We start from the raw sequence: 72,089 nt of genomic DNA, 5'->3' as shown, positions 1-72,089 counted from the left end.
TGTGCTGGTACTGAACCCAGGTCCTTATGCATGCTGAACACCCACTCTACTACTGAGCTGCATGCTCACTCCTGCAAGTGTCTTTACACAAAATAGATACCTTAAAATTCCTTAGTTATGTCAAATTGCTGAGAAAAAAAATAACCATCAACCTTGAAGTCTATATACTCTGAACTACTACTGTTCAAGTATGAGTGCAAAGTAAATATTTTAAAGAAAAAATGTCAAAAGTGTCTTTTGCCACACCATACTAAATGGACTTCTAATGGATACTCTTCAGGAAGAAAGACAATAAATCAAGGAGGAGAAAATGGCCATCAATACTCAATGGTGAAAAAATTGGGAATCAGCCAATGCTTTGTGAAGAGATGCTTCTTTTTCATGCTTTGTTTAATTCTTTACATGTATCTACTCTATTCTTTGCCTCCTGCCCCATCTTCCCAATTCCATCACTTAGGGAAAGGATGAGCTGTGTAATTGGTAGGTTTTGCAGAAACTGTTAATCATATTTTATTTAGTATATTTCTTTGCTTTGTGATTCTGCCTGCCTGCACATTACTTGAAGGCTGCTTTGTTTTTCCATGATAAAAACAGTATAGATGAGGATGAGGAAATTTGTGGGTTTCTAGCACTATCTCTGACTGATGGGGCAAATTAATTTGGAGAAAAACTAGAAATCCTATTTGATGTTTACATTAAACTATGTTTTTCATATCATTACTGCAAATAAAATATATTTGTCTTTTGTCTTATTTTATTTCTTGTTTGGTCATTTACAAATCAGATAATATCAACTTTTGTTGCACTGTTTAGGAACTTTGATAAAGTAACTCAAAGAATCATTTGGGAAGCACTTACCCAAATTACTTGGTTGAACCATGGTAAGGGAAGTTTTAGAATTTGGTAAGAGTTTGTTGCATAAAATTTTGACTTTGATGGATTAATTGCAGTTTATGATGGCTCTGTATACAATATTTTTTCTAAGTTAAAGTTTCATGTAGAGACCTGAAGACTAGTGAGTACTTAAATTACAGTCATAGCAAATGGAAAGCAGATCTTGAAAACCTCAGCAAATTAGGGACTGACTTCCCAGGTCCTTTGCAATTAAAAACAATCAAAGAAAAGTTTCAATCACAAAATAGAAAGTTGTTATGCTTTCTTTATAGATGTCAAAGTGCATTTTACAGCTTTTATTGGCTTTCTCAGCCATAAAAGGCTAAGAAACTGACAGCAAGCTAGTTGCCAGGGAGAACAGTGATGAAATGAAAAAATAGTTGTGTTCTATGTTCATCAAAGAGCTCAATGAATGTGAAAACTTAAACTGTAGTTTTCAGGCAATGCTAAGTGAAATGTCCCATATTCTCTCTTAAATGTTGTTTCGTTTATTTATTAATTTTTATCTTTTTAATTTGTTTTAATTAGTTATCCATAACAGTAGAATGCATTTGAAACATTATATATAAATGAAGTATAATTTCTCATTCTTCTGGTTGTTGTACATGATATAGAATCACATTGGTCATGTAGTCATATATGCACACAGGGTAGATTCATTCTACTATCCTTTCTACCTGAATACCTCATCTCTCCTTTTACTCCTCTCTACCTAATCCAAAGTTACTCTATTCTTCCTTAGCCCTCTGCCCCCTTTGTGAATTAGCATCCACATATCAGAGAAAACTTTTGGCCTATGTTTGTTGGGGATTGGCTTATTTCACTTAGCATGATATTCTCTAGCTGCATCCATTTATTGGCAAATGCCATAATTTGTTTTAAACTACATTTGGAGCTGAGGGAAGAAACCAAAAGAAACTAACCTTGGATTTTTATAATTAGTCTGTAGGTTGAGGAGAGATGATATTAGAAATTAGATTAATTTTAGAACTATAAAAGTAGTAACATGGAAAATATTTGTTATGACTAAAAATATATTAACAAATAGAAAGGAAAACACAAAGGAAGAGAATATTAGTGACAAAAATTGAGTATTGAGGGAAATAAGTTACAAGATAATTGTGTGGTTACTCAAGAGAGAAAGAGTATATATTAGCTAACAAAAGAAAACAGCAATGTATTATGTTTGCCCAAGTAAAAAGATATTCACTAGAACAAATTGCAGATTAAAAAATAGTAAATGACAAATTAAAATCATGAAAAAATAGAGTATACACATTTATGTGTGTGTATGTATAAATATATATGTATACATGTCTATACACACATATGTATCTATGTGTATATCCATAATAACAACAAATGAAAATAAATTTAGCAGTCATAGTAAAGGAAAACATCTCAATTATAATTTTAACTCAATGTATTTATAAAAAGCACAACTAAAGAAAAATGACTTAGAAGCAATGAAAATAAAATTAAGGCCAATGAACATTTTGCAAATGTAAATAGGAAGAAAAACTGCACTGTGATTTTGTCATAAATTAAGTCAAAATTCAGAAGTATATATTATTAAGTGAAAAGTTACAATTGAAAAAAAATATTCTATGTATGCATATCTCTACATATAGACAGGGAAACATCTTTGATATAGTAGTAATTAGAGAGGATACAAAAACAAGAGATAATAATAAACTTTAAATTTGAATTTGTTGACAATGCCTGTAAAATAACTACAAAAGTAGTACCTTTAAAATTAACCTAATAATAGTATACCTTGATATGGAAAGTACGTCTTTCATAAACCCATTGAAAATATATAAACTTTAAAGATATATTTGGCTATAAAGAAAATCTATTGTATTTTGTTAAATGAAAAAATACAGTCTTCAGTAACTTACAAATAGATAAGAAATTTATAACAAATTCTTACCAATTTACACCCCCACTTAATCATTACAAAATTATTTTAAAAATAGCAGTCTTAGTCACTCCAGTGCCCAACTACTGCTCAAGAAAAACCAAACTCACATACTTCAAAGAGGAAAGAAGGAAAGGGCCCACACACATCCCTTAGGACAGTACTCCTGAGTCACCCAGTGCTTTTACAACGCATTCTATTTGTTCCACACATTAGTACATTTTTCTTTTCCATTATCTCCACTTTTGAAAATATCTCACTTCTGAATATTGGTTTATAGTTTACAAATGTTCTTCACATATGTTCTCTTATTAACTCCCTAAGACAACCTGATAAGGTGGGTATTACTGTAAGTTCAAGACTAAAAGACACTCCTTGAATTAAATGACAGCTTGGGGAAGGAGACCCCTTAGACATATGCATCAGCTGTAATACACCCTCCCCCAGCTCATTTCAGAAAAGCTCAAATGTCAAAAATATTTAAATAGCATTCCATAGAACCAAGGACATATACAGCATTATTGCTGCATTTTACTTTAAAAAAAAAACAAATCAAATATACTATATCTCAGGAATTAATGGTCATAACTTTCCTAGCCTTGTATTTGTATACACAACCAGGGTAATTCCACATCATGTATGATCACAAGAGTGGGAACTTAAACTGAGTAAGTTATATTTTATGTGTGTATATTCTGCCAAAATACTACTGCCATGTATAATTAAAATGAAAATTTTAAAAAAAAATAGCAGTCTTATCAAAAGAAAAATATTAATAGTGTTAAGGAAACTAAAGAATGTAATTATAAAACACTATGGGATGCCATTGAAATAGTACTCATAGAAGCAAAATAAATATTTAATTTGATTACATAAAATAATTCAAATACATCAATAATTCAAAATCATCAATATCAGAGAAAAGGCAAAAAAAAAAACTAAAAGAAGAGCACAATAAAGAAATTAATAGAGAAAAATCAACTTAATGTGCTGTAAAGGAGAAAAATAATAGAAGAGATAAGTTTGCTCTTTTACAATGATTAGTAAATGAGGTATGAATCTTATTTAATAGAAAATAAAATTGAGAACTGAAAATATTCTCACAATGACAAATTTTGTTCCTTTATAATTTCCATGTATTTTTATTTCTTACCCTTGCCTTATTACACTGGCAAAGACTTCCAGTGCAAAGTGGACTCAAAGGCATGATAGTAGAGTTTATTGTCACAGTCTCATTCTGAAGAATATTTTCAACTTCCCACTATTTCAACTATATCACTTTATCAGATTGAGGAATTTCTCCTCAATCCATATTTGCTGAGAGTTTTTCTAATGAAAGGATATTAATCTTGTTTAATGTTATTTTTTGCTTCCACTGAAAAGATACCTATTTCCCTTTTCTTGTGTTAATATGGCAAACTGTATTTACTGCTTTCCAAATGTTAGACTACTTTTGCCAGGCGGGGGTGGGACACACCTGTAATCCAGGTGGCTCTAGAGGCTGAGAGACAGAAGGATTCCAAGTTCAAAGCCAGCCTCTGCAACTTAATGAGGTCTTAAGCAAATTGGCGAGAACCTGTTTCAAAAAATAAAAACACACTGGGTTTGTGGCTCAATGGTTGAGTTCCCGTGTTCAATCCCCATTACAAAAAAAATTTAAAAATAAAAAATCAGATCATTTTTGCCTTCCTGAAATAAAGTCTATTTTGTGATGATGTTTTTCCTTTTATTTTACAATATTAAATTTTATAGTAACCAATAAAAATTGACATTGTTTTCATGATAAATATTGACCTGTAGAATTCTTTGTTTATTATATATATAATGCTTTGAAATCAAGGTCATGCAGGCCTGAAAAGATACAAAAACTGCTTCTCTTCAACTTTTTTTTTTAATGTGCAATAAAATATGAGGCAAAAAATTAAGCATTTTTAAAATTTCAGTTGTTAAGCCATCTACACATGGTAATATCTTTATGAAAGATTTTTAATAAATGATTCACTGTTCTTAATAGACATAAAGGTGTTCAAATCTTTTTTTCTGTTGATAAATTGTGATTTATAAATATGTACATTTTGTGCACATGTCAAATTTTTTAGTATAAATTTTTAGAACATATATCTTCTTATAATCATTTTATTATTATTAAATCTACAATGATATTCCCCCTTTTCCTCCTGATACTGGTAATTTGTGTTTTCTCTCAGTTTTGCTTGCTATAATGCTTGCTTCTCATATATCATGTTCTAATCTTTAAAAGCAGTTCTACATAATTTTTTTTCCTATTAATATAGCATGTTTCATAATATTCTGTTCTTGAATATTTTTAATTTTAACTGTTTAGATTTTTGAGTTTTCTTTTTTGAACTTTTTCTAGTTTTTTTGAATTTGCATGTTTCAATTATTTATTCATTTTTAATGTTTATTGACTGCTGGGAATTTTCTTTGGAATACTGCTTTGGCTGTGTTTCATAAATGCTGAGTCCAGAGAAAGTTGGGAAGTTTGGTCACTCAACATTTATGTCTAGATTATTCTAGTATGGATTCTTTTGAACTCATGATCAGGTATTCCCATCCCTAGAAACTATTGTAAATTTAAAATATTATAATTTGAAAATGTGTTTAATATGCCTGACCTTCCCCACAGCTGATTCCAACTTACTGTAAACATGCTCAAAACACTTAACATTAGGCTACAGTTGGAAAAAAAAAATAATCTTACAAAAATAATATTTTATAATGAAGTATTGAATACATTATGCAATCTATTGACTAATAAACTGAAAGTGAAAAACAGACTAGTTGTACGGGTATAATTTTTTTACTTGTTCTAATTAATTATACATGACAGCAGAATGCATTGAGACGTATCATATAAATAAAATATATAAATGTAGTATAACTTCTCATTCTTCTGGTTGTACATGTTGTAGAATAACACTGGTTGTATAACAATATAGGTAAAGAAGGTAATAATGTCCAATTCATTTTGCTATACTTCTTACCTCCATACTTCCTCCCTTCACTCCCTTCTGCCTAATCCAAAGTACCTCTAATTTTCCCTAACCCGCCGCCCCTTATTGTGAATTAGTATCCACATATCAGAGAAAACATTGGGCCTTTGTATTTTGGGGACTGGTTTATTTTGCTTAGCATGATATTCTCTAGCTCCATTCATTTACCTGCAAATGCCTTAATTTTGTACTTCTTTAAGGCTGAGTAATAGTCCATTGTGTATATATAACACTTTTTTTAATCCATTCATCTGTTGCAGAACATGTACATTGGTTCCATAGTTTGGCTATTGTCAATTGAGCTGCTATAAACATTGATGTGGCTGTGTTACTATAGTATGCTGATATTAAGCCCTTTGGGTATATGCCGAGAAGAGAGATAGATTGGGTCAAATGGTGGTTCCATTACAAGTTTTCTGAGGAATCTCCATACTGCTTTTCCAGTCAATACTCTTCTCTAAGAGTATAGTGGTAGAAAAATAAAAAATGTTAATTTACCAGATATATTTCAAATGGAGTTTGGCTTATTTGTTTTAACCTACTTTAGGATTACACAGTTTCTACAGTACTTTCAGAGGCACAAAACTGGTCCTTTTCTTTGAATGTTTGTTAATCCCTAGGCAAAATGACTCACTGTAGTGGCACAAAATTATTATAAATAGGAATATTTGAGGTTGAGATTTATGAAAAACAGTGTTAATAAAGCAAACACCTTTAGGGTAAGATTAACATTTTTAAAAACATATCCCCAAGTAATGGTTTCATTTAGCTATTATAAGTGCTTCTAATATGAAGAAGTTCCTAAGCAATTAAGTCTTTTGAAGAGATGTTGTTTTCCCCAATTCCTGTTTCCCTCCAATGCTGGTATCTTGAAAAGTTAATTCTTTCCTCTGTGTAATTAAAAATCTTTTAAAAAATTTTATATGTATAAACTCTATTTCAACACAGTTTTATTTTTACAAATATTGATCAATATTTTAAATATGTTGTCCTTGGTAAATAAATTTGTAATATTTTACATAGCCAAATAAAAAAATAAAGAGCATATGCAAACCTATAAAAATGTTTTGGTTCTCTTCTTTCTTGAGAAGGAGAGTAAAAAGTGTTAAAGATCAGACTAGATCTAGAAAATGAGGTCAAAGTCAGAAAGATTACCAGTTGAATATTTTTAGGAAAATATAAACACAGCACTGGATTAAGTAAGGCATTTTATATATTTTTTTTTCCCAAACAAGGAAAATAGATTCAAGAAAAAAGAAAAGAGTAAAAACCTAATCAAAACAAAAATGTGAATCTGACAAGCCCTTTGCAAAGGACTTGAAAGCGTAAGAGTGCATTTCTTAATTCAGGGAGTTTTATATAAAAGCAAAGTATGAATATAGTGCACAATATTAAGGTCTATCTGAATAATTAAGAGATTAGAAGCATAATTCATCTTACCAGAAATTGTTATTTGGATGTCTTTGATAACAACTTTTTTCTTGCTAATCAATTAGCTTCAATGTCAACCTTACATTGACAACCAGTATATTATTTTAGCTTGGTTTTAGTAGCTATTCTCCAGGATATATGTGCCAAGAGAACATTATGAGAATGTAAAACCTAGCAGGTTCCATCACAAGGAATGAAGAAGAATTATTCACTTTTTTTCATTAGTTTAAGGATTGAATTATCAAGTTTTAAAAGTATTTCTTTTCAGTATTTGCAATTATAATAACTGAATAAATTGTAGTCATTTTTTCCTCTGATTCTTAAAAGAAAAAAAAGCAAAAGGCAATATTAAGAGACAAATTCAAAACCCAATGAAAATGTTTAAATTTAATCCATTAAATGCTTTGATTTTTAGACAAAATAAACAAAGAGTTACTTAATTAGTATTAAACTATTTGAAATATTATATAAAGAGGCAAATATTTTATCATATACTATATCAGTATCTCACACCTTCCCTACAGTTTTTGTTTTTCCTCAAAGGTGGTCATTGACTACAACACTAAGCTATTTATTATTTGAATTGGAATTTTAAAATAACCTTCAACTAATGTCACTAACATTGTTGTGATATCTGGACAAAGTACTCACCATAGAAAGTCATCATGGTAGCTCTAATATCTCTCTCAAGCAGTGCACACAATTGTGTAGAGTCAGCCATCATTCTTACCATAAATAACACAGGATGATAATCCATGCAGAAGAAAATGGAAGACGAAGTTAAAATAAATATTCCTCATCTACTATTCTTCCAGTGTGGTACCATTTAACTTCTGCACAGACAGTAATGCCTATCATTGACATTTCAGAAGGGAACTGAAAACATAGTAAACCATTTTTGATGTAAGAAATTATGGTATCCAAACAATGCTTCAGTCTGAGAAGGAAAGACTGACGACTTCAACATAAAATAAAGCTCATCATAAAACATGCCGTTACCCTCCTGTAACAGGAAACATGTAAAAACTTGCTAACAGGAGATTCAGCTTTTTTGAAGACTTCAGACTTTTTTAGGCTCTCCCTGTGGCCACAAAAGGAATATTATTAACCATGAAGTCAGTACTTAGCAATAGTGTAATGGCAAAACTAAATATACAGTAACTGTTTAAAAAATCAACTATCATGTATTTCATGTCATATGTGGTAGTAGCAATTTTTAATACAATTTAAAAAAATTAGTTGTTGATGGACACAGTGCCTTTATTTATTTTTTTAATGTGGTACTAAGGAGCCAACCCAGTACCTCACACATGCTAGGCAAGTGCTCTACCACTGAGCCAGAACCACAGCCTCTTAATGTGATTTTAATAAAGTACATTGTAATTTAGGTATGGACCCTAGCAATCTCTTGTATCTATATTTTTTAAGAAAAAAAATTAACTATTCCTAATTCTCCCTGGAAGTTTAGTGAGGAATATTTTAAATGTATTAGGGATAATTAAAAATTATAAATAGATTAGTAAGAATTTGTTTCTATCAATAATGTTAATGAACGTGTTAAAATTCTTTAGGACTTGGATTTATATTCAAAATGTGTGTTTGTGTGCGAGTGCACGCACATGTATGCATGTGAGACTATTTTTGATGATGCACTTTGAGGGCTGTCAGATTTTCTGTCCAATAGAGTTGTTGAAAGTGCATTTTCATATTTCAGTTTGCTACCCCTGGCAAAAATAATGTGACACTTAAAGACTGATGTGATAAATTAATTGACTTCTCCACATCACCAGGCACAAAGATGTTTCTTTTATGTGTATGTAAGCAATATGAGGTTCCTGGCAACTTTTAGGATTGTAAAAATATGCATTAGATTTTTCTTCAGCAACAAGTATCTATAGGAAATAAACATTTTGAGTCTTTTACATCACAAAATCATCCTTTTTGATAGAGAGTGCCTGAGATATGAAGATGAAAACTATGGAATTTTTCATGAATAGGAAATGATAGGACAATCGTCTTTCACTCAAAATGCTCACTCAATAGAGATTAAAATTCTCAGCTTATTTACTTGAATGGAATTTCTATCTAGGTCTTTTAAAAATTATTCTCAACAGGTATTTTTTTGTTTGTTTGTTTGTTCAGAATAGCAGGCTGGATGCCACCTCTATCTACAGAAGAATAATCTCTGAGAAACTTCAGGGAAAGACTGTGTCTAATTTTTTGAATGGGTAGCTCAAACTGTTTGCAATTTATCAACAAAACAGTAATATTTTCTATTTATGATAATAACTCTTTTAAGGAAGGAGTCAAAACCCCCTCTAGCTGACAGTCTGCCGAGCTATAACTGGCAGAGTGAGTACAGAGAGATTCAATGTGAAAAGTGGAAGATAATGTGCTCACACACTAATGGGCACTGAACTAGACATGGGCTCATTTTTCACATCATGTCATCTGTAAGGTTTGAATAAAAAGTAATGGCTAGAATGAGCCTGGCTCTATCTCAGACATTATCATTTGCCTCCTCAGTTTTATTTGTGTTGACTTGTACAGTCTAAAAAGATGACAGTCTCTGGGCCTCCGGATCACTCACAGTGATAATACACAGCACATTACACTGTTGGTGACAGGTTCTGTTCTCCTGGATTGCATATGAAAGGAACGCATCTCTTTCCGTCATTTCAAATGCTATAAACTGACAGAATAAAGAATCTTGCAGAGGGGACATCACAAACCCTGTCTGTTATGATTTTATGAGATAAACTGGAGTTTCTAGGGTATCTTGTTCAGGAAATTAGTGTCAGTCAAACTTTAGTGCATTTTTTTTCCCCCAAGAGATAAATAGCAGACTCTAGAAAAGTAGCTTTGCCTTATTTCACACAGCAAAACCACCAAAAGCATATGTCCAACCCTGAGAAAAACTATGGGCAGCCTCTCTCCAAAAAGATAGTGCCTAGATTTCCTAAAGTGCAATAAACTATACATGACTCCAACAAGAAAAAGTGTCCACATATCAATGAGATCTTTAAAGAAATCACTAGCCTGATTGTATGAAAGAATAAATCAGTACTTTTAAATATTTTGGAAGGCTCATTTTTGCTGAATTGCTAACTTAATGTCCTGTTGAACTATAAACATGCCAAGACTGTAATGTTTTTTTCTTGGTACATTTATTCAAGGTTTTATCTTCTTTCTCTTTATTTCAGTAACTATTACTGAATTGATTTACAGTAGTTTGAATTTAACTGAAGACACCACAAAAATATCAGTAAGGTAGATAATAATATGCAGAATTTTATTAATTTATCCTAAACTGAGTAGCACATGGACTCTCTACTCTTAACGTTTTTTAAAACATTATAGTGTCATAAAAATTTACAGGTACTTGAATCATAATCTGCCAATTGTCATAGCTTTTTCCCATGTAATTTTAATTCCTTCTATTATAATAAACGTTCCTTGCATGACTTAAGTTTAAGTGATTACTTAAGTTAGACTTGCCGTTGTACTTTTCAGTCCATTTTCATGTTTGAAACCTTTTTTTTTTGCTATCAAGATGAATAGAAATGAATGTCAAAGAATGTTTAAGATGAACACTTATAAATGGTCTTTTATTCAAATTTTTTTATTACGAACACATTTTAAAAATTTATTTCACTCTAGATTTTGAACACATAGTTGTATTTTAAAATAAAATAGGTCTGGTAATTTACTTTAACTTGATATTAAATATAAGGAATGCTTTAAAATTCTAAGATCATTAATACCGTATCACAATTAATGTGAAAAAATAAAGAAAATGATGTTAAAGAGATAATGAGAATTTCATTCATATGTGTTTCTTCTACCTCTGTGGATTTCTTCAATCATTAATACTTATGCTGCATATGGACGTAAAATGTAAACACAGACATTTAAAATTAAAAAAAAAGAATTTTGAAACACATTGTTTAAAAAATACAAATATTTATTTCAAATTGTACAAAGTGTGGCTTATTATCACATAGGTAGATTCTTAGAATTTGGGGGAGCTTAGAAGATTTATTTGAAATTTCTGGTATTGTGAATCTGCTTGATTATCAGTAAGCCTCAAAGCAGACAGGCATTTGTTTACATTCATCACTACCCTCCATAAAGATGACTTCATTCACATATTCCGTATTGAGACCAGGCAACTGCCATATACTTGCCATATTGAGTACTAAGTATATAAAATAATTGTAAGTTGCTGTATGAAGGGCATGGTGAAATAAGAATGAAAGGATCAAAAAGGGAAATTAATTTGTAGTGAGATCTTCACTAACAGTTGCTCAATCTTTCTTCCAATATTTTTTTTTTTCTTTTTAAACTGGCGATTGAACCCAGGGGTGCTTTAGTGCTTATCACTTAGTTATATCCCCAGTCCTATTTATGTTTTGAGACAGATTCTCGCTAAGTGACTTGAGGGTCTCCCTAGGTTGTATAGTTTGGCCCAGAACTTGATCCTCCCGCTTCAGCTGCCCAAGTTAAAATAAAGCATTTTTAAAACAGATCCAACAACAATCTGAAAATTATTCTCCAACCTGGAGATGGATCATCACTTGCTCTCTTCTATAGTGTACCTTTCAGACTTAAACATTATCTATATGCACCTCTGTATATCTATCATGTAGCTTGATACTATTTTTTAGACCCTCCCCTCTTCTGTGTTTGCCTCTGCTTATTCTTTATTTGCCTCTGCATATGATTTATTGAAGTTAAATAAATGCCTAGACTGGTTCTCTTTCTCTCATTTCCTCAGAGCAGTGCTTCATAAATGGTTTACACACTTTGAAAGCTGATGACTAGAGGATAGTCAAAGAAGTGTTCTCTTTAATGGAGTTAGTCCTTCTAGGTTAAGTTATTTTATTTTTTATCTTCTATTATTATTATTATTATTATCATCTTCATCATTTTTATTATTTGCCATTGGCTTTTGACATACCTCATCTTTAGAAATAAACATTTAATAGACAGTGTTTAGAATCTACCATTACTATAATCCATTCTGTTAACCTAGCAAACAGCAATATTTTAAATAAAATAATAGTAATGATATTATCAGTACAGTGCATAATGTCAAGAATATCTACTTGTCTCATAAATCTTACTTATGAATGAAAATCAGAAATGAGTGAGATTCCTTTTAAGAACTATATCTCAGTAATATTAACATACAAAATATAGAACTACTTAAAGTGAATACACTTGTATTAAATAGTAGGAGTAACAGAATAATTAAAGATCTTCAGAATTGCTTCCTCATTTGATGGCAGGAATGAATATAAACTGAATCATTTTTTAAAAGTTTTTTCAAAGTAAACATTTATCCCGATGGCAGGGTGAAGTGGGGTGAAGAAGAAGAATGAACTAAAGTGCCTTACAGAGTCTGCAGATCCGCAGGATTCTAAGTAAAGCAGTGTCATAGCTAGCCATTGGTAGCACAGGGACATGGAGAAAGCAGTGACTTGCTGAGGCTTAGTGTAAAAGTCCCTTTCACTCTTGGGAAATGGGAATTGCTGCCCAAACCCATTAGGCTTCCACCGCATGTCCTTATACTGACTTCTGCCTCTCTTTGTTCAGGTCTTATCCCTTCGTGTTGATGTTGAACTCGCCTCCCAGAACAAGTAAGCCTTTGCCTTGTAGTCTGCCCATGAAGTCACCAGGTTAAGGGTGTATCTGCTCCATTCCTGATAAACACCAGCGTTATCTGGCCCATTTCTTTTGTGTGTTTCTCAGTTAGATAGCAGGGTTAGGACATATGAAATCTTGTATTCTCCATGTCCCTTTTATTTTGGAAAGCTTTTGAGAGCTTAACATTTCCCTGTTTCTTGTTGTTCAGACCAAACCATTCCCTTCTGAATCCGTTTACTCATGGCCTCTTGCCTCCTCCAGCAAATTCAGGGCTTCCTCTTGTCATCTTCAAGGAACCCACCTCTCTCTTACCCTTCTGTCCTTATACACACTGCCCTAGATGCCACTTTTATTTTTGATCAATTTTATCCAAAGGGAAAAAAAGTAAAATCATTATAACAGTTAAGTATGAAATCAAGTGACATCAAATTATTTGGAATTTTAAAAATGGAGTCTAAAATTCTCCATTCTCAAGAGCAATAAATACTTATTAACATTTATATACTTCTTACACTATTAAAAAAGAACTTCCAACTCTCCAGATATGCTTGTATTCAAATAAAAATGCTATGTATATATCTATATCAATAATGCTACTCATATATACATATATAAGTATATATATATGCATATAGATATATAGATATAGATATACAGGCAGATATCTATATATATATTACAAAAAATTTGGTCCTAACTTCTCATGAATTTTCATTTAAAATTACAAATGAATTTAAAGGGACCACCAGGGTAAAATGTTCTAAATGTCTTACTTTTCTTCCTGGTCCTTAATAGATAATTTAATTTCCTTTCATACTCTAGTTAAAAATAATATGCTAAACTCTACATAAATTACTTCAAGTGTTTTCTCTTTGAAATCTCATTCTGTTTTTAGGTGGTTCTAGTTGAACAAAACAATCCCTTAACTTGAATTAAAAAGTGCCCCATATTCAATGTGCTGGATCTTCTTGCTTCTTGAAGCATACAAATCATGACTAAATAATTTTTCACATGTAGTTCTTCAGCTCTCTTCAAAACATAGATTCCATCTTTCCTGAGTACTCTAGATTCAAAAAAATCCCAGTTATTCAAATGTTAAAGTACTATGTAATATCTTTGGATCTTTTAATGTTTTTGATTTATGTTCCCTATTTCTGTTATTAGAATCTCTCTCATTATTATGCCTTAAACCAAGTGTCATGGTCTGGCTACATCATGCTGATCCTGAAAATAATCTATAACTCTATTGCAATTTTATAAGAGTTAGTTATAGGTTGAAGAGGTATCTCTACTCCTAGAAATGACTTTTGCTATAATTTGAATAAGAGTTCTCCGAAATAACCATGTGTTAAAGGCTTGGCCTCTAGCTCATGAAATTAATGGGCAATATTGGAACCTTTAAGAGGTGGGAACTAGGTAGACAGTTTTGATCATTGAAGGTGTGCCCTCAAAAGGAATTCTGGGACACCTGTCTCTTTCTTTTTTCACTTCCTCAATGCCATGAGGTAAATGGCTTTGTCTCACCACATGCTCCATCATGATGTGCTTCCTGAGGCCCAAAGCAAGGGAGCTAACCACTCATGACTGAAACTGCCACAACTTTGAGCCAACATATGCTTATTTCTCTTTATGAGTTGATTTATCTCAAGAATTTGTTATACTAATGGAAAACTTCTACACTTTCTTTATTCTCATCTCATAAATTTTTGGGGGTTTTTTTAGACCTAAGAGCAAGATAAGTTTAGGTAAACCACCACTACATTTTAACTTTACAGGTTTGCATGTTGAAGGTTTTCAGGTATTGGTAATAGGTGAGCATTTTCTGTATGACTTTTAACCTCATTCCATAACAAATACAATTGGCATGCTGTGTGAGTGTTCACCAAAGTCTTAAAAACACTCTATCAAAATCTTAAATTTGATAATTTTACAAACCTAGCAATTTGATCAAGAAAAAAATTTCATTTATTCTAAAGGGAAAATGTCCTATTGTTAAAATGCTTATATTGAAACTTTGCCATATGCTTATACATGTTATAATAATAGTATGCTTATAAATGTTAATAATTACTTATTTTCTTATATAGTTTTAATTTAAAACTGTTTTAAACATGACAAAATATAAACATTATCTGAATTCTCTTCCCAAGAAAGTCATGTTCAAAATTTTCTAAAAATATCCACTGAAATAAATAATATTTCTAGAGCTTCTTTAAATAGCCTTTGTGTTCTAGTCCAGTAAAGCTAAAGAAAGTATCCATTCTAAGAGGAATATGTAATATTAGCTAATTACTGTTTCAAAAGCAATAATTTTCATATTCATAAAATAGAAGTTATAATAGTAATTTGTATCTTCATATTATTTTAAGGGTATCATTCTCATTACTAACTGCTTGTTTAGGAAATGTTTGTATGTGTATTTCTCTGCTGAGTGCTATCTATACCAGTTTGAATGACACCATTCTTTTTTTTCTGATGCAAATATTAAAACTCAGATGAGAAGATATAGTTCCAGGTAAAGAAACACACACATCCCACTGAGTGTTCATTTGTGGTTCTGGTTAAGTCACTTCATTTCTTGTCAAGATTCCTTAACTGTAAAGTGAAGTAATGATGTATAACTTCTTTCAAGGGATTTTTTTTTTGAGTTAATGAATGTGCAGTGAGCAATATATGGATCAAACACGCTGGGCAAAAGACTAAATTTTTATTATAGTGGATACTCACAGCCTTATGTAATCTGCCAGTCTAAACCATGTGCTGCTTTGGCGCATGCCTTACTGAAAACAGCAGACCAGTTTGTGAGCTGGCATATTCTCAACATAGCAGATGGACATGCAATGAAATAACTAGCAAAGAGACCTTGTTTCAACATCAATTATGTTTCTTTAGGACCAGATTTTTAAGCAACATTGTTTTAGGGATCTTGCTACAAGTAAGGTAAGTTTGTATAATTCTTAGGCATTTAGGCTTCATCAAATTTTCCCTTTTCTTTTGGAGAGTTACTTCAGTAATTCATTTATTTCAGACACAGCAATATTCATATTAGAAGGTCATAATGGATTAGACACTTTTAATTTGGAATTTTAAAACATCAGCAAAAATGAAGTTGGATAGTTTTATAAGGAAGCTACAATTAACTAGCTAAAGAAAATAGGAGTGTTTTTGTGCAATCTATCATGACAGTCTTCTCCCAAGATTTTATAATCTTATGGTGTAATAAAGAATTGATATTAACTGAACTCTTTACTTGATCAATATATTCCAGATGTTGTTGACTAGCTCCTGTGAACAATAAAACAAACTATATAAGGTTAGAGAGCCAATGAAATCGATAGTGGTCTCAACTTATGTTACTATAAGTACAGCAAAAGAAACCGATGCTAAACATATGTCTTCAGAAAAAAATGCATACCTTAAATTTAGTTTAGTATATTCGTGGAGAGAAAAAATAAATCATTAAAATATTTTTATGGAATATCTAAATTGATTTTGTTCATGGATGTAAATTTCATTTTAATTCCTGGATATATCATAAATCTTTCAGCACTGGAAAGATTTTTGAGAATTATATTAAAAAGTAATACACACATGATAACAGGCAATCAATGAAAAGCATTTTCTTTCTACCATACTAGTGCCTCTGAATATGTGACAACCTAACAGTTCTTATATTCTTTCAGAGAAAACAAATATACGTGTTTTAAAATTTATATACTCACGTTTTTATATTTTAAATAATTCTGAACCTCTACATATAATAATTATCTACCTTATTTTAATAGATTTTATTTTCTTATAAAAACATAATTTATATAAAAAGATCCTCATTAGTGGCCATTTTAGTATGTGGTAAGGGTCTCATTACTGGTCTTTTTTCTGAAATTTCTTGGATATTGTCACATATTTATTCCCCCAGATGAACCCCAGTGTCATTTTGTCAAGTGCCCCCCCCCAAGGAAAAAGGCTAATGGAATTTTAATTGGTATTGAATGGAATTTATGAATTTAATTTAGGAAGAATTATAACAATACAGCTTCTTATCAAAGAATATGATCTTTTCTATTTTTCACTCAGTATGTTGCTTTCAATTGCATGTTTGTCCAATAATAGATCACAGATTTACCATGGTTCTCCTAAAGAATACATTTCCGATTAAGTGTATTTTTGATGTTAACATAGGTGACAATAGATTTTTTTGTTTCTTTGTTCTTTAACCTGTCATCATTTATACTTAATAAAGATATTATGTTATATTAATTGAATAACCACCCACTACACTAAATCATCTCATTCATGTTCATCATTTTATTGAGCTTTCTTATTGTATAGATATTCCATCTGCAAAAAGTTAAATTTTTATTCTCCTTTCAATTTGTATACCAAGTATCTCCTTCTCTTCTCTAATTGCACTGACTTGATATTGCAGAATATTTTTCAATAATACTGGTTAAGTAAACATCTATTCCATTTCTATCACTTAAATTGTGACATGTTTACTGTAAGCTATGTGTTGTATTTAAGTTTATAATAGCTCTATCTGTATATTATTATGTTAAAATAAACTATAAATATGATATTAGGTATTTTTACAGAACTATTTAAGTTCACTGATTTTTAGATATAGATATTATGGTTTGTTATATATTTTTTTTCTCTTTACACTTTCCTAGTATTTCCCATCTCATTGACTTTCAGCTGGGTCACATCACTTGGTTTAACAAATGATACATGGTAACAGAATATTTGTTATGAAATTCTTTATTTTTATTTCTTAATATTTACATTTGGTAATTTTCAAAAATTTTGGATTAGTATGATTGATGAATTAGTTAGTTGTAAACCCAGCTTTATGCATTGAGAAGAACTTTAGTGAAAATTTAAGCATTATGGTGAAAAATGACAAAGAAGACAAGAAAGATTTTCAAATTTAAGATCAGACATATATGTTCTGGAAATCTATCAGGTTTTAGGAATATTCTGGATTGAATAATTAGGAAAATGATAAAGAATTAGAACTGCAAGATAAAATATATCTAAATTTATTTGCATGCAGAGATGAGAAATTAAATTAATAGAAATAAACCTTTTATCTGATTCTGTAGTTGTATGAACAAGGTAGAGGTCATGTCAATGGGATAGAAATTTTATGGTCAATCTCAGAAACAGGATTGTGAGTCTATAATTCACAAAATGCACAAATCTGATATGTAAGACAAAAGCAAAAACAAAACCACAGTACAATAGACCCATGAACTGTAGCTGTTCATACACTGCTACTCACCTGTAACAAGGGATTATAAAAATTGAGGGTGTTAGAAAGGTTATAGCATTTTGACAGTAATATAATTTGATCTAATATATTTTAAAACCCTAATATTTTTCATATCCACTCATTTCATTTTTTTAGAAATGCATTTTATTTTATCTAGAAAATTACAAATCTATTATGGATTTAAAAGCAAAGAAATGGTTCTTCATAAATGATGTCTAAGAGGCATATTCCATGAAAATGATAAATAATTCAATATACATCAGTAGTATAAGTAAACTATCATTAGGTGACACATAAAACAAATTATATATGTAAAATGTATAAGTTTATGAAAAGCAAGATATTAAAAAAATAGAGCATGACACTATAAAACATAACTTGACTAAACAAAAACATGAACTTCATGAAAACAAATTAAATTAAAACTTAGTAGAAAAGGTAGCCATCGGGCTGGGGATGTGGCTCAAGCGGTAGCGTGCTCGCCTGGCATGCATACGGCCCGGATTCAATCCTCAGCACCACATACAAACAAAGATGTTGTGACTGCCAAAAAACTAAAAAATAAATATTAAAATTTTCTCTCTCTCTCTCTCTCTCTCTCTCTCTCTCTCTCTCTCAAAAAAAATGTTATTGTGTCCATCTACAACTTTAAATAAAACTATAAATTAAAAAAAAAAGAAAAGGTAGCCATCAGATTAGACACAGGTGAAAAGAGAATTAGCAAAGTAAAATATAGAGTTTAAAAATTATTTTGAACATATCATTTATAGTAAAAAGATGAAATATGAAAGAGAGTAAAGAGAAATACTAGTCAAAATGACTAGCCTCTATAAAATTATGCAGTATTACAAAATGAAAGGAAATAATGAGAGAGTAATAATATTCCGTTAAAAAAGCTCTCAAAAAATTTTTAAAATGATCTGATTTATAATAGAAGAAAATTTAGGAATAAAAGTAACTAAAGAGGTAAAATATACATACATACACAAAATAGTGTTTTGTATTGATGATGGAAGAAACGGAAAAAGATAAGTACATGTAAACATATCCTTTTCATGCATTGAAAAAAATTAATAAAATTAAAATTTCCATGTTATCCTACTAATGTACAGATGCAATGCAATCCTGTGAAAATTCCAATAACATTTTTTATAAAATATAAAACATAATCTTAAATCTCATGTGGAACACAAGTAAACTTCAAATAGTCAAAGAAATATTGAGAGGGGAAAAATAACAAACAAACAACAACAAAAAGACACTGGAGATATCCTTCTACCTATGTCAAAATTTACTGCAAAGCCCTAAGTGGTCAAAACAGCATGATTACTGACACAAAAACAGACATAAAGACCAATGAAAGAAAATAAAGAGCTTTGAAATAAATCCAGGCACTTACAGTCAACTGATCTTCAATAAAACTGCTAATAACACACAACAGGGAAAAGAAAGCATCTTCAATAAATGCTAATAAAATTACTGGATATTCACAATTAAATAAACAAAATTAAACCCTCATCTCTCATTATCTGTGCAAATCATTTTCAAATTTATTAAAGACTTAAATTTAAGAATCCAAACTGTAAAACTAGTAGAATAAAACATAAGGGAAATCTTGTTGACATTGAACTTATCAAAAAGTTTTTCAGGTCTAATGTCAAAAGCACAAGCAACAAAAGCATAAATAAATAGATAAATGTGATTACATTGGACCAAGTTTCTGCACAGCAAAGACCAACCAGATAAAAAAAGAACAATTAATGTATGTAAGATGCAACTCACAAAATGGTAGAAAATTGTTGTAAAGCATGGATTTGATAGGGGTAAATATAAAAATATATAAGGAACTTAAGAGACTTAATACTAATAAATAAAATAATCCAATTAAAAATGGGCAAAGGATCTGAAAAATCATTTCTCAAAAAAGTTCAACATTACTCTACACCAGGAAAATGCATAATAAAACCACAATACCCTCATATCTCATTCAATATCTAATACCTCATATCCACAATGACCTCACACCTCTTAGGATGGCTATTATAAAAAGATTAAAGATGACATGAGTTGGCAAGGAGATGGAGAAAAAGAGACCCTTGCACTCTGTTAATAGGAATGCAAATAAGTGATGCCATTATGGAAAACACAATGGATAACCTGCACAAAACTTAAGAGAACTGAGATCCATGCACACCAGCCCGCATGGAATCCAGGCCCACAGTAGGCCCTGGTCCACCCCTCCACCAGAGGGGCAGACACCCGCCAGACCCTAGCCTCCAGCACAGGACTACCCCTTCTGACCACCAGACTTCTGTGGGAGGTCAAGTCCAGTGGCCTAGATCTACCCATACTGGCCTGTGCAGCTCCTATGCTCAAAGTAGGCCTGGGTCCACCCTTCTACCGACAGGCACTCACCAAAATCCAGCCTCTGGCACAGGACTGCCTCTTCTGAACAGCTGACTAACACAGGAGTCCAGGCCTGGCCAAGATCCATCCACACTGACTTTTGTAGGATCCAGGTCCAGGAAAGGTCTGAGTTCTCCCCCAACACACACATCTGGGAGCCTAAGCCTAATCCACTTCCATCTTGGGACACTGAAGCCATCACCATAGCCTTCCTCACACAGTAGTCCTTAACTTTTGACAAGGGACAGGACTTACAAGCAGCTGCATCTCAGAGCAGGCAACCCAAAGGGAGTATGAGTTCCATTCTTGCAGCCCCATCTCTTTAAGACATTGCTTCCATCTTGGGGCACCTTAACTATTATCTCACGTTACCTCTGCTATGGCTGTCACCAAATTTAGATGCAGTAGCATATGTTGAGGGACACCAGCAGGATCTGGAAGCTCAACATCAAGGTGAGGTACAGATAATTTGTGTGGGTACTACAAGAATTTAGGAAAAAAACTGTAATATCTCAGATCCACACTGCAAGAATGGAAGACACATAGACAAAATGAAAAAACAAGAGAGGAAAGTGCCCCAAACAAACTGAGGTACTATAATAAAAGAGCAAATGGACAGCAAAGTTTATGAAATGTCAGAGAAGGAGTTAAGAATGTTCATAATTAAAATAATCCGTGAATTAAAGAATGACCTAACTGAGCAAATACAGTCAAAAATTGATCACTCCAACAAAGAGATAAGACATCAAATACAGGTAGGAAAAGATTACTGAGAGAGAGACTCTGAAAAAAAAACAGTCATAAATCCTTGAAATGAATAATACAATATATCAAATAAAAAAACTCAATAGAAAGCATAGCCAACAAACTATATCACTTGGAAGAAAGAACATCAGATAATGAAGACAAAGTAAACAATCTGGAAAATAAAGTTGGTCACACAGTGAAGACAGTAAGAAACCATGAACAGACCATCCAAGGACAAACTATGGAACAGCATCAAAAGACCAAATCTGAGTTATTGTGATAGAGGAAGGCACAGAGTTTTAAACCAAAGGACTGCACAATCTCTTTAATGAGATAATATCAGAAAATTTCCCAAGCATGAAGAACAAATTGGAAAACCAACTACAAGAGGCATATAGGACAAAAATTGTACAAAATCACAACAGATCTACACCAAGGCACATTATAATGAAAATGCCTAGCATATAGAATAAGCATAGAATTATAAAAGCCACAAGAGAGAGGAATCAGATCACTTATAGGGGGAGACTAATTTGTATCTCAGCAGATTTTTTGACCCATACTGTCAAAGCTAGGAGATCGTGGAACAACATATACCAAGCTCTGAATGAAAATGAATGTGAAACAATAATCTTATGTCCAGCAAAACTAAGCTTTAGATTTGATGATGAAATAAAAACCTTCCATGATAAACAAAAGTTAAAAGAATTTACAACTAGAAAGCCTGCACTACAGAACACCGTCAGCAAAATATTTCAAGAAGAGGAAGTAAAAAAACAATGGTAAAAATCAGAAGGAGGTATTACACTAAAGGAAAATCTAATCATAAGAAAAACCAAGTCATTATAAATACCAAAGATAAACAAAAATGTCTGGGAATACAAATCATGTCTCAATAATAACCCTAAATTTTAATGGCCTAAACTCACCAAACAAAAGACATAGACTAGCAGATTGCATTAAAAAAAAAAATATATATATATATATATATATATATATATATATATATATATATCTCCTCCAAGAGACTCATCTCATAGGAAAAGGCATTCACAGATTGAAGGTGAAAAGTTGGGATAAAATCATACCACTCACATGGACTGTGGAACCAATCTGGGGTTTCCATCCTCATATCAAATAAAGCTGACTTCAAACTGGAGTCAATCAAAAAGGATAAAGAAGGATACTACATACTACTCAAAGGAACCATAAACCAACAAGACTTAACTGTTATAAATATATATGCCTCAAACAATGGAGTATCTATATTTATCAAACAAACTCTTCTCAAGTCCACGAGTCAAATAGACCACGACACAATAATTTTGGGTGACTTACTAACACCTCTTTTATCACTGGGTAGATCTTCCAAACAAAAGCTAAACAAAGAAACTATAGAACTCAGTATTACAATCCATAACTTAGACTTAACTGACAATATATAGAATATTTCATCCTTCAATGAGAGAGTATACTTTCTTCTCAGCAGCACGTGGATCTTTCTCTAAAATAGACCATATACTGTTCCACAAAACAACTCTTAGCAAATATAAAAATTAGAGATACTACCTTTCAGTCTATCAGATCATAATGCAATGAAATTAGGAATCAATGATAAAATAAGAAATAAAATCCACTCCAAAACCTGGAGACTAAATAATATGCTACTGAATGAATAATGGGTTACAGTAGACATCAAGGAGAATACTAAAAAAATTTTAGAGGTGAATGAGAACACAGATAGAACAATCAAAATCTCCAGGACACTATGAAAGCAGTTCTAAGAGGAAACTTCATTGCATGGAGTTCATTCCTTAAAAGAAGAAAAAGTCAACAAGTGAGTGACTTAACATTACATCTCAAAGCCCTAGAAAAAGAAGAATAAATCAATACCAAAAGCAGCAGAAAACAGGGAAATAATTAAAATCAGAGCTGAAATCAATCAGCACCTTATGTTCAAAACACTAGAAAAATTAGAGATAACAGTAACATATCCCAACATCATAAAGGCTATCTATGGTAAGCCCCAGGCCAATATTATTTTAAATGGAGAAAAATTGAAGGCATTTTCTCTAAAAACCAGAACAAAACAGGGATACTCTCTTTCACCACTTCTATTTAACATATTTCTTGAAACACCAGCCAGATCAATTAGACAGACAAGAGAAATTAAAGGAATACACATAGGAAAAGAAGAACATGAATTGGCATTATTTGCTGATGACATGATTCTATACCTAGGAGACCCTAAAAGTTCCACCACAAAACTTCTAGATCTAGTAAATGAATTCAGCAAAGTAGCAGGGTATAAAATCAACACCCATAAATCAAAGGCATTTCTGTATAGCAGTGACAAATCCTCAGGAAGGGAAATGAGGAAAACTACCCCATTTACAATAGCTTAAAAAAAAAAACCTTGGGAATCAGTGAAAGATCTATATAATGAAAATTACAGAATCCTAAAGAAAGAAATCAAAGAAGACCTTAGAAGATGGAAAGATCTACCTTGCTCTTGGATAGGCAGAATTAATATTATCAATATGACCATACATCCAAAAGCACTATGTAGATTTAATGCAATTCTGATCAAAATCCCAATGACATTCCTCATAGAAATAGAAAAGGCAATCATGAAATTCATCTGGAAAAATAAGAGGCCCAGAATAGCTAAAGCAATCCTTAGCAGAAAGAGTGAAGCAGGTGGCATCACTATGCCAGACCTTAAACTAGCATATATACTACAGAGCAATAGTAACAAAAACAGCATGGTATTGGCAACAAAACAGACTGGTAGACCAATGATACATAATAAAGGACACAGAGACTAACCCTAAAAATTACAATTATCTTATATTAGACAAATGTGCCAAAAACATGCATTGGAGAAATGATAGCTTCTTCAACAAATTGTTCTGGGAAAACTGTAAATCCATATGCAACAAAATGAAATTAAACCCCTGTCTCTCACTATGCACAAAACTCAACTCAAAATGGCTCAAGGACTTAGGAATAAAACCAGAGAGCCTGCATCTAATAGAAGAAAAAGTAGGCCCTAATCTCCATCATTTGGGATTAGGCCCCAACTTCCCTAATAAGACTCCTCTGGTGCAAGAATTAAAATCAAGAATCAATAAATGGGATGGACTCAAAATAAAAAGTTTCTTCTCAGCAAAAGACACAGTTTCTGAGGTGAATAGAGAGACTATCTCTTGGCAGCAAATCTTTACCTCTTACACATCAGATAGAGCACTAATCTCTAGGATATATAAAGAATTGAAAAAGCTAAACACCAAAAAAACCCAAAGAAGCCAGTCAATAAATAGGCCAAGTACCTAAAAAGCGACTTCTCAGAAGATATACAATCAATCAACAAATATATGAAAAAATGTTCATCATCACTAGCAATTAGAGAAATACAAATCAAAACCACTTCAAGATTTCATCTCATTCCAGTCAGAATGTCAGCTATCATGACAACAAACAAAAATAAGTGTTGGTGAGGATTTGGGGAAAAAGGACACTAATACACTCCTGGTGGGACTGCAAATTGGTGCATCCAATATGGAAAGCAGTATGGAGATTTCATGGAAAACTAGAATGGAACCACCATTTGACCCAGCTATCCCTGTCCTCGGTCTATACCCTAAGGACTTAGAAATAGCATACTACAGGGACACAACCACATCAATGTTTATAGCAGCACAATTCACAATAGCTAAACTGTAGAACCAACCTAGATGCCCTTCTATAGATGAATGGATTTTTAAAAAAATGTGGCATTTATACACAATGGAATATTACTAGGGAAAAAAAGAAAAGAAAATCATGGCATTTGTAGGTAAATGGATAGATTTAGATAATGCCAAGTGAAGTTAGCCAATCCCCCCAAAATAAATGCAAAATGTTTTCTTTTATATAAGGAGGCTGATACATAGTGGGATAGGGAGTGGGAGCATGGGAAGAATAGATGAATTCTAGACAAGGCAGAGGGGTTGGAGGGGAAGAGAGGGGGCATGTGGTTACAAATAATGTTGGAATATGATGATCATTATTATCCAAAGTACATGTATGAAGATATGAATTGGTGTGAATATACTTTGTATACAATGTGTAACAAACAAAAAAATAAATTAATCAATAAATATTTTAAAATCAGTAAATATTTTAAAAATTAATAAATATTTTAAAAAGCAATGGATATTTTAAAATCAATCTTGTTTATAAATCAAACTTATTTAAGCCTGGTGTAATGGCACACACCGGTCAGATCTCAGCAACTTTGAAGACTGAGGCAGGGGAATTTCAAGTTTGAGGCAAGCCTGGGCAACTTAGTGAGAACATGTCTCAAAAAAAAAAAAAAAAAAAAAAAAAAAAAAAAAAAAAAAAAAAGGACTGCAGACCTACCTCAGTCATAAAGCATCACTAGGTACAATCCCATGTACAAATACATACATACTTAAATAAATAAATCCCATTTATGTACATTAGTGAAAACATTCATTTTATGAATCATCAAACAAGAATAATGCCAGGTTTAACATTGGTTTAACATTTAAAAATACATGTACCAAACATTAAAAGATAAAGAAAATACACAAGTTCAATAAATGAAAAACTGTTAGATAAAGTTTGTTTTATATCACAGAGAAGATAAAAAACTATATTCTGTTTTAGATTGTTTATCATAAATTTATATAAACATTATTTTATGTGAATATATATGTAGAAACAGAGTTTAAGAAGTCAAGAGCAACATTTTTGTGCCAGTGAAACAATATTAGAGATATTTAGAAACTGTAATTTAAGAATAAAATAATTTTTAAAAAGCATAAAAACTCTAGATATCCAAGATAAATTTTAACTTCAGTGTATATACAGTATAAAATTTAGAAATGAAAAAAAAATGTAAATAAGTATAGAGATATACCATGTTTATGAATGGGGAAACAATATCAGAAAATGCAAATTCTTCCACAGTTTATTAAGATTTCAAAAGAAATCACAAAGATTATTATTATTAATTTATTTTTTGTAGTACTTGGTATTATACCCAGGGCCTCCCAAATGCTAGGCAAGTGCTCTACCACTAAGCTACATCCCCAGAACTTACCAAGATCATTTAAAAAATATCCTCAAATTGATCATACAACATATGCATGAAATATAGACCAAGAATAGACGTAGCATATTTGAAGAAGAGAGATAAGGTTAAGTGGTATTACAATTTAGAAGAATAAGTATAATGCTAATATAATTCTGATAATTTACCATTGTTAACCAATGATTTAGAGTCATACACATAAAAAAGTTTGAAATTTCAACATGAGTACTTAAAATCATTGGGAAGGATGAAATATTCAATAAATTATCCAGTATATTTATGTACCCTCCCTTAATTAAAAAAAATATATATTTCACCTTAAATACTCTCTTGAAATAGCCACCTAAGATGTAAACATATTGACAAAAGCAAACATTAAAAATACATAAACAGAAAAAGGAGAAAATACAAGAAATAGGAAGATACACACACACACACATACATTCATACTTCATATAAACTTTCAAATATTAGAATTATGAGAAATAGGAAAGAGAAACCATCTAACTTAAGTAAGTGGCAAATGTTTGAATGGGTTTTTCACATAACTTGAAACCTAGTTGGCCAGTTAGTATAACTTACACCTGTAACTTGGTCTTTTTCCCAAAAAAAAGTAAATTAAAAATAAATTTTATATTTTTCATGCAAATAAGGTTAGCAAATTTTGAAAGGGTTAGGAAAAAATGTGTTCTTTCATATAATTTTATTTTATTTTATTTTTTAATTTTTGGGCTTTGTGTATAGTAGGCAAGTTCTATACTAGTGAGCTACTTCAGCAGTCTCATAAAATTCTTAAGATAAAAGCAAAGGAAGAGAAGAAGAAAGAAAGAGAATGAGAAAGAGAAAAGGAAAATTTAAAAAGAGATAATAAATAATAGATAATAACTACAATAAGGCTTTAAATTCAAAATTATACAATGATTTCTGAATCTATTTTCTACTATTTTGATTCAAAATTCAGTTGATAATTGGGTCATTTAACATTTGAAATAAGATAATTAGTAAGATAACTCCCCAGTATCTCCATCTTCCTCCCCCAATACCCCCTCCTGTATCCCTCTGATTTCCCTTCTAATTTCATGGAATCCCTTTGTTTTCCCTTATTCCCATTTTTTTAAATCTAGCTTCTACATATGAGAAAAAGTATAATATTTTCTCCTTGACTCTGACTTATTTCTCTTAAAATTATGGTCTCCATTTTCATCTCTTTTTTTTAATGACCTACCTTAATTCTTCATGGTTAAGTAAAACTCAATTGTGTATATTTATCACATTTTCTTTATCCATTCATCTAATGATGGACACCAAAACTGATTCCATAATTTGGCTACTGTAATTTGTACTGTCATAAACATGCATATACATGTATCTCTAAAATATGTTGACTTTGGTAACAAAACGAAGAGACAACCAATAGAATGGGAGAAAATGTTTGCCAACTACTCCTCTATTCTGAATCTTTAAAAAAATTAAAATAACTCAATATTTTGAAAAACCCAATCAATAATGGGACAAGTGAATTGAAGACTCACTTCTCAAAAGTACGAATGTCCAACAATTTTATAAAAAAGGGTTCAACATGTTTAGCAATCAGAAAATTGCAAATCAAAACTACACTGAAATTCCATCTCACTCCAGTTTGAATGGCAATCTTCAATGATAAAATAACAATAAATGCTGGTAAGGCTATGGGGCAGAGGAAGTGTTATAGACTTATAATGTAAATTAGAACCACTATAGAAATCAGTATGAATGATCTCCATATAGTCTGATTATAGCACTATGGTCTTTTGAGAACATTCTTGAAACCATATAATATATAATTTCTAGGAACTTGTTTCTCTTACTCATAGTAATGTCTGAGATTCATCCAAAAGGCTAAATATACCAATAATTTTCTTCTTATTTGACTCCTTAATATTTACTTTCACTATCATCTTTAATTATAATGTTTCTTTCCACACTTTTAATATAGTTTAATAAACACTTGATTTTAATATAGTTTAATATATACAGATAATTATGATGATCATTCACAGATCTTAGTCATTTTCCCTCATATTCATGCTTTATAATAGATTTGTCAGAATTGAGGAAATAATATTGATATATTTTACCCAGCCCATATATTATTCATATTTCTTTTTTTTACCTGTTTTTCTTTTCCAAAGTCACAGTCATGACACTATATTATGTTTATTTGTTATGTCTCTTTAGGCTCCTCATGGCTGTGGTAATTGCTCAGACTGTCCTTGTTTTAGATGATTTTGACAGTTTTGAGGAATACTGCAAGGCATTTTGAAGACTGTCTCAATTAATATTTGTCTAATGCTTTTCTCATAATTTTACTGGGTTATCAGTTTTTGAGGAGAAAGATCACAAAAACCTGCCTTTGCCATTTTCATCACACCATATCACAAATACATACACTGTGACTTATCACTGTTGATATAATTTTGATCACTTGGTTAATTCTTTTCTTTTTATCAACTAAAAGTTTCTCTGAGGGGCTTGAAGATGGTGTATTAGTGTGAGGCAGCATTTCTCTTTGATCAGTGATCCAAAGCTCAAACAACAGGAATATCACTTCTCCCAGAGGCTTAGAGTGAGAAGTCCTGAGACTGGAGGAGAAGTCTGCCCTAGCCAAACCATAGACTGATTGACTCATTAATGATATTAACAAACCTCTCCACTGGAATTTACCAATTATCTGCCAAAAGCTGATCAAGGAGCCGTCTTGGGATCTGCAACGTGGTGAAGGCAAGAGAAACTGGAAACCTAGGTCCATGAGTTTGCAGCAAGATCAGCATAGGCCTATCTGAGTCTAGAAATCCTGTGGAAAGTGAGAAACTGGGAACATTTCACCCAGGGGAATACAGGTTAGAGAGGCTGGAGATAGCTGTTTTTTTTCCCAGCTCCATGAGTTCTGAAGCTCATGGGGACTGATGGAGTTGGCTATAGCAGTTTAGTCAGAAGGCTGGAAGAGAGTATGAGGGCATTTTGCTTTTAGCTCACTCAGCCAGTCTGTTCAGCACCCACCAAATTCCTGGGACTCACTCGGGCCAGCACTTGATGGGTCCCAGCACCAGCCTGGTCCTCAACTCCCTCCCCAGTCCAGCATCAACTAGTGCCCTGGGCTCACCAGGTCCAGCATCAGTCTGGAACCCAGCAAGTCCCTCCTGCTCCCCAGTCCCCAATCTCCCAATCAGTCCCTAGCTCCTAACACAGGTCATCACACTCAGTTTCATGGCCCTCCCACAGGTCTCAGTGCCCAACTTTGATCCACCCATCACAGAACAGTAGTGTCAGTGATGTGGCTGGACCTCAACTCACCCTACAAATTGCTTAGCCCCTAGAACTGCCCTGACCAGCACAGCTTCAGGACCAGCATGCATGTCCCATTTGACCCTCAAGACTAGATGGGAGAGAAATACCTGACCAGGAATTTGAAAAGAGGGGGCAGGCATGATTGAGTTTGGAGACTGAATATGAGATAAGAAATTTTGGAGTCTGCAGATAAGGTAGAAGGCTAAGAATAGGCTCTTATATCATGCAAGTGGAACATAAAGGATATTCCTGGGATTCAGTCTCCAACATGGACAAGCAATTGCTGCATATTGGAGGTGCTTTGACTTAGAATTTCCAGACCAGTGGCATGTACTGAAGAGACTGGAGCATACCTAAGACTATAGTTCATCTCCAGGAGTTCCACCTCTAGGATTAACTCTCTCACCCTAGCAACTCCATCTATCCTGTGGGTACGGCAAGCATCAAACTCCAGAAAACCACACCTAACTAATAAGAAGGGAAGCTGAAAAACAATTGAATTCCAATAGAAACAATTTTTTATGGAGATCTTTTTTCTTTCACATTTCTACCATTTTTGAATCAAATCATTTTTTATGCATCAGTTGATTGAGGACTGGGATATCTAAATTGTATATTTCAATTTGTTTTGTATTCTTTATACATTTTTCTATTTTAAATTTTATTTTATTTTTTGAAATTATATATATATATTAATTTACACTCACTTATTTGTTTTCTTGATTCTCTTTTTTTCCTAACAGAAAAACTCTATTATTCTTTCACTCTTCCTGTAACTTTTTACCTCTAACTTCTCTCCTCCTTCGTCATAAAAATTACATCCTATACCACTTATTTTCCCTCTTTGTCCACCATTTGAAATTGTAAGCCCTTTTGCAAACTTACTGTCTTTATTGTTGGCAAAAACTGAACACATCATTTCTGTTAATTATGACAAAACTGTAGACATCATAGTAGGAGCTATTTGGTTTAAGGCTGCATATTTTTTGCATTAGTTGCTGTTATTATTTGTCTCTGTCTTAAAGATGACATACTGGAAACATTCAGGAAAACTATAAGTCTACATGGTAGAAACGTTATTGCCTCAGATCCACACTGTTAGATGGGTAGACACACAAACATCATGAAAACAGAAGGAAAGAAAGACGCAAAGCAAATCAAGATGCATCAATAATAGAATCCATTTACACCACAGTGGAAAAAATGTCAGAGAATGAGTTTAGAATATACATAGTTAAACTAATCAGCAAGGTAAAACTAATCTGCAAGGTAAGGAACAATGCAAGGAGTGAAATCAGAAATAAAATTTAGGAGGTAAAAGCTAACTTCAGTAAAGATAGAAATTCTGAAAATAAATCAAGCAGAAATCCTACAAATGAAGAAATCAATAGAACAAATTAAAAATTCAATGGAAAGTATCAACAGACTAGACCACTTGGAAGAAAGAACTTCAGGCAATGAAGAAAAAAATATATTGTCTTGGAAATAAAGGTAACCATGAAAAGCAGATGTTAAAAGAATATATACAGGACTTCTAAGAAATATAACATGAAATGAACAAATTTAAAATGTATTGGTGCTGCAGTCTGGCTGGGCACAAATCACTGAGCTGCCACAAAGCACTTGTATGTTCAAACAGGAAACTTTATTGCCTGAACTCCAACAGCACTCCACGCACACTCCCCAGGAACTCTCCAGAACGCCACCCACCCAGCTCCTCTCCGGCACCCCACACCAACCGAAACTCCCTCCACGGAACTTCACCAACCAATGCGAACTCCCCAGGAATCCTGGGAGAACTCCAAAGTACTGGGCACCCGAGGTGGATGGCAGGGGTCTATATACAATTGAATCAATCCAGCATCATCTTAATGGCTCACCTCTCAACCATTACTTCTGGTAAAATGCCAGGGGCCATTCCGACTCAGCTGTGGCTCTCAGCATATTGGGATAGATGAAGGCATGGGGATACAAACCAAAGGAATGCACAACCTTTATAATGAAATGATATGAGAAAATTTCCAAGGAATATTAAACACAGGAGGCTTACAGGACCCTGAATGTACAAAATTACAAAAGACCTACACAAAGTCACATTTTTATGAAAATTCCTTACATATCAAAAAATGATAGAATTTTAAAGGCTTCCATAGAAAAATGTCAGGTAATGTTTAGGAGAAAAACAATTCCGATCTCAGGTGACTTCTCAACCCAGACCCTAAAAACTACAAGTTCTTGGAGTCATATATTCCAAATACTGAAAGAAAGTGGATGCCATCAAAGAATAGTATACACTACAAAATTAAGCATCAGATTTAAATATGAATTAAAAACCTTTCTTTATAAACAAAAGTTAAAAGAATTCACACCTAGAAAGCCTGAACAAGAGAACATTCTCAGCAAAATAATACATGAAGATGAAATGAAAAGAATAAAGTAAAAACCAGCAAATGGGGGAACTACACTAAAGGAATAGTCAATCAAAGGAGACACTAATACAAATTAAAACTCAGAAATAAGCCACAATGCTTGGGTATACAAGTCATATCTCACTAAGAACCTTAAATATATATGGCTTAAAGTCATCAATCAAAAGACCTAGATTGGTAGTTTGGACTAAAAAACAAGACCTAACAATATGCTCTCTCCAAGAGACTCACCTCCTATGCAAAGACATCTACAGACTGAAGGTGAAAGGATGGGAAAAAATATTACTCACATGGCTTGTGTAAACCAGCTGGGGTTTCTATACTCCTATCAGATAATGTGAACATTCAGCCAAAGTCAACCTAAGGGACAAAGAAGGACATTACATACTGTTTAAAAAAATATACATCAATAATACATAACAATTGTAAATATTTATGGCCCCCCAAAACTGGAGCATCTATGTACATCAAATAAAACCTTCTCAATTTTAAATAAACCACAATGCAATAATACTGGTTGATATTAGCACAAGTCTGTTACCACTGGTTAGATCCTCCAAACAAAACTAAAAAATTATAGAACTAAATAATACAGTCAATAATTTAGACTTAACAGACATATAGAGTATTTTATCCATCAATGATTGAATACACATTATTCTCAGCAGCACATGGATCCTTCTCTAAAATAGACCATATCTTAGGCCACAAAGCAACTCCTAGCAAATACAAATAAACAGATATACTTTGTATTATATCAGATCATAATAAAATCAAATTAGAAATCAATGATAAAATAAAAAACAGAAACTACTCTAACACCTAGAGACTAAATAAATGTTACTGAATGACCGATGGATAGCAGAAGAAATCAGGAATGAAATGAAATGAAAGTGTATGTAGAAGTAAATGAGAATATTGATAAAACTTATGAACACTATGAAAGTAGTTGTAAGTGGAAAGTTCATGTCATTGAGCTCATTTTCTAAAAGAATAGAAAATATCCCAAAAAAGTTAATATTATATCTCAAAACACTAGAAAAGGAAGAACAAAGTCAGTCACAGTGGCACACACCTGTCAACCCAGTGGCTTGGGAGGCTGAGACACGAGGATCATGATTTCAAAACCAGCCTCAGCAAAAATGAGGCACTAAGCAACTCAGTGAGACCCTGTCTCTAAATAAAATACAACATAGGGCTGGGGATGTGCTCAGTGGTTCAATGCTCCCGATTTCAATACCCAATACACCCCAAAAAAGAGAACAAATCAACACCAAAAGTGGTAAAAAAATAAAATAATTAAAATTAGAGATGAAATTAATGAAATTAAAACAAAAGAAATAGTTCCAAAAATTGAAAAAAAGTTAGTTCTTTGAAGCAAATAAATAAAATTGATAAACATTTATGCAAGCTCATGATGAGAATGAGAAAGAAAACTCAAATTACTAAAATTCATTATGAAAATGGAAATAACATGACAGACACTATTTATACTCTAAAAATAGAAAAATCTCAGGCTGGGGTTGTGGCTCAGTGGCAGAGTGCTCACCTAGCACGCCTGAGGCACTGGGTTCAACCATCAGTACCACATAAAAATAAAATAAAGGCATTGTGTTCACCTACAACTAAATATATATATATATATATATATATATATATATATATATATATAAAATAGAAAAATCTCAAAGACTGACAATTTCTAGAGACATGACCTACTCAAATTAAATCTGGAGGCCATGCAGTGAAATTGAAGACAACTTCAAAAGCCTACCAACAAAGAAACACTCAGGACCAGATGGATTCTCAGTGAGGTTCTACCAGATCTTCAAAGAAGAACTAAAACCAATACTCCTCAAATTATTTCAAGAAGTGGAAAAGGAGGAAATACTTCCAAACATATTCTGTGAAGCTTGTCCCACCCTGATAAACAAAACCAGATAAAAACACATCAAGAAAAGAAAATTTGAGATAAACAACCCTCATGAACATAGATGTAAATATTCTTAATAAAATATCAATCATACACGAAAACATATTAAAAAGATAGTGCACAATGATAAAGTGGAGTTCATCCCAGGGAGTCATCCCAGGGAGTCAAGATTAGTTCAACATACAGAAATTAATAAACATAATTCATCATATTAATAGACTTAAAGACAAGAATCATAAGATTATCTCAATAGATGGAAAAGTAAAAAAAAAAACAGCAATTGACAAAATACAGCACACCTTCTTCAGGTTCAAAAAACTAGAAAAACTAGAGATAGTAGGAACATACCTCAACATTATAAAAACTATATAAGCTAAACTTAAGGCCAACATAATTTTAAATGGACACAAATTGAAAGCATTCCCTCTCAAAACTGGAACACCACAAGAGTGGCCTCTCCACCACTTCTATTCAACATCATCCTTGAAACTCTATCCAGAGCAATTATACAGAAGAAAAAAAAAAATAAAGGGATATGAATAGGAAAAGAAATCAAACTATCCCTATTTGCCAATGACATCATTCTATATTGAGAAGACAAAAAAAATTCTCTACCAGAAAACTTCTGAAACTCATAAATGAATTCAGCAAATTAGCAGGATATAAAATTAACAACCATAAATCAAATGTGTTCCTATTCATTAGTGATGAATCTACCAAAAGTGAAATTAGAAAAACTATCCCATTCAAAATAGCCTCAAAAAATGAAATAATTGGGAATCAATCAAACAGAAGAGGGGAAAGACCTCAACAATAAAATGTACAGAACACTAAAGAAAGAAATTGAAGAAGATCTTAGAAGATGGAAAGAACTCCCACCCATGCTCTTGGATATGCAGAATTAACATTGTCAAAAATGGCCATACTAGCAAAAGTGATATATAGATTTAATTCAATTTCTAAAAAAATACCAATGACATTCTTCATATACATAGAAAAAGCCATCATGAAATTTATTTGGAAAAAATAAGAGATCCAGAATAGCCAAAACAGTACTTAGCAAGACAAGCAAAGCAGTAGGCATCACAATACCAGACCTTAAGTTTTATTGCATAGCTACAGAAACAAAAATGGCATGCCATTGGCACCAAAAGAGACATGTAGACCAATGGTACAGAATAGAAGACACAGAGACAAACTCACACAAATACATTTGTCTCTCACTAGACAAAGATGTAAAAAATGTACATTGTCAAAAAAAAATAGCTTCTTCAACAAATGGTGCTGAGGAAACTGGAAATTCATATGTAGCAAAATGAAATTAAACCCCTATCACTCATCCTGTGCAAAACTCGACTCAAAGTGGATCAAGGACTTAGGCATTTGAACACAGACCCTGCACCTAATTGAAGAAAAAGTAGGTCCAAATTTTTATCATGTTGGCTTAGGAACTGACTTCCTTATCAAGACTTCCAAAGTGCAAGAAGTAAAATCATGAATCAATAAATGGAATCACAGAAAAGGAAAAAACCAAGACATGAAGAGAGAGACTACATATGGTAGAAAATACTTGCCACCCACACCTCAGGTAGAGCATTAATCTCCAGGATATATATAGAACTCCAAAAACTTAAGACCAAAAACAAATAACCCAATCAATAAGTGGGCTAAGGAACTGAACAGATATTTCACAAGATTGGTCAACAAATATATGGAAAAAAAAGTGTTCATCTCTAGCAGATTAGTTTGGAAGATATAAATTACCTGATATGAAAAAAAATCCTTAAGTTTAAGCAGATGTTATATCCCTAAATCCTCCCAATGAGTATAGGAATCAAAGCACTCCTAGTTCTAGTCATGTTTGTGACATGCCATCTGGGCTGTGACAAGCAAGTCCAGAAGTACAAGTTAGGGAATGAAAAATAAAATAGAAGCTGTAAATTGGAAATCCTAAAGCCCTGGTGGTTTTCATGTCCTTTGGGCTCCGTGGACATTATTATGTACCATGTTAATTATCCCAGCGTTGCTGTCGATGCTTAAACAGCAAACAGTGATATTTCCTTCCACTTTTTATGATAATTAATAATCACCCAAAATGTCTACATTGCCATCCTCATTGTTTTTGGAAGTTAAAATGAAAAACTATCATTACTCAAAAGTTGGGAATAATTATTTTTTCTAGTCTGCTTTATTTATTCCTTGTACGTATAAGTTGATTTTCAAACAGCTAAAATTTCTATGAAACAGAAACTCTGGGTTTCTGTAACCAAAAATGATAGACAGCATATGCTGTCATGCACACCAGTGTATTTAAAACCATCCTTCAATAGGCCATCATCTCTAGATCTTGAATTTGAGTGTTAGCCATTGAGCAAGGCAGTCAAGTTCTTGGGAGAGTTGGGGTTAAAAAACACCCATAGCCATTTACATGAACCTTAAACAAACTTGCAGCAGCATTTTTCTTTCAGTCGACTGACATTTTTCTTTATGTTTCGTCAGTTATATCTGAGTGATCAGACAGCCGCTACACGTGGTACACCCACCAGGATTATTATCTAGACCAAAGGCCCAAAGCTCATTGTAGCAGGCATGTAATTCTTTACAATGTATGCCACGTTAACTGTGTTGGGTTATCTATTCAACAGCTGACTGAGCTGGGCTCTCAAGCTCTTCTCAACAACCATGTAAGAAGCGATGACAATTGTACTACTTCATAACAGCTGCATGGAACTCTGACACACACTTCACAGCAACCAGTCATCTATATAAACCAATTTCAGGAGCAAAATTGCATGGTGCCTCCACTCTGTTATAAACACAATGATATCCACTCAAAGCTGATAAATGCACTACATTTCTCTGGAGCTTAAAAGAATAAATTCCTTGCATCTGAGATTTCCTTCCCACAAATTAAACCTTTTTTTTCTAAACCATTAATTTACAACTTTACAAAGAACAAGACAATTTAGATTTTGACTATCTGTAAAATAAACTTCAGTATTAACATTTTGGTTCTCTAAATGTTCTTTTCTTTCCTTTTTTTTTTTTTTTTTTTTTTTTTTGAGTATGTGGCCAAGACTTTGCTAACTGATGATCTAAAGCAGAAAGCAAAAGGAAGAAGTAATTAAGGATTAAAACCAATACCATTGCGATTTGCCAATTGATTACTGTATCTTTTCATAGGATTATTCACAATCTAATCCTTATTATTGAATAAAACATCTACAAGTAACCTGAAAACCATTGTTAAAACTTAAATGTTAACACTTCATTGGTGAGTAATAAAGTTTTGGAAGATCCATTGAAATTCCAATAGATTCAATTAAAATAAAGAGATTGCTAATATTTTTAAATACATACCTGCATTAGCAACACAGACTTTTTAGTAGAACTTGAAAGGAAGTGAATAAAAAGTATGTATGTTTCCAGAAAAAGAGACAGAAACTACACATTTTATGTATGTGGCATGATCATTTCAGATATCAGGCAATATTGTATTCATATGTATTTTTGTTTTCTTTATGCTGACAGTTTTACAGGAAGTGAGAATATAATATTTGAGCTAAGTGTATAGCAAAGATACTTCATAGGAACCATCTTAGTGGTTATAATTTATGAGTATGCTGGAACTTCATTACAGAGATTAATGTAGCCTGTGTCTAGTGGAGTTTACTGTCCAAAGAATTGGAAGGACAATGTTATTGTACTATGCAAACTATATTATGGCTCAATACTCATGAGTTGCTCTTGTCAATAAGTTAATATACAATTCCAGCTGACTGTAATTTCTGATATTACTTAATGATTCTCTTAAGTTCTGATGATACCACAGAATAATGTGTTAATTTTTGAAATAGAGTTCCTTGTGAGATTTCATTTAAAGGATTTTACTGCTTTAAAAGAACATGTAAAGACAAAAAAGAATCCAATATATGAGATCTAATAAGGATAAGTGATTTTCCATATCATGTGTAAGTTTTGATTGTGTATCAAATATTTTTGTTGAATCTTTCTATCATAATTATTTTCAATAAGAGCATATTGAGGTATTTGGAGGCTAAATAACTTTCCTAGAATGATACAGATAATTAAGTAAAAGAACAAGGAGAAAGAAGCTAATGAATTACCATTCACAGTTCATCCACTGTACCAAGTTAAGGGATGGTTAATGATGATGTTGAAAAGAAATTCATAAACTTACCCAATATTTAAATAAAAAAATTAGGGCAGGCATTTTGAATCTCAAGTAGCCAGTGTGTTTTCTTCTGTGGCAAGCATCTAAGTACTGACCAAATACATAAATGAAAGGAATAAAATATTTTTTCATGGAATCCAAGGACTGAAAGATATTGAATTTCTCAAGAACCCAAGAATTATAAGATCAAGAATGGCAACTACCCACCCTGTCTTCTTTCTTTCTCTGGAAATGATTTTTTTTTTTGCCACAGCATATATTATTGTTTGTCCACCAGGTTAATGTTTGGACCATCTAGTTTGTTGGGAATAAGAGTGGGGAAGTGAATAGTAAAGCTAGATGACTTGAAACTCAAATGATTGATAAATTTTCACAGATGAATAAGCAGTTATCTAGATTCTCTCATCCCCAAAAGGAACAATTAGGAGAAGGGAATGTGTATTTTATTTCAGATGGCTACATGGTTGCACAATTATATTTACCTCCATGTGTTAATCAGGGAAGAAGAATATCAACTACAGAGGTAGGTTGCTGAGGATGCTCAGTAATTAAAAAGGAGTTGGGTACTCAGTAAGGTTAGGGATGCAGAAAGAATTTTTCCTGAGAAGATTGAGAATGAGTGGAATTTTCTCATAGATAGGCTATGAGTGGATGTGTCAGGAAAAGAAGTGTATAGAAGTATTTGAAAAATTACTGCTATTTGCAAAGGTAAGCATCTTGACCACATGATAAAGATCTGAAGCAGGGTCAGATTCATTGTCCTTGAGATTATGGGACTGTATAGACCAAAGCCCAGCAACTGTTAAAGACTTACTACATCAACTTACTACATCAAGTCAACAATGTCAAACAGGGCATTGTTCAAATGATGCCCTGATTTTTGTTTTTTGAGAGCATCTTATCATCATCCCCACCATGATTTTATAGACTAGAGAAATGTGGAACAACTTGAACAAAGTGGAGTTTTGAAGATTATTATTGGTGTGTCTCTCTGGCCAATTGATGTTAGAATTCCTTAATTATCCCTTACCTCCATATTGTTTTGTTTTATAGTAGCTGTTTTCAATTGTCTATTGTTTTTTATTAATAGATATTATGTTTACAGTGTGATGCTCAGCTTTTGGTTTCAGTAACAGATGTTGGAGGTAAATCTACTTATAAAGATAAAAGGTTTATTTTGGCTCACAATTTTGGAGATTTTAATCCATGACCAAAGGGCTCATTGTTTGGGGCCTGTGGTGGTTCCTCGTGGTGGGATTGCATAACAGAGCAATTCATTTATATAATGATTGGGAAGAGAGAGGGGGGGGATGGGGGGAGAGGGAGGGAGAGAGATTAAGAGACAGAGTAGAAAAGACCAGGATGGATCTCACAATCCTCTTTGAGAACATGCCGCCAATGACCAGAACACCTTTCTTCTACTAGGCCTCATCTCTGAAAATGTTCACTGTGCACTAATCCTGCTTCTCTGGCAGGTCAAGCCTTTAATAGATGGGCCTTTTGGGGATATTTTAGACTCAGACTATTACAAAAATGTATTGTGATATCAATGCAAAATTAAAAAGATACAAACAGACTTATAGTGAAAATAAAATCCATTTTCCTACAATTGTCTGTGCAATAGATGATGTGGTATTCTCTATAGCCACCTCCCATCCTGCTCCCCTTGTATCAGTGGAACATTCACCCCACAGCTACTGGTAATGGGCAGTTGGAGCCAGCAGTAGAGTTTCTCAGATGGACTTCTTGTCAGAGGGAGAGAACCACCTTGCTCAAAGTCACACTTCCTCCTGAAGACAGCATGCTTCTGATGACAAGTTAAGACCAGGGCTACAAAATCCTCTTAAATCCAGTTTGGATAATCAGAATAACCATCTCTTCTTGTGATATCATGTGAAACCCTTGCTGTTTCTGTAACTGTTTTGAAATTTCTGTCCTCTGTGCAATTCTATTTCCCTTGCTGTCCTTGCTTTGATTGAGCACTGTCTCAATCAAAGACACAGCTCAATCAAAGACAGCAACTCACCTTTCTTTCAGAAACGACCATTAGCAGCAGATTTGGGGGATATGAAAAAAAAAAGAGAAAAAAGGGATTCATAAAAGGAATCTCTCCTTAGCTACTAGAAACAAAGTTACATTTATTTCAGAGAGGAAGTTTAATCTAAAACTTTAGCTTTAAGATGAATCCATACTAATAGAATGGGTTGGTTAAAAGATATATGTTTATTTGAAATTTTAAATATAGTGCTCTTTAAAGAGATTATGACCTTTGGAGATTGACCAAGCTATACATGAAAAATTAAAAATGTTTCTTATTGGAAGTTTTTTGTTTCTCTTTTGTAAGTAATTTTAAAACAATTTTTATATGAGCATTATTATTATCTGTTGTTGTTAGCTGAGTGTAAACTGCATTTTGTTATTCTGGAGCTTCTTTTTATATTAAGGAAATTTAGATGGGTTTGTGTCATTTAAGATACAATGTTTTTCTCTGTCTTTGTTATATATCTTGCCATGCAGAACATTTCACTTGTATATTATGTATTTATAGTTATCAATATTTTCTTGTACGTCTTCAGAGATTAGTATATTAAATATAAAGTATTTTACAACTCTGAGATTATTATTAATTCTTATATTCTTTTTCATTGTCCTTTTATATATTTTCTTTGATTTGATAAGACATAGTACTGTTTGAGGTGTGTTTTGAGAAAGTAATTCTATTTCCTAATGTTTTGTTTAGTGTGTGTGTATGTATATATACATACACACATACATTTGGTGTACTCTTTTGTTTGTTACATTCATTTGTCAATTCTATCTGTGTAATGTCCTTATAAGAATATGAATTTTCCCTCTATCTGCTTCATGTAATTTTGTCTTTTAAAGATTATTGAAATTTCCCTGTGAAAATAATTTGATTTGCAACTCATTTGAGAATACCTCCTTGATTACATTCTCTGTTTCTGATATTGATATTTGTTTAAATTTTTCTTTTTCTTCTGAGTTCACATTCATACATTGTGTATTTATATTAATTCTATCTTTCATTTTCCTTGAATATCTTTTATTTCACATATATGTATCTTTTTTCAGTTTAATTAGTACAATTCTATATTTAGATTTCATTGGCTCTTACTAAAGGGAAAAGCTGTTAAGATTTATTCCATGAATTATTTTCCATATTATGTTATTAATATTTGTTCTCTTCTTTATTCATTTTTCTTTTAGGAGTCTAAACAAAGTTTATTTTGGTCTCCTTCTCCTAGCTTCTTTACTTGAGCTTTATATTTTATTCTTACCTGTATATTAATATACATATTTGAGGCATAATTTTTCTTTGAACATTGTTTTAATTGACCATAGAGTTCTGATGCATGAGTTTATGGGGTCATTATTTTCCAGATATGTTTAAATTTTTATTTGTATTTTGTTGTTGGCTCAGGAGTGTTTGGGAGACAGTTGTTTTTCATTTAGGGTGGGGCATTAGCGTTGAACACTGTCACTGTTTTTGACAATTTTACTGGGTATTATTTGAGTGTTTACTGTTTTGTATCCTTTTTAAGCATAATATATGTCATTTAAAGATAATGTCATAGTATGTTATAAAACATTTTAAGATATGTATCACCTAAGATTCATCATTTATAGATTTAGTTGTTTTTAATATTTTCTGGAAAATGTCTACAACATTATTTGGCTTTCTCATCTTTATTAATATCATATGAGTTAGTGTTTTTTTCCTGAATGAATATATATACACAAATATGCACATATATACACGCATATATATATATTCATTATAAATCAAAATATATATATAAATTTTTTAAAGTACAATATACATGTACCCACAAATGTAGACACACAATTTTCTGTAACCTTTTAAAATTGGAATTAATTCACATTTTATTTAAAAACTCTTAACTTCTATCTACTATATCATTAATGCTTTTTGTAAATGTTTTCTTTTATTTCTTTTTTTATTTGTAGAAATTAAAATCTCCTTTGACCTGCTTTCACTAGGGCTTCATTACATTCCTTTATATTAATTACACATCTTTTCTCTAAAATTAAAGTTACCTTTCTGATTAGTACTCTATAGATACTATGCTCTTTTTTCATTTTATATATTTTTTATTAATCCAATATTCAATGAATTTTTTTTTCTGGACAGTCTGTTTGCTGAGTTCACTGTAGAGAAGGCAGCTAAGATACATTCCAGGATAGCAGGGATTTTGTTGAGGAAACAAGGCATCTTATTTTTACCTTTCACAGCTGTATAGAGTGGAATTGTAAACTTCTCCCCAATGAAGGGTTTCTTTCTCCTTATCCTATGTCATAATCCTTCTGGAATATCATTCCATAAGAAATTTAACACTGATACCTGCTTCTTTTTCATGCCAGGATATGTGCTAGCTACCAATGCCAGCATACACATTTCTTCCAGTATTCCAAGCTGCAGTTTGTTTGATTTGCCCTACAGTGTGAACCACTCTTTTTGGCTAACTCTGCTCAGCCTCTTTGCTACTAATCACAGGCTTCCAACAGCTTCTCACCTATCTCAGATTTTTTTTTCCAAGATTTTTATGTCCTGAGAGTAAAGGTTGATAGTCTCCCCTGGATGGTAGGGCTGACCTGGGATCAAAATGACTAGAGATATTCTACCAGCTGGGCAGTTGTTAGCAAGGTAAAAGCAAGATTTCTTTTACCCCCAGAATTTTCATATTGACATATATCATACTCAGACAGCCCCATAAACATTCTAAGATATTCATTGTTATTGTATTGTTTAAATAATTTGTAAGAAGCCATTGTAGTTCAGTAGAAGTTGAAACTTAATGACTATACCATGAAGAATACAGGTTTTTCAATAATGCATACCAAATATATCAAAATATAAGCATTTAAAAATATTCTTTAATTTTTTTTAATCCTAACTTATTTCAAAGTGAATATTTGGATGATTGAGGGAAAAGTAACTTGAATACTTGTCAAAATAGGGAATTGAAGAAAATTTGCAAAAGATTCCTTCTACCTGTGATTAAAAAAAAATGTTCAATATTATTTGTTCTGGGTTAATTTACAGGTGAAAACAGCCAACCTCTCCATGAATACCCTGTTCTGCCTTAATTATTGAATCTGTAAATGGCTTTTGGAATTGAGATATATATTCTATGTAATTAGGAAGGAAAGCTTTTTTCTTCTCTTTTGTAATAGATTATGTCTTTCATTAACTTACATGAAGCAAATTGTTTAACCTATTTTCTCAAATACTTGGAGATACTTTTTAAGTTCTCTGAAAACCCCAAATTGATATGTCTTCATAATTATGAATAAATCCAATTATTTCCACTAAAAAAGAAGATTCCAATTTGGATTAGAACCATATGGTTTGGATATTAGAGTTTTGGCCCATATATAACTCATAATCCATCCCTCTCCTACCAATGTGTACTAATTTACATTTCAAAACAGGGTGATATTTTAAAATCCTAAGATATTGCAAAAATAGAACACAACTGAACTAAACTCTATCTAAATTGAAAAAAGATGAATAATTTAAAATGAGAAACACTTTAAATTTGGGGTTCAACTACAAAAATATATTTTTTCTTTCTTAGAACAATGTATTCTTTCACACCAAAATTATTAGTATGAATCAAAATGCTAGAAATCATAATTCTGATTACTGTAGTATTCCCATGCTAGACAATATTTTACCTGGTTGTACTATTAATGGGACCTTTGCCTTAATATATATTTTATTGAAGGCACTGGCTTCTCTTGTTGGAAAACAAGTGATTTTGGCTTACAAGTTATTTTTTTATAGAAACAGAAAAATCTTCCTAGAAAGTAAAGTTTTGAAGAAAAGTATTCTTAGAACGCTAACATTTATCATTAATGTCTCAATACAGTCCCTGATACTTTGACTCTGCAGCTCACATTATGTCTAAGTGTCAGCCAGAATAAACACTGACTTTGTTATAGGGCAGGCTGGAATAAAGAGCCATATGTGTTCCAGTTACACAGTACAAGGAGACAAAGGCCTTCACAATGAATTCCTTCTTTTTTTATTTAGATTGCTCCCTGAACCTACTTTTATCCCTTCTAGTTAATTTAAATCCTTCTGCTTGCCAGCCTGTACCTGCCAAATAAAACATCCCAATGAAATGTGTAGTGTACAAAGCAGAAAGGTTTGGTCTGATCCTGGCAGACTTTTGTTCTAACCATACTACCTAATTAAAGTCGAAAAACCTTTACTAAGACAAGATAGGTCAGGTACATGAAAGGAAGAGAGAGTCAGTCAATTATCATAACCAAATTGGCTCTCAGTGGCACAGGACCTCATCAACCTGTTTCTCTGCCACTGTCATGTCCTCCCAGGCCTTTGGCATCTGGAACCATCAGATCAACTGCTGGTTTACTTGAGCCTGAACACATTCCTTTCCAAGGTCTTGAAATTCAGTTGTACAATGAATTTCCTGTGCCTTCCAGAATCTGTCCACTGTAACAGATTTAGTTAATGAACACAAACTCTTAAAGAAGAAAAGCAAGGGAGAAACTAAATAAAATGTCTCTAATCAATTATTATGGTATCCTGTAAGATACTGTGTGTGTAAATAATAAAATTATGATTAATAGGTTACCTCATACATTATAAAACATAGTTCATAGATTACCTGAAACACAATCTCAATATACTTTTCTCATCCCACATCAAGTCTATTTTTCTATAAGTGCCTGAGATGTTGCTTTTGAGTATTACAGTAAATAAAGACTAAAAGATGATTTCTTCTTACATGATATATGAGGAATTAAAGTTGCTAAAATGCTAACATTTTATAGCTGATCTGGTTAATAGGAAAAATATTTCTTTAGGAAGGTGATTATACTAACAGTTTGCAGGGCAGTTAATTTATTCTATACTTTTTAAAAATTATAATGATTTCTTCAAGTGTTATCCTCATGTTTAATTGTATCATAATGGCAAGTATACCATATTTCTATTTGGCATAGCATTTTCCAATGAGGCCTCATTGGAAATATTCATATTCCACAACCTTTAGGAATATTTGAAATATTCCTATAGGGAGGCAAAGGAAGAGATCTAATCTGAACAGGTGTTACATCTCCAGCCCTGTTGATAATGCAGAGTTCTTACTACATGTTTTCCTGTTTTAATAACATTATTAGGTAAAATATAGTTACTGTTATTCAGGGCACTAGAAAAACTTATCTACTAATAATGAATGAATAAAATCCATGTTTTATTCTGAATAAAACTTCATCAAAGATATATAAAGAGCATAATGAACTTTATTGACAGTTAATACTCTACCCTTCAAAAATACCAGCATAGTTTACAATGTTGTTTGACTTGAAATAATGATAATGATTTTTATTTTATAAACAAGTATTTGGATTTTCACTGGGAAGGAGTCAGAGAAGATAGTAACAATGTAAAAGGTAGAATTTTGAAAAGGAATAACATTATTATGAACAATATTTTTTCCTAAATATAATTAAGCCTTCCTATGTAATCTGAGGATTAACTTTAGAAAGATTTTACTGGGTACTGGGGAGAGGTGTGTTTAAAGAGAAATGGTGCACTGTTGCAATGGCTCCACTGACATCTTTTACCTAACTGACTGCAGTCACCATTTAAAATCCAAGATAAACTGATGCCTTGAATCTCCCCCTCCTCAGATTTGACCTACATAAATGAGTACCCCTTGGATTACATTTTGCCATTAAGATATCTAAAAACATATTCTATTTTTTTCTCTCAGTGTAGCAGGAACTTTCATGACTACACAACTTGATTGACACTACTTTCCCTGCTTGAACTCCATTCGTTTTCTAGACCAACAGGCATCATCTATCCTTCTTCAAATGCTCAATTCAAATGTTAGCACCTATAATGACCATGTCTCCCAATCAGAATACTTTAATATTACTCATTTAGATATCAATTATGAGATTTCAGCTCACTTTTTCACATGTTAATTACATATATTCTCTTTCTCCTTCCTTAGGAGGTAGAATAAGGCAGTAGCTTTAGCCAAAGTACCAAAATATAAATTCCAACATCACCACTGTTCAGCTTTGTGGCTGTAAATAAGTGAATTAACCTTTCAGATTTTCAGTTTAAATAGAAATATTGACCCAATGTATTTTAATGGCATTAGATTAAATCAAATATGGGAAGTTCTCTATAGATTGTGTGAAATACAGTTTATAATACAACCATTCCAAATTCAGTCTATGATTTACTTGCCCATATATCTTGAACGACTAGATTAATATCTTATATATATGCTTCATTCAATCACTTCTTCAAAGCCTCAAATCTCCAAGAGAATATAAGAATTTTAACCCATAATCATGGAAAACACCTTAATGCAGAAAAAAAAAGAAACATAATGATAATCACTGGATAGATTTTCTGGAGGAAAAGACAAAGGCTAATCTATATATATCCACATGTTTAAATACCTTGCTCTCCTACCATATTTCCAACTAAATCAAGCAATCAAAGAAAACAATAGTAAACTGTAGCTTACATCGTACTTGACTCTGACATTTTATGGTTTTGTGATATACTGCAATTCCCAAACCCTCTCAAAAGTTCTGTTATTTTCATCTATAAAACAGACACTACCACATAAGTCTTGCCTTAGGATATTGTTAATTGGATCAAATTAAATGATAGTTATGGTGTTGGTTACTTCAGGTTGTGAACTTGGTTGGATTAAGAGATGCCTAAGATAAAGAAAACCTTGGTGTGTCCATGAGGATGTTTACAGAAATGATGGACAGGTGGGACAGTAAACTGAGGGGGAAGGCCCTTCCTGAATGTGGGTGGCACAGTCCAAAAAGCTGGGGGTCTAGATAGAACAAAAGGTAGAAAGAGGAAGGCAATGCAGATACAATCCAATTCTTCTTCAGTAGGTGCTTGAATTGCTGCTATGATGAATTGAGGACATCAGACTCCATCTCTTTTACACTTTAAAGCAGACTTTGACCAGTGATTCTGTAGGAAGTTTCCAGACCTTCAGTCTCACATTGGGGTTGCATTATTGATCTTTCTAGGGCTTCAGCTTCTTGGATTGAACAACTACTGGTTCCTCCAACTCTCTAGCCAGCAGAGGGCCATTGAGGGACTATCCAGATTTCTAATCCTGTAAGTCAAACTAATAAAGATAAAACCCCTTTGTGTATAATCATTCTCTCTCTCTCTCTCTCTCTCTCTCTCTCTCTCTCTCTCTCACACACACACACACACACACACACACACACACACAATTGGTTCTGGTCCTCTAGAGAATCCTAATTATTATCAATATATTTATCAAACTGAAGAAGAAAATGAACTTTGAGGTCAAACTCTTCCATCTTATATCAAGTGTGCACTAATTATTATCAAGTGACAGAAAATTTATCTATAACTGCAAATATAGATAATAGTATCTACCTTGCAAAAATCCAGAAGCAATAAAATAAATGCATATAAATTTTACATTACATAGTATCTATTCAAATGTTCTAGAATGTATTATAAGGCATTATTTTATTTTAAAGGGTATTATAGCAATATTCAAATAAATACAACAATATTGATATTTTAAATATTCCTATTGATGTTTGTTTTTCTTAAATGTGGATTTATTTCTTAAGATAACTAAACCTCTTTGGCCATGTTGACTTTGGAATCTTACTTTTACAATTTCTTCTGCCCATAGCAATGAACATAAATCCCCTAAATTCATCAGCAGTGACTCAACTGAATCCCTTCACTTTGTCCTTTTAAAAGAAACAATGTTTAGGATATCTTTATTTTAGCACCTAGAAATTTAGCACCTTGTCCCAAGAAATTGGCTCCTATTGGGAATTGAACATAAGAGGGGGTCCCTGCATGCAAAGACTTAGCACCATAATGGAAGTAAACATTTCATATTTTAATTTGGTCAGGTGAGCTGTACCCCGCCAAGAGTATTTTATAACTACTTAATATTTCCCAGTCATTTGAATGTAAATAGGCTTGTCAAAAGAATTTGGATAACTTTTTTATTTTTATTTTTTTAAGCAAGGACTTTTGGCAGGCAGGTTTTCCCAAGATCACCTAGCTTTAATTTTAAAATTCAAAAGCCTCACATTTAATCCCTTGAGCTGGCCTGTACCTTGCACCATCTGTTCCTATGGTTTTGTTATAACAGTGAGCACCTGCAGAGTTTTGCAACATTTCAAGCTGATTGTGGACAAAAATCAAAATAATTATAATTTTCATAAAGTAGAGACTTCCATTCAGACCTACAATCCCATCTAACATGGATTTTGGAAAATGAATCTTGCTCATAATGTTTTTCATATGGATAAGGGTAATTTATTTCTATTTTGTTTTCATGGAAGATCTGTCCTTTAAAACACATGTACAATCAACATGGAATTCTCATGCTCCAGCAACATCCAGCAACCTCTTGGATAATCCTAATCAATTCTTAGTTCTAAGATCTAAGATCTTGGGTTTTTGATTAAACAAGTCTACTAGATAACAGCAAAGATAGTTACTTTATTTTTAGTTGTTCAGACTTCTTTTTGTTTTATATACGTGTTAATAGCTATGAGATAGCCCAAGCATTTTGTCTTCAAATATTTTCCATTGTCAATATATACAAAATATTTGTGCATTGCCAATTAAAGACAGAAGAGGAAAAGATTAAGTGGATATCTACTTTCTTCCTATTATTTGGATAGAAAAATAATCCATGGAAACACAGAACTCTGCATTAGAAAGCCTGAAATTTTGGCAAATCAATGTCTTCTAGTAGCTAAATACCTCACCAGTAGGCTGACCATCTACAGTTCACTAGACAATTATTTATGCTGGATGAAGAAAGATCTTTCAAGATGGATATCAAAGTACTGACATTACACTAAGTTATCAATGAGATCAAGCCTTTAATTTTCTATTTTAAAAATACTATCCCTCTACTCTCGTTGCACTTCTAAGGTTTTTCAAAACCTTAATTTGAGTTTAGTTAGAGTTCATTGACAAAGGTATGATAAATTTGTTCTAGTTTTTATAGATGTTCAAAAGAAAATAATAATTCTGCATATGATATTATGTCTTTGATACATGACCAGTTATGCAGTAGAATGTTGTAAGAGAATTAGGAGTTGTATCTCTATAACACTGAAATCCAGTCAGTAACACTATGGACACCACTAAAAGATATAGTACATAGTACATCTCACATAAGAGAGTACACCCAGTAGCTACAGTTTAAAAAAGACTTTTGGCAGTGTAGGAACAATATAACCACCAAAAGTGAATTACCACACTGCCAGGAGCATTAGTAATGAATCTGATGCTCATTCAAGAAAGTTGGATAACATTTTTATCTTGTAGAATGTACTGTGGTAACAACTTCAATGCCTGACAGAATGGAGTCAAGTATTAGGAGAAAACTGACATCTACTAGGGGCATTAGAAGAGAAGATTCTGCTCAACAGATTAGGCAAGATTGGTGGTAGTAGACTGGTAGCAGAATGTATAACAGACAAACAGTAACAGCATACATAAACTTTTGGAGAGAGAGGTATTTTATTTAGTTAGTTTTATTAGAGCATTACAATTATACATAAAAGTGGGATTCATTATGTCTGTCATATATTTGTACATGTGCATAACATAATTTGATCAGTATCAATCCCTAATACCTTGTCTTTCCCTTCTCTATCTGTGATAAACTTGCTATACTATACTGATTTCCCCTCCATTGTTTTTCTTTAATTATAAATACCCATAATTATAAATGTATGTATATATATGATTCATTTTGGTTATTCCTAAGTAATATAATATACAATGGTAGATTTCCTTCCATAATAATTTCCCATACCTTCACTTCCTTCCCTCTCAATCCCCTTTCTCTATTGTATTTGTCTTCCTTTTATTTTTGTGAGATCCTTCCCTCTTTCTGTATTCTTTTTTTTTCCTCTGAGAGAAAATTATTTTATGGAAGGCTGGATATCAATGTCAGTTGGTCAGAGCTAATTACTTACAAAATTCGAACACTAATTTCAATACCCCTTCATTTGATCTCAAAGCTTATAAGCTTGAGAAAACTTTTATTATAGTAACACAAGAAATTTTAAATAGCAGTTTTATTTGAAGAGTTTTCATAGACCAGTTTATTTCAAATATTCTGCATATGACCTATTAATCTGAGTAACATCTTTGTTTCATTGTTCTGTTGGACATTAGTGGGCCTTGATTTACCCTTTGAAATTTGTATTTCTTGCTTTCTTTGTATTAAATGTGTAGTTAAATATATTAGAACTACATTTATGTATATCATACAAATATGTCATTTCCAAAACGTGTCAATGAATAGCAAACTAGAATAAGAACATAGGTCTTCTGACTCAGATGGCCAGAGTATTAGAAATCCAGAAATGTTAAAAGATTGGAAATCAAAAGACTTGGGTTCTTAATCCAACTTTCTGCTCAGTAACTGAGAGATCGTCAGAAAGAATTTAGAGTCACTCAGATTCTTTGGGTGACCTCATTTTTTGAGACTATATTATAAGCTTCATGAGGGCAGGACTTTTGTTTTCTATACCCCTAGAGAAGCCTATAATAAATAAAGATTTCAACAAATAACTCCTTCAAACTTTTCTGATTCCAATGTTCACAAAATAATATGTGATGGTGTATGATAACATGCTACACAACAGAGGTCATGCTGTGTCTAGGAGAAGAGTGTCAGGAATGACCCAATGATATTTGTAGTCTTCTGCTTTAGAAGATAAATTATTAAATCCAATGAGTCCATTTGTGCAAGGGTTTGATAATTTGTTCTTAGACTAACTTGGTTCTAAAACCATTAACTATATTTTTTCACCTTAATTAGGACTCTAGTTGAAGTGTATCTGTTGTAAAGTAGACACCAGGGCTTTATCCAAACTGTCTTCATTTTAATCATCATGTATCAAATTATTCCATTAAATCATGGTTGGCATATGATCATCTCGATAGATGCGGAAAAAGCATTCGACAAAGTACAGCATCCCATTATGTTCAAAACTCTAGAAAAACTAGGGATAACAGGAACATACCTCAACATTGTAAAAGCAATGTATGCTAAGCCTCAGGCTAGCATCATTCTGAATGGAGGAAAATTGAAGGCATTCCCTCTAAAATCTGGAACAAGACAGGGATGCCCTCTCTCACCACTTCTGTTCAACATAGTTCTCGAAACACTGGCCAGAGCAATTAGACAGACGAAAGAAATTAAAGGCATAAAATAGGAAAAGAAGAACTTAAATTATCACTATTTGCAGATGACATGATTCTATACCTAGCAGACCCAAAAGGGTCTACAAAGAAACTATTAGAGCTAATAAATGAATTCAGCAAAGTGGCAGGATATAAAATCAACACGCATAAATCAAAGGCATTCCTGTATATCAGCGACAAATCCTCTGAAATGGAAATGAAGACAACCAGTCCATTCAAAATATCCTCAAAAAAAAATAAAATACTTGGGAATCAACCTAACAAAAGAGGTGAAAGGCTTATACAATGAAAACTACAGAACCCTAAAGAGAGAAATAGAAGAAGATCTTAGAAGATGCAAAAATATACCCTGTTCATGGATAGGCAGAATTAACATCATCAAAATGGCGATATTACCAAAAGTTCTCTATAGGTTTAATGCAATGCCAATCAAAATCCCAATGGCATTTCTTGTAGAAATAGAGAAAGCAATCATGAAATTCATTTGGAAAAATAAAAGACCCAGAATAGCAAAAACAATGCTAAGCAGGAAGTGTGAATCAGGGGGTATAGCAATACCAGACTTCAAACTATACTACAGAGCCATAGTAACAAAAACAGCATGGTACTGGTACCAAAACAGGCGGGTGGACCAATGGTACAAAATAGAGGACACAGAAACCAATCCACAAAACTACAACTATCTTATATTTGATAAAGGGGCTAAAAGCATGCAATGGAGGAAGGATAGCATCTTCAACAAATGGTGCTGGGAAAACTGGAAATCCATATGCATCAAAATGAAACTGAATCCCTTTCTCTCGCCATGCACAAAAGTTAACTCAAAATGGTCAAGGAGCTTGATATCAAATCAGAGACACGGTGTCTGATAGAAGAAAAGTTGGCTACGATCTACATACTGTGGGGTCGGGCTCCAAATTCCTCAATAGGACACCCATAGCACAAGAGTTAATAACTAGAATGAACAAATGGGACTTACTCAAACTAAAAAGTTTTTTTTTCTCAGCAAAAGAAACAACAAGAGAGGCAAATAGGGAGCCTACATCCTGGGAACAAATCTTTACTCCTCACACTTCAGATAGAGCCCTAATATCCAGAGTATACAAAGAACTCAAAAAATTAGACAATAAGATAACAAATAACCCAATCAACAAATGGGCCAAGGACCTGAACAGACACTTCTCAGAGGAGGACATACAATCAATCAACAAGTACATGAAAAAATGCTCACCATCTCTAGCAGTCAGAGAAATGCAAATCAAAACCACCCTAAGATACCATCTCACTCCAGTAAGATTGGCAGCCATTATGAAGTCAAACAACAAGTGCTGGCGAGCATGTGGGGAAAAGGGTACACTTGTACATTGTTGGTGGGACTGCAAATTGGTGCAGCCAATTTGGAAAGCAGTATGGAGATTTCTTGGAAAGCTGGGAATGGAACCACCATTTGACCCAGCTATTCCCCTTCTTGGTCTATTCCCTAAAGAACTAAAAAAGAGCATGCTACAGGGACACTGCTACATCGATGTTCATAGCAGCACAATTCACAATAGCAAGACTGTGGAAGCAACCTAGATGCCCTTCAATAGACGAATGGATAAAAAAAAATGTGGCATTTATACACAATGGAGTATTACTCTGCATTAAAAAATGACAAAATTATAGAATTTGGAGGGAAATGGATGCCATTAGAGCAGATTATGCTAAGTGAAGCCAGCCAATCCCTAAAAAACAAATGCCAAATGTCTTCTTTGATATAAGGAGAGTAACTAAGAACAGAGTAGGGACGAAGAGCAGGAGAAGAAGATTAACATTAAACAGGGATGAGAGGTGGGAGGGAAAGGGAGAGAGAAGGGAAATTGCATGGAAATGGAAGGAGACCCTCAGGGTTATACAAAATTACATGCAAGAGGAAGTGAGGGGAAAGGGAAAAATAATACAAGGGGGAGAAATGAATTACAGTAGAGGGGGTAGAGAGAGAAGAGGGGAGGGGAGGGGAGGGGGGATGGTAGAGGATAGGAAAGGCAGCAGAATACAACAGACACGAGTATGGCAATATGCAAATCAATGGAAATGTGATTCTGCAATCTATATACGGGGTAAAAATGGGAGTTCATAACCCACTTGAATCAAAGTGTGAAATATGATATATCAAGAACTATGTAATGTTTTGAACAACCAACAATAAAAAAAAAAAATTAAAAAATCATGATTGGATCCAGATTTCCAGTTGGAGCTTGATAAATTACTGGCTAGAATTAATTATGGATCTTCTTATAAGTGACATATTTTCATGGGTAAAGACTGGTGACAGTCACTTCTGTTATTTGCTATTTTTCCTCAAATGTTTAGTCCCAGAATATCCTATATTATGGAATTTCAGACAATTATTTAGGGATGGATAAACAGTACATTAATAAGCACATATATACAAAGGGATATTTCAAACTATCAAGGAAAAACCTTTACTTATGATTTCACTAAATATTTAATATTATAAATTCAGAATATTTTAAATTAACAAAACACTTTATTTTCATTTTTGCAATCAGAGTTATAAAATATACTTTCTAAAACTTAAATCAGTGAATTCTAACTTTATGTATCATCCTATCTATAACTGGGCCCTCAAATCCTACTCTACAGACAGCCCGGATATTTTTCTGAAGCTGCTCTCATCATTTTTGTCCAATAAAAATTCTTAAATTTTTCAAAGGACAACAAGTAAAGATTTTTTTAAAAAAATGGTTTTAGTTTAACGACACTGCCTGCTTTCCTATTATTCCCTGTCTCCCACTTACCCCTTTCTTTCTAGTGCTTTGGCTTGAACCCAGGGCTTGTATATGCTGTGTGAGAACTACCACTGGGCTATATGTTTCCAACCTACTCACACCTTTTTTGATTTTTTTTTTCATTTTACTCTACGTCTTACTCCACAGGCTGTCCTTAGAACTCTGTCTTTCACTTTCTTGAGACTTTTCTTTGAAGAGTCTCTTATCATTGTGTCAACTACTGTCCTCATCCTCTGAAATTTATGCTGATAAATAATTGATATCATTCCATATATTTACCATAATTTTCCCAATTTAAATTTATTCCTACTGTGGAATTCTCTGGTTCATTTATTTGGATTGTTTCTATATGTGTGTGTCTGGATGTTGGTTCCTTTTTTATTGCTTATTACCTTTGACCATACTGGAACTAGGTGTTTCCTCGTGTGGTATAAGGCATTGGTGTTATCTTTCTCCTGTTGGTGCTCCTTCAGCGATCCAGAGTTGAGCAATCATTTTGGAAATGTGAAGCTTTATGGATTTAGGATATAATTTTTGCTCATAGAGGACATAAGCTAAACGTTTGCAAGTATACACAGTCATTCCTGAGTTTTTCCTGAAAAATTACACCTGTAATTTCAGTCTCATTATAACTTCAGTCTTACACAGTAATTAGACCACCATGTGAATCAACCAGTTTAGCAAGTCAAGCCCAGTGCACATTTAGATAGGGAGGTGTTGGGGTACCATTGTTCTACATCTTCTCTATCACCTGCTCAACTCTGAACACTGTTAAGCTAGGCATTGTTTACTGTTAACTTTTATATTCCAACCTCTCTACTGTGTGTTCTGGAATACATAGAGCATACAATAAAAGTATTTTGCTATTATTATTATTATTATTTTAAAGAATGAATTTTTAAAGTTAGGCAGAGCCTGAGAAAATGGCATACTAACGGATGGCTATTTATGTAGAAAGTCATGGAAATTTTATATACAAGATCTAGAGATGATTCAATCACATTTTAGAGAGTTATCACAAAATGTAATTTATTGGTTCTGATGAAATCATGTTTCCACTATTACATAAATTTTCCATTTATACATCTTTTACATCCTAAATTAAAATGAAAAGTGATTTTTAAGCTTCCCAGAGAGATCAAAGTATATGCATATGATTAAATTTTTGATTTCTTAGCTTTTTTTAGTTGTCCTATGTGTTCAGTCACCTATTTGATTGCAATAAATATGAAACAAGTACTTACTTAAGGCTGTATAAAATAAAAATCAAAAAAAATTCTCTCTCTCTTTCTCTCTCTCCTCTCTCACTCTCTCTTTAAAAAAAATAAAAAATAAAAATCATACTAAATCTTAGTTTTAAAAGCTTTGTGCTACCACTTTGGGCTGGATTTTTTGCAGTAATGAACTCTGAAATATATTTTAAATCCTAATTTTAATTCTGATACCCTAAAACAGCAAAAGAAAAAGAACTCATTTTTAATTTATTTTATTTTATTAATTTTTATATTTTATGTATTCTATGAGGTTATATTCAGGCAAAGTTTAAGAAAGAAGTAATGATAAATAAAATTAAAATATGAGTTATTTATAAAATTATTTTAGAATAATAATTTTTTAGACAAAATTACCTTATAAAATTAAGGGTATGAGTCTAAGACCAGTATAAAGATTGTTCTTTCTTAACCCAGTAAAAGCCTTTTATTAAAAATGATAGCAATAATTCATTGAGGTTTAATTTTATGTATATATCAGAATATAAAGTAAGCAGTATATATTAATTGTATTAAATGATTGAATTTTTAAGTTCTCTACTAAATCCTGAATGCTGTAAAGATATTATTTCTAGAGAAAGAACACTTATTTTAGACTCTTACCTGTATCACGATGACTAAAAATGTTCTGTAAGTTCTCTGGCCCTTTCATTCTTTATCTGTAAAATGGAATAATAATCTATTGCAGTGCTATAAGGGTAACAAAGCCAAATGTGCAAAAGCTTACAATGTACCTAGGACATCCTAAGGTCGCAGTAAATGCAACTTAAAAGATCTCTTAAATGTTACTTAAAGAATCTCTTCTTTGAAACATGTAACAATCTCTGATCATTTACTTTTGCTTCATTTTATGCATAAAGACATATCGAATTAATATAAAAAGGAGAATTAATTAATATCAGTAGAGATAAGGTGTCCCAAACTTATGTTTAGTAATTTTGATGCTTTATGCTTAAAAAAAGTAAAGAGATGTCACATTTCTTGAACACTCATCATTTTGCCAAGCACTGTGTGTTAAATACCTTCTTTTTTGATCATTCTTATTGACCCCACCCCACACTGGAGTCAAAGCAACTGAAGATCCCCTAAATTAAGAACCATTCAATTGGATGAGAGATATTTAAATGTTTGTGCAACTTCACAGCAAGGAAGTTTTGGGTAAAACATGTCAACAAATGTCATGTCCCATTACCCTTAGAGTAATATACAAACATCTTACCATCTAAACACTACCTTGTCCAGGGTCTTTCCTACTTCCCTGACCTCATCTTGTCTCAGCCCTATCCTCACCACTCCATTAATTTTGAAATACCATCTTTGTTTCTGCCATAGCAGAAACTTAGAAACTGCTGATGCAGTATCATTTGGCCCCAGACCTTGCCAGGCCTGGTGCCTAATCTTCATTGTTCTCAGCTTCATGTCATTTACACAGAAAGAATTTTCTTGGCCACCCAGTATAACTAAGGCCCTCAAGATCTGTTTTTCTCTATTTTCTCCTAGTATATCACCTTGTTTCATTTTTTTTCAAGGCACTTATTGCCATGTGTGGTAGCCTTATATTTTTCATTGTCTGTTTTCCAGGATAGAATGCCTGTTTCCTATAAAAGCCAGACCTCTGCATTTCCTAATGGCCAACAAATATTCATTGAATAACTGAGAAAAGCTCTGAACCTTTATAACTTCATTGCATTTCTAATCACATTACAATTCTCACCTATCAGTTTGACCTCTTTTATTTATGATAGTATAAAGACTCTAATCAAACACTTTTTTGGATAAGCTTTATGTTCTTTTGTTCCTTATGTTCTCTTAAAATTGTTATTTTAAGTAAATAAACTCAGTAATGAAATCAATGAGTACTAAATATCCAGAATTACGATTCTAAAATTTAAAACACATAGGCAATTTTTTCATAAAGACAATTCTACTAAATATACTATTTATCTGTAAAAATGTTATATTTTATCATAGATTGATTATATATAGGATAACTAAATTTGAAGATAATAAGTATTCTTAATCTTGGATTTGAAGTATTTTTATTATTTAAGGAAATGTACACGATTAAAATATTTTGAATTATTATTGACCACAGTGTAAAAATTAAAATATACATAAAATCTGTTATTTAAGACAATATAAATTCCTTTGATTGGTATTGTGAATTTTCATAATTGATCTATCAATAATTAGGGTGTAACAACAGAATTTGCATTATAAAATAGATGTAATTGTTCATTTTAGTGACTAGTACTTGTGAAAACTGCTGAATGCCCATTCTAAATGTATACTATAAATAAAGGACTTTCAGAGATTCATACCCACATTTAAAGAATTAAATTACAAGCTCTAGTTTCAAATCAATTTAGAAACTAACAGATGTTATATTACTTCTCATATGCTTTTAATGCTTCTTTGTATAGATACTGGTCTAACAATCCATGCATTCTATATCTGGAAGTGAACTATAAATTTAATTATTATGAAGACACTAAATAAATATGATATTTGTTTTGAAACAAATGTAGAATTTATGTAAAATTCCATCTGTCTCAATGAAGTGTGACTGCTTTTTATATGGAAACTCTTATGATGACTTAATACCAAAGTATGTTTTCAAGTTAAAGTGTGCCACAAGTGCTTCTGCTTTATCAGAATTTCCTTTTAGGTTTTATTGAGAGACATTCAGAGTACCCGTTTTAAAAAAAGAAAGAAAGAAAAGAAAGAAAGAAAGAAAACTGGTGCTTTGTTGTTGTTGGGCAATAAACACTCCACTTTGGTTGGTTATAATGCTACCAAAATCCACTGTACTTAATTTATCTAACCTTCTGATAGTGAATGAACAAAGGTAAAAATAACAGGCTAATTATAAACTAGTACTATGGTGATGACATTGTGAATTATTTAAAAAGGGCATATTCAATGTGACCATAGAGCCATCAATCATAATAGACATTGATGAGAAAAAGAGGGTTCAGTCACTTCCTATCTGCAAGGAGAACAATTCTATCTCACAGGTAGCTATGAAGTGCGGGGTGACCTGATGTCACTTGCATTGTTGCTCTACCCTTTGAACGGAGAGAGTAGATTCTCTCAATATTAGAATCGAATGAGTAAATAAATTCGCAGTTCACTGCCACTCTCCTTCGGAGTGCACACTTCAATTTGTCTAACAATAGAGAGGACAGAAAAGCAGAAATCTCTTAAAGCGCGGATGAATTTTTTATGGAATGTTCAAATCCAGCTGCAAAGGATGGGGTTTTAAATGGTAGCAGACACTCTTTTAGAGGGAGCCCCAAGAGACAAAATCTTTTGGAAGTGTTTTGTGTTGAATCTATTTCTTTACACATACACATTCGTACCTTTTCTTCTTCTAAAGCTCTGCTTTTACTAAATTGTTCCTCTGTCAAGTTCACATTGATCTTTGAGATGACAAATAAAAACACTTTCTTTATCTTTAATATACAAAATACAGCAGAATTTCCATTTTCAGTGCATAAGATCTTTTCAAATGCATACATGCAGTCTGCTGTATTTGCTTCATTTAATAGTAAAATTAGGATTACAGCAGAGAAAATGAGGTGGCTGTTTAAGGAATTTAAAAAAAAAAAACTTCTTAGATGCTGTCTAAATAATCAGAATAATTTCTTTTACTAAAAATCTCAACTCAGAGTTTCCTATTTGAAAGTTTTCTGGTGGGCATTAATTTATATTATTTAAAATTGAGAATATCACTTTTCCATCACCACATAAGCCTCCAGAATCTGTTAGCATTTACAAAGCTACAAAATGTGCATGTTTCCCATAGGATAGGAACTTCTACTTCATTCTAGTACATCCACATGTATGTCATAAGCCCAAGATTGGTATGTATTTTTTCCTTACAAAGAATTTTTTTTAAATCAGGGGATGCAGACAAATAAACTTTCCTTCTCTACCTCTATCCTTTCTTCATCATAAATCATTACCCCAACCTCTTAGAGTAGAAATATAAACATGTGCCTTGCATTCTACACGCATGGCATAGTTTCTCAAAGCATGTACACTACTCATTTTTATTCACATTCACTCAGCAATGTATTCTAGAAGTATATTCATCTCCACATAACCTCCGAAAACACTTTAAAAATGAGTACCACCACTTAATTGTTAATAACAGGTAAATCAAAGGTAAAAGATAACTAATTAATTTTCTAGCTCAGTTTTGTTTCACTGTTACTGTTTTGAGAAAATATAACAAAACCCCATTAGTGTTAAGGTAAGCCCATGAAACAACATAATATAATGCAAGAAAGACATTTAATAGTGTAGAGGAATGTTAAATTACTAATTAACTCCAAGTTACTGTATAAGAAAGCATAGTAATTTACAGGATTATTGCAATATGCAGCTTGGATTGCCACGAGGGTCAGCTAGGGAGCATTTCTTTCTACTTCCCCTTAGTGTGGTGGTTACTGTAAAAATCTTCTCACATTAAAACGCACTGTCCTACCCACAGTTCATTGCTGCTAATTAGCAGCAGTTGAGATTTTGCTAGCAGTCATTTTTTTTCTGTGTTAAGCTGCCAAATGTTACCAACTGCTCAAGATTCTCCATGCACAAAGTGTCCAGCTGCCCGCCTTGCACCACTATGTTCTGTCTTTCAGCTGTTTCCTATCAACTTTAACACCTGTGCAAAGAAAATACTAATCAAATTATCTATACTGGCTTTTGTTATCAGAAGGAGGGGTATTAGAAGTGTTCTGGATAATTTGTCCCATGCTCATCATCCACCAGAAAATCACATTGCATGCACACGCACACCCCCCCCACACACACACAATCATGTGCACATGCATACACACACCACACACATAAATGCACACACGCACAAAATTATGTGCTCATGCGCACACACACCATGCAAACACACATACACACACACACACACACACACACACACACAAGCCAATTTTCATCTAAGCATCTAGTTGAGACGAGTAGCTGACTAAAACTTAAATCATTCCAATGTCTGCCATGTCAAAGTCAAATGTTTTCACATTCTATTTAAACTTTTATTTAAGCAATAAGGCTTGGGAGAGTCATCTTTTAGTTTTACCTAAATATATAAGAAGAATGCCATAACTTTGATTAATAATTGATTAAATAAACCATTCCTACATCAAAGACAGGAAGAAGAGCTGTTTGTTGAAAGGCTAGACTATCAAATAGGACTTTGTTGTCTTCAACGTTGCTTTAGAACTGCAGCATTACAGAGTAAGGAGAACATTAATTTTTGAGGTCTTAAATAATCATGTAAAATAAAATTGGCTCCTTTTCTCCATAATTAAACACTAATAATGTTAAAACACTATAAATTTAGAAATAATCACACAGCCTAATCATTTCCTGTCTGTTTCATTGGCTTTATGACTAATTTATATCTAACCTTCTTGAGAACCTATGATCAGAACGTACTTTTTTTAAAAAATTCAAAGCAACTGTCACTGGTATCTAATACCTGGTCAAAAGGGAATTGGGACTTTAAAAGGATTTAAAATTGAGAGATGATATATAATGGGTTGTACTGTTTTTAAGATTTAGTAACAAAATAGCCACTGATTTCTTATAATTACAGGATAATTGATTAATACATAAATAATTTGTTCTGATTTCATATTTACTATATTTGATGTACTAAAATTATTAAGTCTATCTCTCCATCCATCTTTCTATATTAATATTACAATAAATTTAATCTAACATCAAACTTGAAAGAGAACAGATTTGGCCTGTACATCTATTTGATATGGTTATTTTTTAGATCCTATTTGAAACAGTATATTATTACTGGATTTATTCTTATTCATTTGTACTTGAAAAAGGCAGAAGGATTGTAAAATTTACCTATGACATGAGTATAAAATTCATTGTGCTGACAGGAATGAATCCCTCAGACTGTGATCAAAACTGTAGCCCTAGGGTAACACAGAATGAGTGTCAACTACATTTTGCTGTTAAGTTTCACAAAAACTCCCTCTAGGAATTTCAATCACAATATTCTGAATATCTTATTTATATAACATTGCAAAAATAATAGGGAGGGCACATTAAAAAGTATAGGAGCTTAAATCAGAACTATATTTTTGTTACTTAAAAGCAAAATATTCTTTAATTCTAATTTTGTTTTTATAAAAATAGGACAATAAAATTGTTTAGTGTTTAACACTAATGTTCAACAATCTGGGAGTTGTATAAAATTCCTGCTAATAAAACATAACTCTTCAGGAACTTTAAAACATTATTCAGCCAGAAGTTATTTTAAATGTACAAGTAAGACAGTACAACTATGATTACTGATCAGTTACTTACTTGTTCCCCTCTGTCCTTTACCTTAGGTACATCTGCACTTGAAGAGAGACATTCGGTAGAAGGACTTGAAAGGTTGGCTTTAATTTATAACAATGCATATGATTTATAGGAACTGGTAATACAGTATACAAAAAGAAGTTATTTAAATCCAGTAAATGATTCTACTGATCCAAGTGTCTGATTCTTTCTTAGAAAACTAAGCCGTTCTGACTATGAAGGAAGATGTTGCAGAAGTTGCTTAGCATTGCTAAACCTCAGTAGCTCAGTCTGTAAATTGGGAATAATGATAGCTGTTTTCATTCTGTGCACTATAATTCTAAGTAGAAAACAGGATGGTTTTGTGAGTTTCAGGTAACTTGTGGATCTGGATACAGGAGCAGCCAGAGGCCTTGAGCTAGTGCAGGCCAGGTTTCAGTGATTCCTTCTCTATTAAACCATACATAAGAGAGCTCATAGCATACACTCTTTCAGATTATGGGAAAATTGACTAACAATGATGAAATTGCTGAGTAATAAAAAAGAATAAGATCATGTCATTTGCAGGGAAATGGATGGCATTAGAGAAGATTATGCTAAGTGAAGTTAGCCAATCCCAAAAAAACAAATGTCAAATGCCTTCTCTGATATAAGGGGGGTGACTCAAAATGGGGTTGGAAGGGAGAGCAAAGGAGGAAGATTACCTCTAGATAGGGACTAGGGGTGGAAGGGAAAGGGAGGGAGAAGGGGAATAGCATGGATGGTGAAAGGAGACCCTCATCACTATACAAAATACATGTATGAAGATGTGAATTTGGTGTCAACATATCTTATATATAATCAGAGATATGATAAATTATTATATAATGGTGTATTAAGAATTGTAATGCCAAAATAAATACCCCCCCAAAGAAAACAATAAATAAATAAAATTTTAAAAAACAATGATGAAATTGTATCCTTCTAAAAGACACTTACATTTTTGTGGGGTATAAGACTAAATGATCCATTGGATGATTGAAAAATTATCCTGCCAACGTATGTTGAGTTGGGAGATGGGTTAGTTGTTTGATATTGATATTCATAGGAATCAATGAAATTTTGCTGTAGAATCCCACTAATCACATCCTCCCTTCTCACATATCTGCTTTGTACATCTGACTTTGTTAAACACTCATGTGTTAGTCAGAAGTCATTTCCTCTGAGGCACTATTAAAATGTGACTTATTTTATAGGATTTGAAGGGGAATAGAAAATAATTAAAAATGGCTGCTAAAAAAAGTAAATGTGTGTGGCATGAAGAGCCTTGAGGCAGCAGATAATCTCTAGTTGGATTATTAACAATGAGATGTGAATATGTGGTCTTTATGGGGAAAAACGCCACTAAATAAGCTTTGAATCTAGTTCCAGACTCTTGTTTTTTTTTCAAATAATCAACTTTATGTAATCCTATATTATATGTGCATATAGTACATTTTTATTCAGTGCCAATCACCAAGCAGTTACAAAGGATGAGAAAAGGAAAAAATAAACTCGATTCAGTGTAAAAAGTAAGTAGCAAAGTCCGAGAGCATTGGAAAGGTGGTCCATGATGATGATGATGAAAACACTGATGGTAGTAGCCACCATCTGTGAATCTCTTATTACGTGCTAATTACTTATTCAGTGTGCAAATCGTATGAGTTTTCTGCTCTGTGCCAGACATCCGTCTAGGAGCTAGGAGAAAAGGCAATTCATCTATCAGGCTACATTTCTCCCATCTTGAGCTTATAGTCTAGTGGTAGGAGAGAAGCCCTAAGTAAAAATAAACAGCCAAGATAAATATTTCAACAAAGGTAAATATTCTAATTTCCATTTCAAGGGTGAGGAAAGAGAGGCAAAAATTTTAAGCTATTTCCTCTACTCCAGCAGTGGATATATGGCAGAGCTGGGATCCAACTATAGCTAAATGATTTTTCTACTCTTAGTATGTCTCTCCAGAAGGACCCATAACAAGAATAGAGGAGAAAGATGTAACTTTACATTGAAGTTAAACCATGGTTTCATGGACAAGAAAGTCTCTCATTCTATTCTTAACTGAGGCAACGTATTTAGATAAAATTCACATTGAGCATAATAGAAAGTATAAGTGCAGATATGCACTCAATTGTGTTTGGAAAATAGGAGATTAATTTGACTATAATGGAAATAAAAATATATAAAAAGAAGGAACTAAGGTCCTTATTAGAAGTAGATAGGAGTGATAAATGAAAGGATGTTATTATAGTATAATAGTTGGTATAGTATGGTATAATATGGTATGTTATGGTATAGAATAGTGAAGTGTAGTTTATCATATTATAGAATAGTATATTGTATACTATACAATATACTATAGTTGTATAGTATACAATATACTATAGTTGTATAGTATACAATATACTATAGTATACAATATACTATACTCTACCATAGTATATACTAGATTATATATACTATGGTAGAGTATAGTATATACTATGTATACTATATATACCATTGATATCCTATACTGTACTAAATTACTTAGTGTAGTTTAGTACAGTATAGAATAGTTTAGCATTGTGTACCATAGTTTAGTTTAGTGTAGTATAGTTGATTATATTATATGATGGCAGTATAGTTTAGCATAATATAGTATACAATAGTATTATATTAGTTTAGTGTAGTGTTTAGTTAGTTTATTTTAGTGCAGGTTAGTTTAGTAATGTACAGTTTAGTACAATACAGTATACTTTAATACAGTACAATTTAGTATAACACAGAAGAGCATATCATAGTAAAATATACTTTTGTAAAGTACAGTTTAGTAATATTACAATATAGTTTAGTACAGCATAGTATAGTTAGAACATTAATCTGTTCACTGTGTATGCACAAGAGACTGGAGGAGGAAGGAATTATGTTGGGGTGTCTAATGTTGGGGTGTCTATAATACTATGAAATTGAGGTGATTACAAAGGAACAAACCAATGCAGAAAAGTCTCAGCACTGTTCTAAATTAGATTTAAATGAAAAGACGGATGATGTATCAAGGCAGGAGAGCGAGAAAGAAAGACAGGGACAGAGACAGAGAGGGAGGAATATGGCAGGTAGCAAACTCAGGCAGGAGTTTATTCTGCAGTCTTGATGCTGAATTTCTTTTCTGAAAAATCTTGGTTTTGCTCCTATAGTCGTCTAGCTGATCAGATGAAGCTACTCCTAGTACAGAAAGTAATCTCCTTTACTTAATGCCAACTGATTGTAGACAGTAACCACAGCTACAAAATACCAACACCTAGATGAGTATTTGATTAAAGCTGGTTCCTATGTCCTAGAAAACTTGACACATAAAACTATTGCAGATGGATTTTGCAAACTCTTTTTATGACAGTTTTTGATTCTTTCAAAGAGTAATTCATTTAAAACATCTCTCTTTAGTGCCTTTTATGTAGCAGATACTAACATAGATACGAGCTAATGGATATGGTAAAGGCTAAGATAAAATCCTTGTCTTCTAGGAACTTATTACAAACATAGATGAAAGATATACAAATAAATGAATATGCTATACTTTGACATATGTTAGCTTTATGTACAAGTAGTCCAAGATGGGATCATTGAAGTGGGGAAATTTCTCCTGTGCGCTTGGTTTAGGAATTCTTCCTCGAGGAAAGTGATGTATGAACTAAATCTTTAGTGATTCTGATTTAGTGAGCAACACTCATTGGAATATGTGCTAGTAGATATAGACTTAGGGGCTGAGATTAACATAGAAAATGTTTTAACATTCAAAGATATGTACTGCAGGGAAATGGGTGATACAGGTACAAAACAATTAAACAAATTATTAAAATCCCCAGTAATGAGTAAGCTATGTAAAATCCATCAAGTTCATGTAATACAGACTCCTTTTTTTCTGCTGTGACTTCTGAGCTGAGACACAAAAGACAAGAACTGAAGAACAGAAAGGTGAAGGGAAAGGCAGCAGAAAGCTTTGAAGATAGCAAAAGCTAAAGCATGCAACATCCATGACCAAAATGGGATGAAAAAATTAAAATGTGGTTTTAAAAAACACTTGGTTTAATATAATTATTTACACTAATTTTAAATGTAAAACAACACCTACATTTAATTTAAATTCATTTCCCTGATCTTAAATAGCAACTGTGCTTTTATTTTTTTTCCTACCATCTTCTTTCCACTATTTAGATGTTGTATTTTATGTGTGAATTTGCTATAACTGATTTCCAAAGTCTTAAGTCACAGAGAGACTTTTCAACTGGTGCACAGTTTAAGAACTCATTCAAAGCTAAATACTGAATAACTGAAGAATGGATATGGTTGGTTGTTAATGGATCCTGAATATATGTGAAGCTTCTAATTCCAGGAACCTGTGAATGTTGCCTGATCTGCTCATGACTTTGCAGTATTAATTAAAAATTTGAGATGAAAAGACTAACCTGGATTATCTGGGTGGGTCCTAAATGCTAACACAAATATCTTTAAAAGATATCTTAAAAAGAGAAAACGTGAGCTGGGGCTTTGGCTCAGTGGTAGCACACTTGCCTGGTATGTGTGAGGCACTGGGTTTGATTCTCAGCACCACATATAAATAATACATACATACATAAAGGTCTATCAACAACTTAAAAATATTTTTTTAAAAAAGGAGAAAAAGAAGGAATTGAAAGGGGGGAGGCAATGTGACTTTGAAGGCAGAGATTTAAGGAGGTGGTAATAAATTGAGAAGTGCTGGAAAATACCAGAAAATTGAAAGAGTTGAGAAGGTTCTCTCCTGGAGACGGTGAAGAAAACCTGGCCCTGCCAACAATGATTTTGGTCCAATGAAACTGATTTCTGACTTCTAGCCTATAAAAACTGGTAATTTGTTACAGTAAATAGGGGAAACAATAATGGATTTCCAATGTATTAGAGAACAGAAGAAATGTGATTTCAGCAACCTCTACTGATGGGAGTGTTCCTCTGAAGCAGAATATAAAATTCTGCACCATACTCCCTGGAGTTCAAACTCACTCTGTGAATATATGAAAACACACACACACACACACACACACACACAAATAATAATAATAATTAGAATATTTAATTATCTGATTTGAACTTACTAGGCATTCTACTTCAAAAAATACTTACAATGAACTAAATATATTTCATTTTTTTTAGTTAGAAATTTTTAAACAAAGAAAAACATAAGAAATTATTCACCATTTTTGATGTAAAAGAAATGTGCTACACACATTGACCTTAAAACTTAAAATCTGTTATCCATTTTGAGTCATGAAATGTCTGGTCTGAATGATCTTTAAAACAAACAAAAAAATGTATGGTATGTTTAATTAATACTATGGAGGTTCATAGTATTACATATGTAGTTTATACTATATGTCCAAAGTTGCTGGATGAAATTTGATATTATTAAACCCATTACCATATTCTGAAATGTCACCAAAAATGAGTCCACATACTATAAAGGGATAATAAAATATAAGGCTTCAAGGTTTGGCCTTATAATTTTAGTTTTACTGTCCATGCCTCATCCAAATTAGAATATCATTTGAACTAACATTTTTAACTAAAATTTTCTATAGAGTAATTTTGTTAAGCACAAATTTATCTTAAAGACATGCAAATTGTTTTCATTGAACAAAGTACTTACTTTGAAGCTGGGCATGGTGACATACACCTCTAATCCCAGCGACTCTAGAGACTGTGGTAGGTGGATTGCAAATTCAAAGCCAGCTTCAGCAACTTAGTGAAGCTTGAAGCAACTTTGTGAGACCCTGTCTCAAAATTTAAAAAATAATAATAAATTAAATTAAAATTTTAAAAAGATTGTAGTAACTTTGATAGCAAATTTGCAAAAGCCCAAGGATTCTAAGATTTTTTTTTATTCAAGCAGGTATGTAGTAATTGTAGAATCAATACTTTCGTATTTGGATCTTTCACTGTGTGTCTGCTTTAAGATAGACACATAATAAAATAAAACCTTACTTCAGTTTAATATAATCAATATACAAGTGAGATACATTATAAATTAATGACTTTAACATAATCAAAAGAACTTGCTGATCATCTGGTTTCATGTCTTCTCTTTATAGAGAAGGCAAACCATTTCAAGCAAACGATTTGGTTGAAGGCATATTGCAATTAGACAAGCCAGGAATAGAGAACCCAGGTCTCCTGACTTCTCTAGACACAAACAAGCTTTAGAACTGATCATTTTCATGGTAAGACATTTTGGCACCAGTTAGCTCTTAAATAGCTAAAAAGAAAATAGCAAAACAGTAACAATGAGAGGAACCATATGAAGATGGGGTCATTGAGATTATAGATTAAAACATTCTTCAAAAATATATGGTTACAAAATCAATTTTAAAATATCCAATTCAGTCTCCCCACCCCAAATCAGTAAGAGCCTTACTATATGAAATAGTAATCCCACTACTGGGTATATTTCCAAAGGAAATCAAATCATATGTCAGAGGTATCCCCACTAACATGATCTCTGTAGCATTATTCTTAATAGCTAAAGTATGAAAGCAACCAATGTGTTCATTAGAGGTAGAATGGATAAATAAAATGTGGAATGTATATATACAATAGCTATTGGGTCTTTTAAAAAATAAGGAAATCTTGTTATTTATAACAATATGAATGAACCTGGTGATTCATTCATATTGTTATAAATAACAATTATGCTAAGTGAAATGAAAAAGGCACCCAAAGACAAGTAGTTCATAATCTCACTTCTTTGTAGAATCTAAGAAGTCAAAGAAACAAAGAGTCACAATGGTGGTTATCACTGGCTGAGGGGTAAGACAAAAAGAGATAATGGTCAAAGAACACAAAATTTCAGTTAAGAGGAGTAATTTCAGGAGGTGACTATAATTAACAACAGTATATTGTACACTTGAAAATTCCTGAGGCAATTAATTTTAAGTGTAAACCGCCCCCCCCCCAATAAAACAAGGTTTGTGAGGTCATATATATGTTAAATAGCTTGATTTAGCCATTCCATAATGTATACATATCAAAATATCATGCTGTATACCATAAATACATGGAACTTTTACTTGCCAGTTAAAAATATATATTCAGATTTAAATGGGAAATTCATTTGTCTTTCAAAGCAGATTCATAATTCAAAATATTAAATTATAATACATAAAAACATCCATTTGGATGTTCTTATACAAAATATCTCTCTTACCACTGAAGAATAGGTATAAAATTTATTTTAATGCTTGTTTATATAAATGTTACAATATTTAGTATACCTGTAAATAATATTATTTACCTTAACTATTCTTTAACCATCTATAACCCATTGTATGTATGTATATGAAAAGGGAAAGACCTAGCTTTGAAAGACCTTTACTTTGGAAAATCATGACTCAAAATATTTACTCAGCTATAGAGTGGACATTTGAGAACATTCAATTAAGTGACTTGTAACTTATGGTAGGAATTAATATAATCTGCTGAGAGCTTTGATGTGTGCGTGTGTGTATGTACATGTGCTTGTGTCTCTGCATTTGTGACAATAATTTCTATTTGCTTGCCTAACAGAATCTAATGTCACAATAAGAAAGAAGCTTGTCTATTAAAAAAGCAAGAATGCAAAAAAAGGAAAAAAGATAAATATGTCATTCAATGAAAGTAAGGTATGATTATATTTATTTAAAACTACAAAATGTCTAAGAGTTCATATGTGCAATAAATACTTTAATGACTGGGGATAGAAGCTGTGTACTCTTAATAAGAAATGGGTGACCTTTAGAATGACTCAGCTTCCAAAATTATATCTGTACCCTTCATTTATACAATCAGGGTTTTTTGTTCTGCACAAAACAAACCGATAATATAGTTAGGAACAAATGAAACAATTAATACACTTAGGAGTAAAATCATAAATCTAAAAGATATCTGCTAAGGGACCCAGGTTTTACTTCTTGTGTGACCTTGAACAAATCACTTAATCCTCTTGGGCTTCTGCCCTATCACTTCCAACATGCAGGGGGTCTAAGGTCCCTCCAGCTTTAACACTTGGTGACACCATGATTCCAATACTTAGCTTCTCTCTCACAATGTTTGACACTTTGTTGACACACTGTCACAACACTTCACACATTTTCTAAAAGTCATACAGAGCATTATTGGGTCATTAATACAGAGTTTTCAGAGACACTTTAAAACATCTTTCACTGGATATTTGTTATCAAAACTGTTTATGCTATAAGTTTCCTCAAAGCGATAGATACATATGTTTTATATATATATATATATATATATATATATATATATATATATATATACACACGAAAGTCAACTGTGTGTGGTTCATATATTAAGAGAAATGAAGTTGTAATACAGATATGAATAACAAAAATATCTTCATGCAGAGCCATGGCTTACTCAACTACAGTAGATTAAACATTGAGCTTATTTGTCCTAACATAAAAATTAATAGAATTTCTATATTTTTAAGTGAATAAGCATGTATCATGTGTTTACATGCATACATTAAATAGAAAAGTTCTGCAGGAATAACAAATATTAGTATAAAATTAGTAAAAAGAAAAATTAGTATAAAATGAGTAAAAAGAGTAAAAACTCTATGTATTTCTGTGTCATTTTCCTTTTCCACCATAAGCACATAATCAATTAAAAACTAAAAAGAGGAAAAGATAAACACTTTAGCCTTATACAAAGTTGTGCACATTTCTTTTGTAGCTGTGTTTCTTCTTCCTTTTCCCTTCATAAATGGTTTATATGTGTGTAACTGAGTATGTTAGTGTGTGTATCTGTGTGTGTCCATTTCTTCTAATGTTTATTGAGCACTGATCGCATTCTAGGCCTCAGTCTAAGCACTTTAGTTATTATATGCCACATGGTGCTCATTACATCCTGGAATGGATTCTTTTTACTATGAAATGCTGATAGAGCTGTGATGTGATGACCGATTTACAGCTAGCTTGATTTCTTTCTTTCTTTCTTTCTTTCTTTCTTTCTTTCTTTCTTTCTTTCTTTCTTTCTTTCCTTCTTTCTTTCTTTCTTTTTATCTTTCATTAGTTCTTTCATTCGTTCAACAGGAGAGAGCAACCCTTGCCTTCTTTGACCATTATTATGGTCAGAAGTTTCCCCATATCAGGCAAGTATGATATTCTACTGTAAACCATTCAGCAAATCCTTTCCTTCTCCTTCTCCTAGGAAGAATCTTTATCTCCCTTTGGCCTCCCAGCTTTAATCCATCTGCTGTTCATCCTTCATGTAAGACATGCACTTCATCCATTCTAACATACTTGGCAATATTTCAAATTGTGTGTGCTACCTGTCAATCACAATGCTTTCCAAATTGGTGCTAAGACTGGTTTTGCCATTCTTTCCACAGTATTTAGTTTAAAACCCCAAAATATCATTGGAAATTTAATTTTTAAAGTAGAGTAACTATTATACTGATGTGGAAGAGAATCAGAGTTGCTTTTTATTTCTTATACAAGTAACACAAGTTGTCCATTAAACATTTCTTTAATAGAAAATTTAATAGAAATGACAGAATCCCTGCAAGGGCAGTTTAGCTTATATCCTGGATCTGGGCAGAACTGAACTTCAACATTCAGAGTAAAAAAACAGTCTGCCATTTTTTAAAAAATACCTTGAGAAAGAGGTTGCCCTATTTTCACAGATGAATTACTTCATAGCGCTTTCATGAAGAAGGAAGATGTATTATTTAACAGCTTTGCAAATCATAGCAAATGGCCTTAAATTTATTAATTGATTTTATCCATATTACTTTGAAAAAGTAAATAAAGTAAAGTAGAATAAATGAGCAATATATCTCCAGCCTGCTGAATATTTTAAGCTAAACTGGAAATTAATGAGGTGATTAAGGAAAAAATGGTGAAAGGAGAGAGAGAAAAAAGAGGCCTTAAATACTTAATCTGGGTGAACACAATTGTAAACACTTTTTATTCTATTGAATGAAAGTAAATATTTTGTTCCCATATGCACTCCTCCCCCTGAGCACTGCCACCTAGTAAGGGCTCCCTGAGT

The sequence above is a fragment of the Spermophilus citellus genome, assembly GCF_964194105.1.
Source record: "Spermophilus citellus genome assembly, contig: SCAFFOLD_39, whole genome shotgun sequence".
NCBI classification, from domain to species: domain Eukaryota; kingdom Metazoa; phylum Chordata; class Mammalia; order Rodentia; family Sciuridae; genus Spermophilus; species Spermophilus citellus.
This window is presented reverse-complemented; position numbering follows the sequence as displayed.